General features: G+C 45.5%; 3 protein-coding genes and 1 non-coding gene across 4 annotated transcripts; 2 read left to right on the top strand and 2 right to left on the bottom strand.

Annotated features, from left to right (window-relative positions):
- The first annotated feature begins 32,983 nt into the window (after positions 1-32,983).
- Positions 32,984-33,057, top strand: TRNAV-CAC (transfer RNA valine (anticodon CAC)). Its single transcript has one exon. It is a non-coding gene; the product is annotated as a tRNA-Val (tRNA).
- A 9,265-nt stretch (positions 33,058-42,322) lies between these two features.
- LOC123071409 (PRA1 family protein A1-like) lies at positions 42,323-44,453 on the top strand. Its single transcript, XM_044494953.1, has 7 exons — positions 42,323-42,667; positions 43,181-43,218; positions 43,311-43,389; positions 43,615-43,701; positions 43,791-43,885; positions 43,979-44,050; positions 44,129-44,453. Exons 1-7 carry the CDS (start codon positions 42,510-42,512, stop codon positions 44,212-44,214), a joined length of 615 nt encoding a protein of 204 aa, XP_044350888.1. The 5' UTR covers positions 42,323-42,509; the 3' UTR covers positions 44,215-44,453.
- Positions 44,454-44,636: 183 nt separating this feature from the next.
- LOC123071408 (aldo-keto reductase family 4 member C10) lies at positions 44,637-46,846 on the bottom strand. Its single transcript, XM_044494952.1, has 7 exons — positions 46,567-46,846; positions 46,421-46,471; positions 46,221-46,297; positions 45,969-46,056; positions 45,615-45,887; positions 45,218-45,448; positions 44,637-44,866 (listed from the first exon to the last, which is right to left on the bottom strand). The coding sequence occupies exons 1-7, from the start codon at positions 46,678-46,680 to the stop codon at positions 44,783-44,785; spliced, it is 918 nt and encodes a 305-aa protein (XP_044350887.1). The 5' UTR covers positions 46,681-46,846; the 3' UTR covers positions 44,637-44,782.
- A 744-nt stretch (positions 46,847-47,590) lies between these two features.
- On the bottom strand, positions 47,591-52,214 carry LOC123071407 (aldo-keto reductase family 4 member C10). Its single transcript, XM_044494951.1, has 8 exons — positions 51,954-52,214; positions 51,719-51,848; positions 51,571-51,621; positions 51,037-51,113; positions 50,867-50,954; positions 49,520-49,795; positions 49,164-49,412; positions 47,591-48,012 (listed from the first exon to the last, which is right to left on the bottom strand). Exons 2-8 carry the CDS (start codon positions 51,827-51,829, stop codon positions 47,929-47,931), a joined length of 936 nt encoding a protein of 311 aa, XP_044350886.1. The 5' UTR covers positions 51,830-51,848; positions 51,954-52,214; the 3' UTR covers positions 47,591-47,928.
- Between the last annotated feature and the right edge of the window lie 19,478 nt (positions 52,215-71,692).

Here is a 71,692-nt window from a genome sequence, read left to right as displayed (position 1 = left end):
TGCATCGTTGGACTAAGTCCTGAGCATCTGCCCGGGCTGTTGGCCAATAAAATCATGTACGGAAGGCCTTGCCTACAAGGGCCCGGGCTGCAGCGTGGTGCCCGCCGAGTCCGGCGTGAATTTCAGCCAGGAGATTTCGCCCTTCCTCTTCGGAGATACACCTTTGAAGGACTCCGGTTGTGCTTTTCTTATAAAGTTCTCCCTCATGGACCTTGTAGGCTTTAGATCGCCGAACTATGCAGCGGGCCTCATTTTGGTCTTCGGGAAGTTCCTGCTTGATTAAGTAGGCTAGGAATGGTTCCGTCCACGGGGCAATTACTGCCATTATTTCGTGGGCTGAAGGTGTTATTTCATTGGCTGAGCCGCCGATTGTGTCAGAATGGTCTGAGTTAGGTGATGCAGCTGGTTCCGGATTGTTATTTCCGGACTCCTCTTCCCATAATACGGATGGCTTAAAGAGCCGTTCCAGGAAGATGTTTGGAGGGACGACGTCGCGTTTTGCGCCGATGCGTGCCAACACGTCTGCTGCCTGGTTGTTATCCCGGGCTACATGGTGGAATTCGAGTCCTTCGAACCGAGCTGACATTTTTAGGACGGCGTTGCGGTAGGCTGCCATTTTCGGATATTTGGCGTCAAAGTCTCCATTTACTTGGGATATTGCAAGGTTTGAATCCCCGCGCTCCTCTAGGTGTTGAATGCCCATGGAGATTGCCATCCAGAGGCCATGTAGAAGGGCCTCGTATTCGGCTGCGTTATTGGAGTCCATGTACATTATTTGAAGTACGTATTGGACTGTGTCTCCGGTTGGGGACGTCAAGACGATGCCAGCCCCCAAGCCAGCCAACATTTTGGATCCGTAGAAATGCATGATCCAATTGGAGTACGCGCCGTACTCTTTAGGGAGTTCGGCTTTGGTCCATTCGGCGACGAAGTCAGCCAGAACTTGTGACTTTATAGCTCGCCGTGGTTTGTAGGTTATGTCAAATGGTAAGAGCTCAATGGCCCATTTTGCAATGCTGCCCGTTGCGTCGCGATTTTTTATAATATCGTTGAGAGGTACTTCGGAGGCCACCGTTATGGAACACTCTTGAAAGTAGTGTCGCAGCTTCCGGGATGCCATGAACACCGCATACGCTATCTTTTGATAATGTGGGTACCGGGACTTGCATGGAGTTAAGATAGTGGATACGAAGTACACTGGTTTTTGAAGAGGGAATCTGTGCCCTTCTATTTCTCGTTCGACGACGAGTACCGCGCTGACAACCTGATGTGTTGCTGCGATATATAATAACATAGGTTCGCCCAGGTTGGGCGCGGCCAAGACCGGATTTGTTGCCAGTATGGCCTTGATTTCTTCGAGTCCGGCCATGGCAGCATCCGTCCATTCGAAGTGTTCGGTGCGCCGGAGGAGGCGATAGAGGGGCAGAGCCTTTTCTCCCAAACAGGAGATGAAGCGGCTTAGAGCCGCTATGCATCCAGTTAGTTTTTGAATTTGCTTGAGGTCTTTTGGGATATCCAATTGTGACAGAGCTCGGATCTTGGCTGGGTTTGCTTCAATTCCTCTACCGGATACAATGAAGCCCAAAAGCTTTTCGGCTGGTACTCCGAAGACACATTTTTCCGGGTTGAGCTTAATGTCATACGCTCGAAGGTTGTCGAATGTCACCCTCAAGTCGTCTACTAGAGTTTCAACGTGTTTGGTCTTGACGACCACATCATCTACGTATGCCTCTACTGTTTTGCCTATCTGGGTAGCCAGACATGTCTGAATCATGCGCTGATATGTTGCGCCGGTGTTTTTGAGTCCGAAGGGCATTGTGTTGAAGCAAAATGGCCCATATGGAGTAATGAAGGCCGTTGCGGCCTGGTCTTTTTCCGCCATCTTGATTTGATGGTATCCGGAGTATGCGTCGAGGAAGCACAATGAATCGTGCCCTGCGGTAGCATCGATGATTTGGTCGATGCGAGGGAGAGGGAAAGGGTCCTTTGGACAGGCCTTGTTAAGGTCTTTGAAATCGATGCAAAGGCGCCAGGATTTGTCCTTTTTTGGTACCATTACTAGGTTGGCTAGCCAGTCCGGATGTTTTATATCTCTGATGAATCCGGCTTCTAAGAGTTTGGCTAGCTCCTCTCCCATTGCCTGTCTTTTGGGTTCGGAAAATCGCCGAAGAGCTTGTTTGACTGGCTTGAATCCTTTTAGGATATTTAGGCTGTGCTCTGCCAGCCTGCGTGGGATTCCTGGCATGTCTGAAGGGTGCCAGGCAAAAATGTCCCAATTTTCCCGAAGGAATTCTCGTAGTGCGGCTTCTACATCAGGATTTAATTGTGCCCCAATGGAGGTCGTCTTTGTGGGGTCCGTTGTATGGACCTGGAATTTGACTATTTCGTCCGCTGGTTTAAAAGAGGTGGACTTGGACCTCTTATCGAGTATCACATCGTCCCTATCCACCATGGAGCGCAGCGCAGTTAGTTCCTCTATCGCTAGGGCTTCGGATAATGCCTCTAGGACCAGTGCGGCTGTCTTATTTTCAGCGCGGCGTGCTGTATCTGGATCACTGGCGAGAGTGATTATTCCATTGGGTCCGGGCATTTTGAGCTTCATGTACCCGTAATGGGGTATAGCTTGGAAGATTGTGAATGCCTCTCGCCCTAACAAGGCGTGATATCCCCTGCCGAATGGGGCCACTTGGAACGTGACCTCTTCGGACCTGTAATTGTCCGGCAAGCCGAACACTACATCTAGTGTGAATTTTCCTATGCAGCGTACTTCTCAACTAGGGATTATTCCCCTGAAGGTTGTGCTGCTTCGCTCAATGCGGCTGCAGTCAATTTCCATTTTTTGAAGGGTTTCTTCATCGATGAGGTTTAATCCGCTGCCGCCATCCATGAGTACCTTGGTAAGACAAAAGCCGTCCACTATCGGATTGAGGACCAATGTTCGGAATTTAGGTTCGTCGCTGGCATTGAAGGTGATAGCCGTGTCACTCCATGGATTTGTTGTTGCTACTTGGTAGACTTCGGCGAGGCTGCGGATTGTTCATTTCCGCATGTTATTTGATGTGAAAGTCTCGAAGACTGTTAATACCGTACTGGTACTGCTAGGCTGGTTGCCTGGGGCTAAAAAGCCTTTGCCACTTTTGGCCACCTGCCGTAGTATCCAACATGCTCGAAGGCTATGTGTTGGAGTGGCGCCCTCCGTACTGTGGATTTTGCAGGGTCCGTTGAGCCATCCCTCTAGTACAGTTCCGTACCCTTTAGGGGGTTTTTGCTTCTTGGTTTTTAACCCGGGCGCTTGAGTATGACGCACCCTTTTATTTCGGACTAGGGATGTATTTAGGGCCGGATTGTCCCAAAACCTAGTTTCGATTTTCCAAGCACTCTCCATCGCGCAGTATTTTTGTACAATGGTCGCTAGGTCGGCGAAGCGTGTAACTTCGCAACGACTGATGGCGTTTATGATTCCCTTGTCCATGCAATTGTTGCAGAAAATTGAAATTGCGCTTTCTTCACGGCAGTCCATTATCCTGTTCATAACCAGGAGGAATCTGGCCCAGTAATGATGTACTGTTTCATCGGGCTCTTGCCGTATTTGAGATAGATCGCTTATGTTTGGGTGGGAGGGTGGAATTAAGTTCGGAACCCCGCTCGATCTGAGGCTCAAAGGCCGAGAAGCTTCCGGATTTGGAAGCTTGGTTTGTTGGATGCTTTCCAACAAATCTGGTCCGGTGCCTGACTTTAGGTTCAGTATTTGATTGGTGTCCGTCCCTCCGCGGGAATCCGGCATGGAGGGATCGGGAATCCCGACATAGTTGGTTTTTAACATAGAAGAAGAGTCGCCGCATTGTTCCTCTACCGCAACAACGTGGTGGGTAACCTGGGGAGAGTTAATTTCTCTCAGATCGGTTTTAAGCCCAATCTGATCGTAGTCGGTAGCGACTCCCAGGGCGGCGATGCGATCCAAGAGCCCGTTTACAGAGGAGAGCTCAATCGGATCTAGCTACTCGGCGAATTCCGAGCTGACGTGTAGATCGCTTTTAATGACCTGAGAGGTCATTGTCGGAGCGGTGACCGAACAGGCGGTCATAAGAAAACCGCCTAGCCGGATAGTCTGGCCGGCAACCAAAGCTCCCTTGACGACGGCGCCGTCTTTAAAGACGGGAAAAGGCATCCTTCCTGATGGCGACGGCACAGAGGAACTCTCAATGAAAGCACCAATGTCGGTGTCAAAACCGGCGGATCTCGGGTAGGGGGTCCCGAACTGTGCGTCTAGGCGGATGGTAACAGGAGACAAGGGACACGATGTTTTACCCAGGTTCGGGCCCTCTTGATGGAGGTAAAACCCTACGTCCTGCTTGATTAATATTGATGATGTGTGTTACAAGAGTGGATCTACCACGAGATCAAGGAGGCTAAACCCTAGAAGCTAGCCAATGGTATGATTGTTGTTCGTCCTATGGACTAAAGCCATCCGGTTTATATAGACACTGGAGAGGGCTAGGGTTACACAGAGTCGGTTACAATGGTAGGAGATCTACATATCCGTATCGCCAAGCTTGCCTTCCATGCCAAGGAAAGTCCCATCCGGACACGGGACGAAGTCTTCAATCTTGTATCTTCATAGTCTTGGAGTCCGGCCGATGATGATAGTTTGGCTATCCGGACACCCCCTAGTCCAGGACTCCCTCAGCCGCTATAGCTGAGCTCCATAGGCTGTCCGGCCTTGCAATGAGGTCTGTAATAGACCATCTGTGCCCGAAGGGGCCGAAGCCAGACAATTTCTTTGGTTTGGTGCAACAATTATTTGGCGCCAGAGCGCGAATAGATGCCGAGAAGAGGTCGACCTGCATAGAGGGTGCGCGCATGGCCCTTGCCCGTGTGAAGACATACTGGGCGGACATGGAGGCCACCAGCATTGCAACCCAGGGTCCGGCAGGAAGCCAAGACCCAGCCGAGCACTATTTTGAGCAGGTCATAGAAGGTCATTTTTGAGTGACAATTCTATTAATTGTAAAAAAATATGTGTTTTGATTATAGAGGCTGTTTTTTATACTTTTGCCTGAAAGTATTATAATGTCTCCTGTGCGGCTGTTTATGTATGCATATAACGTGAAAGTTAGCAGTCGTTGGCTTCAGCCCCCACGCACATAATGCGGGGGTGTTCGAGAAAATATGCGTGAACACACTTGATCCAACGTCTTGGTCCGTTAAGGAGGTGATCGCACTTTGAACCAGGCAACCAAACTATATAGCTGTAACACTTGCCACTTAGCCATAGGAGTTTGAAAGGTGGGGCTACTATGTAGCCCCTGGTACTTTCGCGAGAATCCGGATATAGTGCACGTACTTGACCGGGAAACCGGTCCTTCGTTAATGCGGAGGAATCCTATAGATTCCGATGAGTCCTTGAGTGGTTGACCAGTCTCGCTCTATCATGACAGTCAATTTTCGGCTTTCTCTACTGAGGTGCTCATCCGGAATAACCAGGGCACAATCGTAGTAGTTCTCCTTTGGCCGCCTTAGCCGATAGAACGGAACGTAAGGCAGCAAACCCAGGAGCCGGGCTAACCCGACATTTGACCAAAGACATGATTCGGAGCTGATGCATATAAGGCCAAACTCGCGACGCCGAACGCTCCCAAAGGTATTCAGACTTTATAATATATATTGGGCTGAATAATAGCCTTGACCCTGTAATTCCAGGTACATGCATTGATCCGTCGTGGCGAAAAGCCTATAACGCTAGTGTCCCTTATGGGTGTATGAAATACCCATGGGATGTCAAGCAACAAAAGGCAGTAAATAAGGTTTACACAGGGGCTTAATCTAAAGAGAAACCTTTGAGCAGGGCCTTGCTGCATGTCTGCGCCATTGTCTTCATTGTGCCGTATCCTGGAAGGGTGTCGCACGAGAAGTGTCTGTAAAAACGAAAACTCATGAAAAAAAGAGTAAGCGTGCCAAAAGTTAGTTATTCTCGATGGATGTTCGAGATATTTGCCTATTAATGAGGCAAGCCGAATTGTGGACTTTTTTATATGTTTGCAGCCCCTCGTATTATTTATGGGTGCACATGTACAGCACCTAGCTCGGGTTTATCTGAGCTATTTGTAAAAAATGGTGTACTAGACTCGTCTAGCCATGTTCGTGGTCTTGATGACCGGTCATGCATTCCGATGGGAGAGGCCGCCTAGAGTCCGGTAGCGGTAGCTGCCGCATACTGCTCTATGCTTCCGCTAACCGTTATAACACCGCATGGACCGGGCATCTTGAGTTTAAGGCAGGCGTAGTTCGGTATTGCGTTAAAGCAAGCGGAGGCCGTTCTTCCAAGCAATGCATGATAATTGCTGCTGAAGGGAGCGATGTTGAATAGTAAGTTCTCGCTTCTCAAGTTGTCGGGAGAACCGAATGTCACTTCTAATACGAGGGAGCCCCAGCAGTGGGCTACGACGCCTGGAATAACTCCATTGAAGGTGGCATTATTTTGACTTATTCTGGATGGGTCTATCCCCATCTTGCGGATGGTGTCTTGATATATCAGATTAAGACTACTGCCATCGTCTATTAGGACATGAGTAAGATGGTATCCATCAATTATTGGGTCGAGCACCAAGGCAGCCAATCCTCCGTGCCGGATACTGGCCGGGTAGTCCCTGTGATCAAAAGTGATCGGGCAAGTTGCCCAGGTATTGAATTGGGGGGCTACGAACTCTGCGTGAGTTACGTGTACCATGTTTACTATTTTGACTTCCCGTGGGAATTTTTTCTGGTCCCCGGTGTTCAGCTGGCGAGGTTCTCCCTCGTCTTCACTTGGTGTTTGGCTTCCCTTGTGTTCGGCATTTAACTTGTCGGCCTGCTTGAAGACCCAACATTCTCGGTGGGTATGATTTGCAGGTTTGTCGGAAGTGCCATGGATTTGGCACAATCTGTCCAGTACTTTATTTAGGCCGGATGGTCACTCTTTACTGCCCTTAAATGGCTTCTTTCCTTGACCAGGTCGAGAGCCCCTGAATCCGGTGTTAACCACCGTGTTGTCCGGACTATCGTTATTCCGACGTTTGTGCTTAGTGCGCCGTGGCTTCCCGCTGCCATCTCGAATTTCGGATGTGCCTGGGTCGCTGGTGCCTCTACGGGCCAACCAACTGTCCTCGCCTGCACAAAATCGGGTCATAAGGCTTGTTAAGGCTGCCATTGTTCTCGGCTTTTTTGGCCGAGGTTTCTGGCAAGCCACTCGTCTTAGATACTGTGTTTGAAGGCCGCTAAGGCTTCGGCATCCGGACAGTCGACAATTTGATTCTTCTTAGTGAGGAATCTATTCCAAAGCTTGCGGACTGACTCTTCGGGCTGCTGTATTATGTGACTTAAATTGTCAGCATCCAAAGGCTGGACATAGGTTCCTTGAAAGTTGGCCCTGAAAGCATCCTCAAGTTCCTCCCAACTTCCAATTGAGTTTTCGAGGACGCTTTTCAGCCAGTGATGAGCTGGTCCTTTTAACTTGAGGGGAAGGTATTTGATGGCGTGGAGGTCATCCCCACGAGCCATGTGTATGTGAAGGATAAAATCTTCAATCCACACCCTAGGGTCCGTCGTTCCGTCATATGACTCTATATTCACGGGTTTGAATCCCTGTGGAAATTCATGATCCAGCACCTCATCGGTGAAGCACAGGGGTGTGCACAGCCCCTCTGTATGTGGCCGTGTCGTGACATGATGTCGGCTGTTTGTTGCTCCCGGTGTTGATTCCGGACTGGTATTCGATCAGTATGATCGTTGTTGTGACCATAATCCCACGTCGGAGCCTGTCCTCTGGACCCATAGATGGACCTGGTCGCACTGGCCTTATTGTCCAGGAGCTCTCGTAAATCGCATGCGGTATCAGTGGCTGTTCTATCGCGGCCATGAGGTGGTTGGTCCGTTTGAGTAGCCATATTATTTTTGGGCCGAACGGGTGTTGCGGCCTCATTGTCGAATTCGGGTAGCAGTTTGCACTTTGGGTAGCTCTTTGTGTGGCGATTATCGCCATGTTTTCCTTCGGTGTCCAGCACCTTATTCCATTGTCGGTTGAGCGTATCCTGCGCGGCCTTAAGTCTTTGCTTCTGCTTCTTCAGGCTCCACGCTGTGGCCAGGAGTTCTCTGCGGAGTTTGTCTTGCTTTGAATGTTCTTCCGGGATGATGAACGCATCGTCAACCGGACTGTTATCTTCTTTGGAGGTAGCATGATGAGTTCGGCCCTCTAAGTTGTGATCGGGCGTCTACTCTGTGTTGTGTTCGGCCTGACCTGGTTTATCCTGCTCCATTGCTGGGTCCCCATGGTCGTTGTTGCCTTCGAAATCAACCGGAGTGTCATCCTGTCTTGGGTTGTTATCGTTATTTTTACTGTGACTGGACCTAAGGCAGCGCCTACGCTGTTGTTTTTGCTTTTGCCCCGGGGGTTTATCCTACGCTGTGTCCTTTTTGTCACTATTGTCCTCTTTGGGGTGTCCACCATGTAGACGTCATGTGATGAAGTGGCAGTCCAGCGCCGCGTGGGCGGTGGTTCCGAATCTTCCCCTGCATCGACGTCCATACCGTCGATGTTATTGGGGTCGATGTCAAGCATGTATGTTAGGTCATCGACAGTGGCTATAAAGTGGGTGGTGTGTGGGTCGCGATTTTCTTCGTCCTCCTTATCCCACACGGGCTGGACATAGTTCGGCCAGGAGTCTTCTGACAAAGAGAGAGACTTTAATGAATCCAGCATGTCTTCGAAGGGTGAGTGTTGAAAGATATCCGCGGCGGCGAACTCCATGACTGGAGCCCAATTAGATTCAATGGACACGAGTGCACGCGGTCCGGAACACACGGCCGGAGGTGAGTCCGGGGGTCCGGAGACACATATTCCTTTAGGAGAGGAGTCTGTGTTCGGCTCCAACGCCGAGGATTGTGCGGCCTTCGGGGCGGGGTCCATCCACCCGTCCCTGGAGGGCATGACCCGCTCTGGAGCGAAGTCCGGAGCGGTAGCAGGTGCGATGTTCCGAATACCGTCCGACTGCCGATCTAGGTTGTGCACGTCATGATTGTTTGGTGCGCCTGACATAGGCCCGAATCCGTCGAAGATCAAGTCTCCGTGGATGTCGGCGGTGTAGTTTAGGTTTCCAAGCCTGACCTGATGGCCGGGGGCGAAGCTATCGATCTGCTCCATATGGCCAAGCGAATTGGCCCGCAGTGCGAAGCCGCCGGACACGAAAATTTGTCCGGGGAGGAAAGTCTCGCCCAGGACAGTGTGGTTAAAGGTTGGTGAAGCCATCTAGCCTTGCAGCGACGACACAAAGGAACTCTCAATGAAATCACCAATGTCGGTGTCAAAACCGGCGGATCTCGAGTAGGGGGTCCCGAACTGTGCGTCTAAGGCTAATGGTAACAGGAGACTGGGGACACGATGTTTTACCCAGGTTCGGGCCCTCTCGATGGAGGTAATACCCTACTTCCTGCTTGATTGATCTTGATGATATGAGTATTACAAGAGTTGATCTACCACGAGATCAGAGAGGCTAAACCCTAGAAGCTAGCCTATGGTACGATTGTTGATGATCGTGAGTCCTACGAACTAAACCCTCCGGTTTATATAGACACTAGAGGGGGCTAGGGTTACACAGAGTCAGTTTACAGAGGACGAGATCTACATCCAGATCACCAAGCTTGCCTTCCACGTCAAGGAGAGTCCCATCCGGACACGGGACAAAGTCTTCTATCTTGCATCTTCATAGTCCAACAGTCCGCCAAAGTATATAGTCCGGCTGTCCAGATACCCCCTTATCCAGGACTCCCTCAATCTTTGTAGAATAAGTATTAGCCAATATGAGCATCCAGGTTCCACTATTTGTTATTGATCGGAGATGTGTCTCGATCATGTCTACATAGTTCTTGAACCCGTAGGGTCCGCACGCTTAACGTTCGATGACGATTTGTATTATGAGTTATTAGCTTTAGATTACCGAAGTTTGTTCGGAGTCCCGTATAAGACCAAAGACATGACGAGGAGTCTCGAAATAGTCGAGAGGCAAAGATTGATATATTGGAAGGTTATATACGGACACCGGAATGGTTCTGAAGAAGATCGGGGATTTTTCAGAGTACTAGGAGGTTACCGGTGAAGGAAATATGCCCTAGAGGCAATAATAAAGTTATTATTTATATTTTATTATATCATGATAAATGTTTATTATTCATGCTAGAATTGTATTAACCGGAAACTTAGTACATCTGTGAATACATAGACAAAACAAAGTGTCCCTAGTATGCCTCTACTTGACTAGCTCGTTAATCAAAGATGATTATGTTTCCTAACCACAGACATGTGTTGTCATTTGATGAATGGGGTCACATCATTAGGAGAATGATGTGATGGACATGAGCCATCCCTTAGCTTAGCATTATGATCGTTTCAGTTTCATTGCTACTGCTTTCTTCATGACTTATACATGTTCCTCAGACTATGAGATTATGCAACTCCCGAATACTGGAGGAACACCTTGTGTGCTATCAAACGTCACAATGTAACTGGGTGATTATAAAGATGCTCAACAGGTATCTCCGAAGGTGTTTTTTGGGTTGACATAGATCGAGATTAGGATTTGTCACTCCGTGTTTCAGAGAGGTATCTTTGGGCCCTCTCGGTAATGCTCATCACTATAAGCCTTGCAAGCAATGTGACTAATGAGTTAGTTGCGGGATGAAGCATTGTGGAACGAGTAAAGAGACTTGCCGATAATGAGATTGAACTAGGTATGATGATACCGATGATCGAATCTCGGGCAAGTAACATACTGATGACAAAGGGAACAACGTATGTTGTTATGCGGTTTGACCGATCAAGATCTTCGTCAAATATGTAGGAGCCAATATGAGCATCCAGGTTCCATTATTGTTTATTGATCGGAGATATGTCTCGATCATGTCTACATAGTTCTCGAACCCGTAGGGTCCGCACGCTTAACATTCAATGACGATTTGTATTATGAGTTATGTGTTTTTGATGACTGAAGTTTGTTTGGAGTCTCGGATGAGATCACGGACGTGACGAGGAGTCTCGAAATGTTCAAGACATAAAGATTGTTATATTGGAAGGTCATGTTCGTGAAGGAAATATGCCCTAGAGGCAATAATAAAGTTATTATTTATTTCCTTATTTCATGATAAATGTTTATTATTCATGCTAGAATTATATTAACCGGAAACTTAGTACATGTGTGAATACATAGACAAACATAATGTCACTAGTATGCCTCTACTTGACTAGCTCGTTGAATCGAAGATGGTTAAGTTTCCTAGCCATAGACATGAGTTGTCATTTGATTAATGGGATCACATCATTAGAGAATGATGTGATTGACTTGACCCATTCCGTTAGCTTAGCACTCGATTGTTTAGTATGTTGCTATTGCTTTCTTCATGACTTATACATGTTCCTATGACTATGAGATTATGCAACTCCCGTTTACCGGAGGAACACATTGTGTGCTACCAAATGTTACAACATAACTGGGTGATTATAAAGGTGCTCTACAGGTGTCTCCGAAGGTACTTGTTGAGTTGGCGTATTTCGAGATTAGGATTTGTCACTCCAATTATCAGAGAGGTATCTCTGGGCCCTCTCGGTAATGCACATCACTATAAGCCTTGCAAGCAATGTGACTAATGAGTTAGTTACGAGATGATGCATTACAGAACGAGTAAAGAGACTTGCCGGTAATGAGATTGAACTGGGTATGAGATACCGACGATCGAATCTCGGGCAAGTAACATACCGATGACAAAGGGAACGACGTATGTTGTTATGCGGTTTGAGCGATAAAGATCTTCGTAGAATATGTGGGAGCCAATATGGGCATCCAGGTTCCGCTATTGGTTATTGACCGGAAACGAGTCTCGGTCATGTCTACATAGTTCTCGAATCCGTAGGGTCCACACGCTTAAAGTTCGGTGACGATTTATATTATGAGTTATGTGATTTGATGTACCGAAGGTAGTTCGGAGTCCCGAATGAGATCAGGGACATGACAAGGAGTCTCGAAATGGTCGAGATGTAAAGATCGATATATTGGACGACTACATTCGGACATCGGAAAGGTTCTGAGTGATTCGGGTATTTATCGGAGTATGGGAGAGTTACGGGAATTCGTCGGGGAGTATATGGGCGTTATTGGGCTTTAGGGGAAAGAGAGAGGGGAGGCTGCACGCCCCCCAAGGCCTAGTCCGAATTGGACTAAGGGGAGGGGCTGTGTCCCCTCCTTCCTTCTCTTCTCTTTTCCTTTCCTTGACTCCTACTCCTACTACATGGAAGGGGGGGGAATCCTACTCCCGATGGGAGTAGGACTCCCAAGGGCGCGCCATAGATAGGGACGGCCCCTCCCCTCCTCTCCTCCTTTATATACTGAGCCAAGGGGCACCCCATAGACACAACAATTGATCATTGATCTCTTAGCCGTGTACGCTGCCCCCATCCACCATATTCCACCACGGTAATATCGTAGAGGTACTTAGGTGAAGCCCTGCGTCGGTAACATCATCAACACCGTCATCACGCCGTCGTGCTGACGGAACTCTCCCGCAAAGCTCTGTTGGATCGGAGTTCGTGGGTCGTCATCGAGCTGAACGTGTGCTGAACTCAGAGGTGCCGTGCGTTCGGTACTTGGATCGGTCGGATCGTGAAGACGTACGACTACATTAACCACGTTGTGCTAACGCTTCCGCTTACGGTCTATGAGGGTACATGGACAACACTCTCCCCTCTCGTTCCTATGCATCACCATGATCTTGCGTGTGCGTAGGCATTTTTCGGAGTACCGAGAGGTTGCCGGAACCCCCCGGGGGATTAATGGGCCTTCATGGGCCCTAGTGGAAGAGAGGAGGCAGCGGCCAGGTGGAGTCCTGCACCCCCCATATCCCAAACCGAATTGGACTAGGGGAGGGGGCGCGGCCCCACCTTTCCTCTTTCTCCTCCACCTCTTTCCCTCTCTCGCTCTCTTGGAAAAGGAAGGGGACTCCAACTAGAATTGGGAATCCTAGTTGGACTCCCCCTATAGGCGCGCCCCTCCTTCGCCGGCCTCCTCCTCCTCCCTCCTTTATATACGGGGGCGGGGGGGCACCCCAAAGGACAACAGACAATCTCTTAGCCATGTGCGGTGCCCCCCTCCATAGTTTAACACCTCGGTCATATCGTCGTAGTGCTTAGGCGAAGCCCTGCGCTGGTAACATCATCAACACCATCACCATGCCGTCATGCTGGTGGAACTGTCCCTCATCCTCAACTAGATCAAGAGCTTGAGGGACGTCATCGTGCTGAACATGTGCTGAACACGGAGGTGTCGTATGTTCGGTACTTGGATCGGTTGGATCGTGAAGATGTTCGACTACATCAACCGCGTTACTAAACGCTTCCACTTTTGGTCTATGAGGGTACGTGGACACACTCTCCCGTCTCGTTGCTATGCATCTCCTAGGTAGATCTTGCGTGATCGTAGGAATTTTTTTGAATTGCTACATTCCCCAACAGTTGCATCCGAGCCAGTTCTATGCGTAGATGTTTTATGCACGAGTAGAACACAAAGAGTTGTGGGCGATAATAGTCATACTGCTTACCACCAACGTCTTACTTTGATTTGGCGGTATTGTTGGATGAAGCGGCCCGGACCGACATTACATGAACATGTTCATGAGGCTAGTTCTACCGATGTGCTTTTGCACATAGGTGGTTGGCGGGTGTTTGTTTCTCCAACTTCAGTTGAATCGAGTTTGACTATGGCCGGTCCTTGTTGAAGGTTAAAACAACACACTTGACGAAAAATCGTTGTGGTTTTGATGCGTAGGTAAGAACAATTCTTGCTAGAAGCCCGTAGCAGCCACGTAAAATTTGCAACAACAAAGTGGAGGACATCTAACTTGTTTTTGCAGGGCTTTCTATGATGTGATATGGTCAAGACATGATGTGATATAAATTGTTGTATGAGATGATCATGTTTTGTAACAGAGTTATCAGCAACTGGTAAGATCCATATGGTTGTCACTTTATTGTATGCAATGCAATCGCCATGTAATTGCTTTACTTTATCACTAAGCGGTAGCGATAGTCGTAAAAGCAATAGTTGGCGAGACGATAACGATGCTACAATGGAGATCAAGGTGTCGCGCTGGTGATGATGGAGATCATGACGATGCTTTGGTGATGGAGATCATGAGCACAAGATGATGATGGCCATATCATGTCACATATTTTGATTGCATGTGATGTTTATCTTTTTATACATCTTATTTTGCTTAGTAAGGCGGTAGCATTATAAGATGATCCCTTACTAAATTTCAGGGTATAAGTGTTCTCCTTGAGTATGCACCCTTGAGATAGTTCTTTGTGCTAAGACACCACGTGATGATCGGGTGTGATACGCTCTACGTTCACATACAACGGGTGCAAGACAGTTTTGCACCTGCGGAATACTCGGGTTAAACTTGACGAACGTAGCATATGCATATATGGCCTCGGAACACTGGAGACCGAAAGGTCAAGCATGAATCATATAGTAGATATGATCAACATAGAGATGTTTACCATTGAAAACTACTCCATCTCACGTCATGATCGGACATGGTTTAGTTGATATGGATCACGTGATCATTTAGATGACTAGAGGGATGTCTATCTAAGTGGGAGTTCTTAAGTAATATGATTAAGTGAACTTTAATTTATCATGAACTTAGTCCTGATAGTATTTTGCAAATTATGTTGTAGAGCAATAGCTCGCGTTGTAGTTTTCCTAAGTTTTTTATATGTTCCTAGAGAAAACTAAGTTGAAAGATGATAGTTGAAATTATGCTGACTGGGTCCGTAATCTGAGGTTTATCCTCATTGCTGCACAGAAGAATTATGTCCTTGATGCACCGCTAGGTGACAGACCTATTGCAGGAGCAGATGGAGACGTTATGAACATCTGGCTAGCTCAATATGATGACTACTCGATAGTTTAGTGCACCATGCTTTACGGCTTAGGACCGGGACTTCAAAAACATTTTGAACACCATAGAGCATATGAGATGTTCCAAGAGCTGAAATTGGTATTTCAGACTCATGCCTGTGTCGAGAGGTATGAGACCTCTGACAAGTACTTCGCCTAAAAATGGAGGAGAATTGCTCAGCTAGTGAGCATGTGCTTAGAATGTCTGGGTACTACAAACGCTTGAATCAAGTGGGAGTTAATCTTCCAGATAAGATAGTGATTGATAGAGTTCTCTAGTCACCATTACCAAGTTACTGGAACTTCATGATAAACTATAGTATGCAAGGGATGACGAAAAAGATTCTTGAGCTCTTCGTGATGTTGAAATCGACGAAGGTAGAGATCAAGAAAGAGCATCAAGTGTTGATGATTGACAAGACCACTAGTTTCAAGAAAAGGGCAAAGGGAAAGAAAGGGAACTTCAAGTATAATAGCAAGCAAGTTGTCACTCCCGGGAAGAAGCCCATAGCCAGACCCAAGCTTGAAACTGAGTGCTTCTACTACAAAGGAAATGGTCACTAGAAGCGGAACTGCCCCAAACATTTGGCGGATAAGAAGGATGGCAAAGTGAACAAAGGTATATTTGATATACAGGTTATTGATGTGTACCTTACTAGTGTTCATAGTAGCCCCTGGGTATTTGATACTTGTTCGGTTGCTAAGATTAGTAACTCGAAACAGGTGTTACGGAATAAACAGGGACTAGTTGAGGGTGAAATGATGATGTGTGTTGGAAGTGGTTCCAAGATTGATATGATCATCATCGCACACTCCCTATACTTTTGGGATTAGTGTTGAACCTAAGTAAATGTTATTTGGTGTTTGCGTTAAGCATGAATATGATTGGATCATGTCTATTGCAATATGGTTATTCTTTTGAGACAGAGAATAATTGTTATTATGTTTACATGAATAAAACCTTCTATGGTCATACACCCAATGTTAATGGTTTATGGAATCTCGATCGTAGTGACACACATATTCATAATATTGATGCCAAAAGATGCAAAGTTGATAATGATAGTGCAACTTATCTGCAGCACTGCCGTTTGGGTCATATCGGTGTAAAGCGCATGAAGAAACTCCATGCTGATGGACTTTTGGAATCACTTGATTATGAATCATTTGATACTTGCCAACCATGCCTTATGGGCAAGATGACTAAATATCCGTTCTCCAGAACAATGGAACGAGCTAATGACTTATTGGAAATAATACATACTGATGTATGTGGTCCGATGAGTGTTGAGGCTCGTGGCGGGTATCGTTATTTTCTGACCTTCACAGATGATTTAAGCATATATGGTATCTCTACTTAATGAAACACAAGTCTGAAACATTTGAAAAGTTCAAAGAATTCAGAGTGAAGTGGAGAATCATCGTAACAAGAAAATAAAGTATCTATGATCTGATCATGGAGGAGAATATTTGAGTTACGAGTTTGGCCTTCATTTAAAACAATGTGGAATAGTTTCACAACTCACGCCACCTGTAACACCATAGTGTAATGGTGTGTCCAAACGTTGTAACCGCACTTTATTTGATATGCTGCGATCTATGATGTTTCTTACCGATTTACCACTATCATTTTGGGGTTATGCATTAGAGATAGCTGCATTCACTTTAAAAAGGGAAATGTTAAAATCCGTTGAGACGACACCATATGAACTATGGTTTGGTAGCAAACCTAAGCTGTCATTTCTTAAAGTTTGGGGATGCGATGCTTATGTCAAAAAGCTTCAACCCGATAAGCTCAAACCCAAATCGGAGAAATTTGTCTTCATAGGATACCCTAAGGAAACAATTGGGTACACCTTCTACAAAAAGTCCAATGGCAAGATTTTTTTTTGCTAAGAATGGAAACTTTCTAGAGAAGGAGTTTCTCTCAAAAGAAGTGAGTGGGAGGAAAGTAGAACTTGATGAGGTAATTGTACCTTCTCCCGAATTGGAAAGTAGTTCATCACAGAAATCAGTTCCAGTGATTCCTACACCAATTAGTGAAGAAGCTAATGATGATGATCATAAAACTTTAGATCAAGTTACTACGGAACCTCATAGGTCTTCCAGAGTACGGTCCGCACTAGAGTGGTACGGTAATCCTATTCTAGAAGTCATGTTACTAGACCATGATGAACCTACGAACTATGAGGAAGGATGATGAGCCCAGATTCCGCGATATGGCTTGAGGCCATGAAATCTGAGATGGGATCCATGTATGAGAACAAAATGTTGACTTTGGTGGACTTGCCTGATGATCGGCAAGCCATAGAAAATAAATGGATCTTCAAGAGGAAGATGGACGATGATAGTAGTGTTACTATCTACAAATCTCTACTTGTTGCAAAAGATTTTCAGCAAGTTCAAGGTGTTGACTACAATGAGATTTTCTCAACTGTACCGATGCTTAAATCCACCTGAATCATGTTAGCAATTGCCCTATTTTTATGAAATTTGGCAAATGGATGTCAAAACTGCATTTCTTAAATGGATATTTCTTAAAGAAGAGTTGTATATGATGCAACCAGAAGGTTTTGTCGATCCTAAAGGTACTAACAAGGTGTGCAAGCTCCAGCGATCCATCTATGGACTGGTGCAAGCATCTCAGAGTTGGAATATGCGCTTTGATGAGTTGATCAAAGCATATAATTTTATACAGACTTGCCGTGAAGCCTGTATTTACAAGAAAGTGAGTGGGAGCACTACAACCTTTCTGATAAGTATATGTAAATGACATATTGTTGATCGGAAATGATGTAGAATTTTCTGGAAAGCATAAAGGAGAGTTTGAAAGGAGATTTTCAAAGAAAGACCTCAGTGAAGCTGCTTACATATTGGGCATCAAGATCTATAGCGATAGATCAAGACGCTTGATAAGATTTTTCAATGAGTACATACCTTGATAATATTTTGAAAGAGTTCAAAATGGATCAGTCAAAAAAGGAGTTCTTGCCTGTATTACAAGGTGTAAAGTTGAGTAAGACTCAAAGCCCGACCACGGCAGAAGATAGAAAGAGAATGAAAGTCATTCCCTAGGCCTCAGTCATAGGTTCTATAAAGTATGCCATGTATGTACCAGACCAGTTGTGTGCCTTGCTATGAGTTTGGCAAGGGGCTACGATAGTGATCCAGGAGTGGATCACTGTATAGCGGTCAAAGTTATCTTTAGTTACCTAAGAGGACTAAGGAAATATTTCTCGGTTATGGAGGTGATAAAAGAGTTCGTCATAAAGAGTTACGTCGATGCAAGCTTTTACATCAATCCAGATGACTCTAAGTCTCAATCTGGATACATATTGAGAGTGAGAGCAATTAGCTAGAGTAGCTCCATGCAAAGCATTGTAGACATAGATTATTTGCAAAATACATACGGCTCTGAATGTGACAGACCCGCTGACTAAACTTCTCTCACAAGCAAAACATGATCACACCTTAGTACTCTTTGGGTGTTAATCACATAGCGATGTGAACTAGATTATTGACTCTAGTAAACCCTTTGGGTGTCACATGGCGATGTGAACTATGGGTGTTAATCACATACAGATGTGAACTATTGGTGTTAAATTACATGGCGATGGGATCTAGATTGTTGACTCTAGTGCAAGTGGGAGACTGAAGGAAATATGCCCTAGAGGCAATAATAAAGTTGTTATTTATATTTCCTTATATCATGATAAATGTTTATTATTCATGCTACAATTGTATTAACCAGAAACTTAGTACATGTGTGAATGCATAGACAAAACAAAGTGTCCCTAGTATGCCTCTACTTGACTAGCTCGTTAATAAAAGATGATTATGTTTGCTAACCATAGACATGTGTTATCATTTGATGAATGGGATCACATCATTAGGAGAATGATGTGATGGACCTGACCCATCCGTTAGCTTAGCATTCTGATTGTTTCAGTTTCATTGCTACTGCTTTCTTCATGACTTATACATGTTCCTCAGACTATGAGGTTATGCAACTCTCTAATACCGGAGGAACACCTAGTGTACTATCAAATGTCACAATGTAACTGGGTGATTATAAAGATGCTCTACAGGTGTCTCCGAAGGTGTTTGTTGGGTTGGCATAGATCGAGATTAGGATTCGTCACTCCGTGTTTCGGAGAGGTATCTATGGGCCCTATCGGTAATGCTCATCACTATAAGCCTTGCAAGCAATGTGACTAATGAGTTAGTTGCGGGATGAAGCATTACGGAACGAGTAAAGAGACTTGCTGGTAACAAGATGAAACTAGGTATGACGATACCGACGATCGAATCTCAGGCAAGTAACATACCTATGACAAAGGGAACAACGTATGTTGTTATGTGATGTCTACTATGCAACCTTCTCCTTGTAGACGTTGTTGGGCCACCAAGTGCAGAGGTTTGTAGGACAATAGCAAATTTCCCTAAAGTGGATGACCTAAGGTTTATCAATCTATGGGAGGTGTAGGATGAAGATGGTCTCTCTCAAATAACCCCACAACCAAATAACAAAGAGTCTCTTGTGTCCCCAACACACCCAATACAATGGTAAATTGTATAGGTGCACTAGTTCGGCGAAGAGATGGTGATACAAGTGCAAGATGGATGGTAGATATAGGTTTTTGTAATCTGAAAATATAAAAACAGCAAGGTAACTAATGATAAAAGGGAGCATAAACGGTATTGTAATGCTAGGAAACAAGGCCTAGGGTTCATACTTTCACTAGTGCAAGTTCTCTCAACAATAATAACATAACTGGATCATATAACTATCCCTCAACATGAAATAAAGAGTCACTCCAAAGTCACTAGTAGCGGAGAACAAACGAAGAGATTATTGTAGGGTATGAAACCACCTCAAAGTTATCCTTTCTGATCGATCTATTCAAGGGTCCGTAGTAAAATAACACGAAGCTATTCTTTCCGTTCGATCTATCATAGAGTTTGTACTAGAATAACACCTTAAGACACAAATCAACCAAAACCCTAATGTCACCTAGATACTCCAATGTCACCTCAAGTATCCGTGGGCATGATTATATGATATGCATCACACAATCTCAGATTCATCTATTCAACCAACACAAAGTACTTCAAAGAGTGCCCCAAAGTTTCTACCGAAGAGTCAAGACGAAAACGTGTGCCAACCCCTATGCATAAGTTCACAAGGTCACTGAACCTGCAAGTTGATCACCAAAACATACATCAAGTAGATCATGTGAATATCCCATTGTCACCATAGATAAGCACATGCAAAACATACATCAAGTGTTCTCAAATCCTTAAAGACTCAATCCGATAAGATAACTTCAAAGGGAAAACTCAATCCATTACAAGAAAGTAGAGGGGGAGAAACATCATAAGATCCAACTATAATAGCAAAGCTCGTGATACATCAACATCGTGTCGAATCAATAACACGAGAGAGAGAGAGAGAGACCAAACACATAGCTACTGGTACATACCTTCAGCGACGAGGGTGAACTACTCCCTCCTCGTCATGGAGAGCACTCGGGATGATGAAGATGGCCACCGGTGATGGATCCCCCCTCTGGTAGGGTGCCGGAACAGGGTCCCGATTGGTTTTTGGTGGCTACAGAGGCTTGAAATGGCGGAACTCCCGATCTATGGTGCCCCTCGATGTTTTCAGAGTATATGGGTATATATAGGAGGAAGAAGTAGGTCGGTGGAGCTGCGAGGGGCCCACGAGGGTGGGGGCGCGCCTTCCTGCCTGTGGCCTCCTTGCTTCTTTCTTGACGTCCACTCTAAGTCCTCTGGATCACGTTTGTTCTAAAAATCACTCTCCCGAAGGTTTCATTCCGTTTGGACTCTGTTTGATATTCCTTTTCTGCGAAACACTAAAATAGGCAAAAAAAACAGCAATTTGGACTGGGCCTCCGGTTAATAGGTTAGTCCCAAAAATAATATAAAAGTGTATAATAAAGCCCATTAAACATCCAAAACAGATAATATAATAGCATGAATACTTCATAAATTATAGATACGTTGGAGACGTATCATTATGCGGTTTGACTGATAAAGATCTTCGTAGAATATGTAGGAGCCAATATGATCATCCAGGTTTCGCTATTGGTTATTTATAGGAGTTATGTCTCGATCATGTCTACATAGTTCTTGAACCCGTAGGGTCCGCACGCTTAACGTTCGATGATGGTTTGTATTATGAGTTATGTGTTTTTGATGACTGAAGTTTCTTTGAAGTCCTGGATGAGATCACGGACATGATGAGGAGTCTCGAAATGTTCGCGACATAAAGATTGATGTATTGGAAGGTCATGTTCGAACACCAGAAAGGTTTCACAATGGTTCGGGCATTTTTCGGACTACCTGGAGGTAATCGGAACCCCCGGGGGATTAATGGGCATTCATGGGCCCTAGTGGAAGAGAGGAGGCAGCGGCCAGGTGGAGGCGCGCACCCCCATAGCCCAAACCAAATTGGACTAGGGGAGGGGGCGGCCCCCCTTTCTTCTCTCTCCTCCACCTCTTTCCCTCTCTCACTCTCTTCGAAAAGGAAGGGGACTCCAACTAGGATTGGGAATCCTAGTTGGACTCCCCCTATAGGGGCGCCCCTCCTTGGCCGGCCTCCTCCTCCTCCCTTCTTTATATACGGGGGCAGGGGGCACCCTAAAGGACAACAGACAATCTCTTAGCCGTGTGCGGTGCCCCTCCATAGTTTAACACCTCATTCATATCGTCGTAGTGCTTAGGCGAAGCCTTGCGCCGGTAACATCATCAACACCGTCGCCATGCCGTCGTGCTGACGGAACTCTCCCTCGTCCTCAACTGGATCAAGAGCTCGAGGGACGTCATTGTGCTGAACGTGTGCTGAACACGTAGGTGCCGTACGTTCGATACATGGATCGGTTGGATCGTGAAGACGTTCGACTACATCATCCGCGTTACTAAACGCTTCCACTTTCGGTCTACGAGGGTACGTGGATACACTTTCCCGTCTCGTTGCTATCCATATAGATCTTGCGTGATCGTAGGATTTTTTTTTTGAATTGCTATGTTCCCCAACAACCGGAACCCCCCTGAGAAAGTTATTGGGCCTATTGGGCCATAGTGGAGGGGAGGAGTGAGGGAGTCCTGGATTAGGAGGTATCCGGACAGCCGGACTATATACTTTGGTCGGACTGTTGGACTATGAAGACACAAGATTGAAGACTTTGTCCCATGTCCGGATTGGACTCTCCTTTGCGTGGAAGGTTTAGTCCGTAGGACAAGAACCGCATGTTAGATCTCCTTCTTTGTAACCAACTCTATGTAACCCTAGCCTCCTCCGGTGTCTATATAAACCGGAGGGTTTAGTCCGTAGGACAAGAACAATCATAATCATAGGCTAGCTTCTAGGGTTTAGCCTCTACGATCTCGTGGTAGATCAACTCTTGTAATACTCATATCATCAAGATCAATCAAGCAGGAAGTAGGGTATTACCTCCATCGAGAGGGCCCGAACCTGGGTAAAACATTGTGTCCCCTGCCTCCTGTTAGCATTAGCCTTAGACGCACAGTTCGGGACCCCCTACCCGAGATCCGCCAGTTTTGACACTGACATTGGTGCTTTCATTAAGAGTTCCTCTGTGTTGTCGCTGTAAGGCTCGATGGATCCTTCAATCAACAACAATGTGGTCCAGGGTGAGACTTTTCTCCCCGGACAGATCTTCGTATTCGGCGGCTCCGCATTGCGGGCCAATTCGTTTGGCCATCTGGAGCAGATCGACAGCTATGCCCCTGGCCATCAGGTCAGACTCGGAAACTTGAATTACACAGCCGACATCCGTGGAGACTTGATCTTCGACGGATTCGGGCCTACGTCAGGAGCGCCGAATGGTCGCGACGAGCACGAATTAGATCTGTTGTCGGATAGTATTCAGGATATCAAACCCGCAGCAGCTCCGGACCTAAATCCAAAGCAGATCGCGTCGTCCGAGGACAGGGGGAGGGACCCCGCCACGGAGGCCGCATACTCATCGGCATTGGGGCCGAACACATACTCCACCTCTAAGGAAATCTGTGTCGCCGGACCCCCGGACTTGTTTCCGGCCGTGGGTCCCGGACCGCACACATCCGTGCCCATCGAAGCTGATTGGGCACCAATAATGGAGTTCATCGCCACGGATATCTTTCAGCGCTCTTCCTTTGGTGACATGCTAAACTCTTTAAGGTCTCTCTCTTTGTCAGAAAACTCTTGGCCGAACTAGGTCTGGCTCGAGTGGGTTACGGACGACGAAGAAAATCGCGGCCCACCCACCACCCACTTAATAGCCACTATCGATGACCTAACAGACATGCTTGACTTCGACTCCGACGACATCGACGGTATGGACGTCGATGCAGGGGATGATCTGGAAACACTGCCCACGGGGCGCTGGACTGCCAGCTCATCATATGATATATACATGGTGGACACGCCTAAGGAGGACAACGGCGACAAAAAGGACACAACGGAGGATAGATCCCCCGAACAAAAGCCAAAACGACGGCGCAGGCGCCGCTCTAAGTCCAGCCACAGTAAAAATAGCGATAACAGCGCAAGAAAAATCGACACCTCGGTCAACTCCAAAGGCAACAACGACCATATGGACCCAGCGATGGAGCAGGATGAGCCAGGTCACGCCAAACACATCCCAGAGCAGACGCCTGATCACAGCGATCCCGAGGGTCGAACTCATCAACCTGCCTCCACAGAGGAGGACAGTCCGGACGATGATGCATTCATCATTCCGGAAAAACATTTGGAACAAGATAACCTCCACAGAAGGCTTATGGCCACTGCGAGGAGCCTAAAGAAGCAGAAGCAAAGGCTTAAGGCCGCGCAGGATATGCTCAGCCGCAGATGGAATAAAGTGCTAGACACTGAAGAAAAATAGGGCGACGATCGCCACACAAAGAGCTACCCAAAGCGCAAGCTGCTGCCCGAATTCGACGATGAGGCCATAGAGCCCATTCCGCCGAAGAACAATACGGCCAATCAGCCGGACCAACCACTTCATGGCCGCGATAGAGTAGCTACCGACACCGCACACAATCCAGCACACAATTTACGTGAGCTCCTAGACAAAAAGGCCGGTGCGACAAGGTCCATCTATGGATCTAGAGGACATGCTCCGCGCGGGATTATGGTCACCAAAACGATCACACTGATCGAATACCAGTTCAGAATCAACACCGAACACAACAACAGTCAATAGCAAGCCACGACATGTCCAAATACAGAGGGGCTGTGCACCCTCTGTGCTTCACCGACGAGGTGCTGGATCATGAATTTCCACAGGGATTCAAACCCATGAACATAGAGGCATATGACGGAACGATAGACCCTAGGGTCTGGATTGAGGATTTTATCCTTCATATCCACATGGCTCGTGGGGATGACCTCCACACCATCAAATACCTTCCCCTCAAGTTGAAAGGGCCAGCCCGGCATTGGTTGAAAAGCCTCCCCGAAAATTCAATCTGAAGTTGGGAGGAACTTGAGGACGCTTTCAGGTCCAATTTTCAAGGGACATATGTCCGACCTCCGGATGCAGACAATTTAAGTCACATAATACAACAGCCCGTAGAGTCAGCCCGTAAGCTTTGGAACAGATTTCTCACTAAGAAGAATCAAATTGTTGCTTGTCCGGATGCCGAAGCCCTAGCGGCCTTCAAGCACAGTATCCGGGACGAATGGCTTGCCAAACACCTCGGCCAAGAAAAGCCAAGAACAATGGCGCCCTTAACAAGCCTTATGGCCCGCTTTTGCGCGGGTGAGTACAGCTGGTTGGCCCGTAGAGGCACCAGTGACCCAGGCACATACGAAATTAGGGATGGCAACGGGAAGCCACGGCGCAATAAAAACAAGCGTCGAAACAAGGAAGAAAGTCCGGACAACACGGCAGTCAACATCGGATTCAGGGGCTCTCGACCCGGTCAAAGAAAGAAGCCATTTAAAGGAAGTAAAGAAGGACCGTCCAGCCTGAACAAAGTCCTGGACAGATTGTGCCAAATTCATGGCACCCCCAAAAAACCTGCGAATCACACTCATAGAGAATGCTGGGTCTTCAAGCAGGCCGGCAAGTTAAATGTTGAACACAAGGGAAGGGAAACACCAAGTGAAGACGAGGATGAGCCTCGCCAGCCGAACACTGGGGGACAGAAAATTCCCACCAGAAGTCAAAACAGTAAACATGATCTATGCGACTCATATACCAAAGAGAAGGCGCAAACGCGCGCTCAGAGACGTATATGCCGTAGATCCCGTCACCCCCAAATTCAACCCCTGGTCGGCCTGTCTGATCACCTTTGACCATAGGGACCACCCGACTAGTATCCGGCACGGAGAATCGGCTGCCTTGGTGCTCGACCCAAAAATCGATGGATACCATCTCACTCGAGTCCTCATGGACAGCGGTAGTAGTCTTAATCTGATATATCAGGACACCGTCTGCAAGATGGGGATCGACCCATCAAGAATAAGCCAAAGTAACACCACCTTTAAAGGAGTGATACAAGGCATTGAGGCCCGCTGCAGGGGCTCCCTCGTATTAGAGGTGACATTTGGTTCTCCCGACAACTTAAAAAGCAAAGAATTACTCTTCGACATCGCTCCCTTCCGAAGCGGTTATCATGCATTACCCGAAAGAACGGTCTTCGCTCGCTTCAACGCAGTACCGCACTACGCCTACCTTAAACTGAAGATGCCCGGTCCGCGTGGCGTCATCACTGTTAGCGGAAACACAGAGCATTCCTTACGTGCGGAAGAGTATGTGGCGGCTCTAGCAGCCGGACACTAAGCGGCCTCTCCTACCAGAATGCATGATCAGTCGTTAAGACCACGGACACAGGTAGACGAGTCCGGTGCACCACCCTCGGTAATAGCCCAGATAAACCTGAGCTGGGTGCTATACATGTACCCCCATAGATGGTACCAAGGGCTGCAAACATGTAACAAAGCCCACAATTCGGCTTGACCTTATTAATATACCAATATCTCACATTTCTACTATCCATTGAGAATAACCAACTTTTCGCATGCTTATACTCTTTTACATAAGTTTTCCTTTTTACATACACCAGTCGTGCAACACCCTTCCAGGATACGGCACAACGAGACAAAGGCGCAGACGTGCAGCAAGGCCCCGCTCAAAGGTTTCTCTTTAGATTAAGCCCCTGTGTAAACCTTCTTTACCCTCTCTTGTTGCTCGACATCCCACGGGTATTCAATACACCCACAGGGGATACTGGCGTTATTGGCATTTCGCCACGACAGATTAACGCACGTACCTAGAAATACAGGGTTCATAATTGAGGGCGTTACTCAGCCCAGTATATGTTACAAAGTCCGAATACCTTCGGGAGTGTTCGGCGTCGCGAGTTTGGCCTTATATGCATCAGCTCCGAATCATGTCTTTGGTCAAATGTTGGGTTTGCCCGGCTCCTGGGTTTGCTGCCTTATGTTCCGTTCTATCGGCTAAGGCGGCCAAAGGAGAACTACTGCGATTGTGCCCTGGTTATTCTGGATGAGCACCTCAGTAGAGAAAGCCGAAAACTGACTGTCATGATACAACGAGAGACTGGTCAACCACTCGAGGACTCATCGGAATCTTCAGGATTCCTCCGCATTAACGAAGAACCGTTTCCCGGTCATGTACATACGCGCCCCTATCCGGATGCACGCGGAGGTACTAGGGGCTACATAGTAGCCCTACCGTCAAACTCTTATGGCTAAGTGAAAGTGTTAAAGCTATATAATCCGGTGCCTAGTTCGACGTGCGATCACCTCCTTAATGGACCAAGACGTTGGATCAAGTGTGATTACGCACATTTTCCCGAACACCCCCGCATTATATGCGTGGGGGTGAAGCCAACGACTGCTAACTTTTAGGTTATATACATACATAAACGGCCGCACAGGAGGCACTATAACACTTTCGGGCGGAAGTATAAACACAGCCTTTATAATTAAAATAGAATTGTTTTTACAATTGAACGACTTGTCACTCGAACATGACACTCTTCGAGCATTGAGCCTCTATAAAAGGGGCACCTTCTATGACCTGCTCAAAATAGTGCCCGGCTGGGTCCTGGCTTCCCGCCGGACTCCGGGTTGCAATGCTGGTGGCCTCCATATCCGCCCAATATGTCTTAACACGGGCAAGAGCCATCCGCGCACCCTCTATGCACGCCGACCTCTTCATGGCATCGATTCATGATACAGCGCCAAGGAATTGTTCCACTAAACCAAAATAAATGCCCGGCCTTGGTCCCTTAGGCCATAGATGGTCTATTACAAACCTCATTGCAAGACCAGACAACCTATGTAGCTCGGCCATAGCGGCCATCCTCTGACTCAATGGCAGCGGGCGCGTTGGAGCACTGAATTGCAACCAGAACAGCCTCTCTATTTCATTATCTTTTTGATCCTTGAAGAACTTGGCCACATCAGCCGTACTTTTTGCCAGATCCGCATACGCGTCTGCAGCGCTCCAAGACTGATCTAGAGGAGCGTACTTTGGATCTCTGAACTTCATCCGCAACAAATAGGGGCTTCCAACCGTGATGTCTCCGGCCTGTCGAAGCTTCTCCTGCGCAGCTCTAATTTCAGAGCATGTCTCCTTGGCCGCATCCAGGGCCTTCTTCAGGTCAGCCGACTTTGCCTGACTCTCCTTTTCAAGGAGCTCATACCGGCCTGCGGCGTCCCTCAGCTCCACAGCCATTTCGGCTATTTTATCTTCGCTTCGGTGATGAGCAGCCTGTTCGGCTCTTAAATCTTCGATCGCCTTTAGGGCAGCCGCATTGCTAGCCTAGGCTTGTTCCTTGGCTAGGGCAAGTTCCGCCCTCAGGGCCTCCACGGTAGCAGATCCTCCTGCAGCCAAAGCATATCATATTAACATTATGCTCCTCTTAATATTTCATAAACATATGAGGAAAAAAGAGCACATACTCTGTGACTCGTCAAACCGCTTGTTTACAAGCATGATATCGGTGTCCACTACATCAATTTGTCGCCTCAGTTCGGCGAATTCAGCAGTCCGGTCTACAACCGGACCCTTAGCCACATGTGCATGAATGGAGTGCGATCATTACTTGGGAGTGTGATCCTCCGTTTGCCACCTAGGGCTGGCAACCAGAGTCTCAGGGGCTACTATCTATATGGAGCATACCTAGCATGTGCGGTACAACCAACAAATTACATGTTTCATTGCGTACCTCAATGCCTTTGAGCAGGCTCGTGAAAGCTTCATTCAAGCCGCTTGTGGCGGATGAAATCTTCTCAAACACCGTACCCATTAACGCACGGTGATCCTCTGAGAGAGCAGCTTGCTCCAGAAGGCCCGTCGGTGTGTCCGACCGGGCGTCGGACTGTCCCGGACCCTTCCTATTGCCCTCCGTGGGAGCCAAACACTCCGGGCTCCGGGTGGCCGAAGTGTTAGCTTCCGGCCTCGACGGATATGGAATCCTCTATGACGACACCTCAGGGTCGCCCGCCCCATGGGGAGGAGAGGCAGGTGGGGTTTCACTCTCCATCATCGCTGGAAGAAGATCCCCCGAAGACAAACTCTGTTGAGAAGAGCTACTAGCCGGACTGTGAAGGATAGATCCTGGTTATTGTTCTCAGAGGAGGAAGCAATATCTTTTTATTTAAAATAACTTACATCTCGGTGGAGGGCTGGCCCGTTTGCGGGCATGGTGCGGTGAGGACGCCCTCCGGGGCAGGGCCCCCTGGTGAAGTTTTCTTCCCTTGTTTAGGCACCTCCGTTTCCAAGTCTTCGGAGGCGGCCCTTTTCTTCCCGCGGGGGGAGGAAACCTTAGATTCACCTCCCCGATTATCCTCGTATGTGGAGACAGTAATTCCCCCGGTTTGGATGTGCAATGTGTGTGAAGCTCGGCTTCTCTATTCTTCCATTCGTCTTTCCCCGAGGGCACTTGACTTAGCGCATGTCTAAGCATCCTCGCTATCGCAGGATTAGGCGAGCCTTCGGGAAGTGGGGCCGGACACCTGATCCTCTCCGCCTTGCTGAGCCAATCCTGGTCACAGATAGTTTTCAGAATAGTGTTGTGATAAATATAAACGAAGTGTTCGGTTACAGGGTTACTTACTTTGGTATCTGGGCGGTTGCAGCTCAGGCCCGCATCCTCGGTGGTGTCTGGACACTCTACTCGTGGTCCGAAGAATAACCTATACATTCCTTCGAGTGCCATGCCGAAGAAGTGCTAAATAGTTCACGGACCTTCTGGGTTGAACTCCCACATCCGGAGAGGTCGACTTTGCACGGCAGAGCCCGCCGAACTAGCATTACTTGAATTATTCTGACATGACTGATATCCCCCTTAAGAAGCTCCTGAATACGGCTCTACAATGTCGGTACGTCATTAGCAGCCCCCCAGTCTAGTCCACGTTGGCCCACGACGCCAGTTGAGGCGGAGGGCCCGAGCGAAAGGCGGGGGCAGCCGCCCACTTTGTGCCTCGGGGAGCTGTGATGTAGAACCACCTCCGTTGCCATAAATCGGACACCTCCGGGAAGGAACCCTCTGGCCATGGGGCATCGGCGTTTCTGCTTATTGCAGCGCCTCCGCACTCCGCGTGTCGCCCCTCGATCACCTTCGGCTTTACATTAAAGGTCTTGAGCCATAAGCCGAAGTGTGGGGTGATGTGGAGGAAGGCTTCGCACACGACGATAAACGACGAGATGTGGAGGATGGAATTCGGAGCTAGATCGTGGAAATCTAGCCCGTAATAGAACATGAGCCCTCTCACGAAGGGATCAAGACTAAAGCCTAAGCCTCAGAGGAAGTGGGAAACAAATACAACACTCTCGTTGGGTTCGGGAGTGGGGATGACCTGCCCTGGAGCAGGAAGCCTGTGCTTGACATCGGCGGTCACATATCTGGCCTCCCTGAGCTTCGCAATGTCCTCCTCTGTGACAGAGGAGGCCATCCACCGGCCTTGAAGGTTGGATCCGGACATGATTGAAGATCTAAAGTGCTTAAGCTTGAGCTTCGGGTGTTGGAACTCGAGATGCGGAAAGGCGCGAGCATGGGGAGAAAGGGATAGGCCTCGACCCGTCTATAAAGAGGGTGAATATCAAGCGTCCTCGGCGTAACCGTTTGGGGCTTGCCTAAAAACAAGGAGTCATGCCAACAGGCGTGGTTGGATTACCCGCACCCGTATTGATGAGAATCCCGCGATAAGGGGGACACGATCTCTGCTTCGACAAGACGTGCCAATAAAACCGCCTTGCAGTGCGTGTCATGACAGGCTGAGAAAAACGGTTTGTATTAAACCGGGCCGCGGCGTGAGGACACGTTGTGAAAATTGTCAGCAGATTAGATTTGTAAAGTATTGTGCTCTCTACGGTGGTATGTGGAAATTATTTTGCAGAGCCAGACACGATCCTTGTGTTCAAAATCTTCTACAGAGTATTCGGAGATGGAACCCGCCTTGCAATGCCGAAGACAATCTGCGCGCCGGACTCGTCGTCATTGAAGCGTGGTTCAGGGGCTACTGAGGGAGTCCTGGATTAGGGGGTATCCGGACAGCCGGACTATATACTTTGGCAGGACTGTTGGACTATGAAGACACAAGATTGAAGACTTCGTCCCATGTTCGATTGGACTCTCCTTTGCGTGGAAGGCAAGCTTGGCGATTCGGATGTTAGATCTCCTTCTTTGTAACCGACTCTGTGTAACCCTAGCCTCCTCCGGTGTCTATATAAACCGGAGGGTTTAGTGCGCAGGACAAGAACAATCATAGTCATAGGCTAGCTTCTAGGGTTTAGCCTCTACAATCTCATGGTAGATCAACTCTTGTAATACTCATAGCATCAAGATCAATCAAGCAGGAAGTAGGGTATTACCTCCATCGAGAGGGCCCGAACCTGGGTAAAACATCGTGTCCCCTGCCTCCTGTTACCATTAGTCTTAGACGCACAGTTCGGGACCCCCTACCCAAGATCCGCCGGTTTTGACACCGACAAGGAGGGAGGCCACGGGAGGTGCCCTTCCCTTGCCCCAATCCGAATTGGACAAGGGGAGGGGGCGCGGCCCCCATCTTTCCTTCTTCCTCTCTCCCTTCCCCTTTCCCCTCTCCGTTGATTGGAAGGAGGGGGGAGAATCCTACTTGGACTAGGAGTCCAAGTAGGACTCTCCCCCTTGGCGCGCCTCCTTGGCTGCCGGACTCCTCCTCCCCCTCCTTTATATACGTGGCCAGGGGGCACCCCAGAGGCACACCCAGATTTCTCTTAGCCGTGTGTTGTGCCCCCTTCCGCTGTTTACTCCTCCGGTCATTGCGTCGTAGTGCTTAGGTGAAGCCCTGCACGGATCATATCATCAACACCGTTGCCACGCCGGCGTGCTGACGGAACTCTCCCTCGACCCTCTACTGGATCAAGAGTTTGAGGGACGTCATCGTGCTGAACGTGTGCCGAACACGGAGGTGCCGTACGTTCGGTACTTGGATCGGTTGGATCGTGAAGACGTTCGACTACATCAACCGCGTTAACGAACGCTTCCGCTTTCGGTCTACGAGGGTACGTGGACACAATCTCCCCCTTTCATTGCTATGAATCTCCTAGATAGATCTTGTGTGATTGTAGGAATTTTTTTTGAAATTGCATGCTACGTTCCCCAACAGCATCCCCTTGGTGGTCGCGTGGGGGGGGAGGGGGCGTTCGGGGCGCTCCTATGGTGGCCGGTGGTCGATTTGTTTCTGATCTGATAGCCGGTGCCTCGGGCGGCGCCGGGATCTCGGGGCGGCGGCCTCGATCGGTGGCATGTGGTAGCCTGCCTGTTGTGTATGCAGTTTCCACCTAATCGATCAATACATTTTCAATGATAGGTGGAAACGTACTCCTATCATTGACAAATCCAATGATAGGAGTACATTTCCACCTAATCGGTGGCATGTGGTAGCCTGCCTAATCGGTGACAAATCCAATGATAGGAGTACTGTAGTTTTCTTTACGGGGAGATCAGTGTAGTTTTTGATACAGTGCACCAATTATCATGATCTTTCTATAATAAGAGTTCACCACATTAGTAGTAAAATTATGGGTTTTGGTGCGGAAATGTTGTGTTTCTCTACGGTCTAGTTTGGAGAAGAATTGTGTTTAGGAATGTTGCGTTTTCTTGTTGTGTGGACATGGTGCGTTTTCCTCAAGTACTACGCACTTCCACGTCTGTTTTGCTGTGAGCACGTATTTCCATCACAATACTCCTATTCCCCGAGACGGCACTGAAGCCACTAATTCACCACAATAAATGCCGAGTTGGAATTCCCTCACCTATTTCCCGCACAAAGATAAACGCAGCCTTCCACCTCCGCGCTGTACTCAACCAGGTGACTTTCCCGGAGCCCCCACACCGTCGACACAGAGTTTGGTTTTATTCGCACGGTGCGCCGCGACGGTACGTGGCCAGGAGGCATGCATCAACCACTAACGCACAGTATGCTACGCCATGCACGCAGCATCATTTCGCGCACGAACTTTGCTTTTGCTACTACTCCTACCTAGGAGTAGGAGTAGGCCCGTTGATCATTGCGTGCACTGTACCGCGCGGCGCGTCCGGCCAAACTGTGCTACGCGCCACATGGCCCACAATGTTTTACTACCCATATAAGCTAGCACGATGCCACGGAATCACGGATCTCAAAGCATGCAGCGCCCCTACTGACCGCCTCTTTTTTTTTTGGGTGCGGAAGTGCCCCTACTCTACCGACCTGATTGAAAAGATGCTTGGCCCTCGCACATGGTTCCGATTCAATCTAAGCGCGCGCGACAAACAAACTCGCACGGCGCTCGACGCGCCCGTGATGTTTTTTATGCTAACTACCAACCGCCTCGCGATCTAGAATCTTTAGATATTTTTCCTCAAAGATCATACAATACGATGTCTCCTGCGCACATCAAGAGCGAAGTAAAATATTTCCCTAAAACAGAAATGGTCAAGTAAAATATTCGTTCGTCACATCATAACATGTCTGGGTGGTGTAGTTGGTTATCACGCTAGTCTCACACACTAGTGGTCCCCAGTTCGAACCCGGGCTCAGACAAGCGTCACTTTTTTTCTCCGCTTTTGTTTTAGATGCGAAAGTACTTTTCTACGCTGGTATGGACAGTAAATTAAAAAGTGGAATAAAATTCAAAAGATTCTTTTTATGTCATACTTTAAGAAATGCCTGTTGTGTATGCAAAAATTCATCACGAAATCACATTTACGAAAATCATGGCAAAAAACAAAATCAGGGCTTCAAAATGCGTTTGAAAGAAACATTTTCAGAGCAACGATTTTATTTCTTACCACGCCTTCCACCAAATATCATTTCGTGATGAGATTTTGCATGGGCAACAAACATTTCTTAGAGTGCCACAACAAAATTCAGAATTGTATGAAATGTTTTTTATTTTATTTATTTTACTGTTCACATCAGGACATTTGAGCCCTAGTGTAAAAACTCCACTTCTGCGAATATCAGATTCTTTTCCTTTTGCAAATTGCAGATTGTTGGATCGCAAAAAGAACAAAAATCGCAGGGCGCGCAAGGTCGGTGTCGGGGACATGGCTCAGTAAATGTTGCCATTTTAAAGGCCGTCGGAAAATTTCCCGTTCAAAATCCGGTTCAAGAGAAATCTGTCTCTCGCAAAGCTTTGAAAGCTATCAATATCCGGTTTAAAAATCCGGCTCAAGAAGAATTTATATCTCGCAAAGCTCGAGCTGTGAGGAAAAATTAAAGGGACCAAAGAGAGTCTGTTGCAAAGCACAACTCAAACATAGGTACCCTGCTTCAAAGACCATTGGGGGTTGATCGTATTCGAATCTAGTTTAACTCCTTTGGCATAGCTTCCTGATCGTATTCGAATCATAGTTGTTCAAACAACTTGATCATTTGGGGGCTGGGTCGTATTCGAATCATAGCTTAACCCCTTTTGGTACGACCCTGATCGTATTTGAATCAGAATCGTTAAATATTCTCAAGGTCACTTGGGGGCTTCCTGTTCAAACATAGGTCGTATTCAAACCAAAGAGAACATAGCTGTCGGTACCCACTTGATCGACGCAATGCTAAAACCCACTTGGGGGCTTCTTGATCATATTTGAATCATAGCTTAACCCCTCTTGGGTCCGACCCGGATCGTATTCGAATCAGAGTCGTTAAATATTCTCAAGGTCATTTGGGGGCTTCTGTTCAAACATAGGTCGTATTCGAACCAAAGAGAACATAGCTGTCGGTACCCTCTTGATCGGCGCAATGCCAAAGCCACTGGGGGCTACATGGTCGTATTCGAACCCTAGCTTTACCCCTTTGGAATGGTTTACTGATCGTTTTTGAATCAGAAGCCTTAATTTGTATTTCTATTCTTTTTTGCTTAAGTCTTTTTTGAAAGCACTCTTTGAATTTGTCTTGAGACCTTTTCTATGTTCATGTTCTGAGGCACATATATGTGGTTTCTATTTAACCCGGCTTGACTTTGAACGATAAGTCGCCAGCATATGACAAACATCAAACAGTTGGAAGTATTGGCTTCTACAATCCGGGTTATCACCCTTACTGCACAGGTCACATAAACTGGCAGGACAATTCAATATCACAAGTATGATATTGTTTATACATGATTATGTTTAAACCGGCCCTGGCTATGGACTTTAAGTCGCCGGTATATTTTGGATTGCGCCATTGGAATCATGCGCTTATTAATCATTGGATTATTGCCCTTATCGAATACGGCGATGTAAGCCGGCAGTATGAGCCAATTCTACAAGTATGTTTTCCTGATTATATAAATATGCGAGGTTGGATGGCCCGCACTAGCTTTTGACGTTAAGTCGCGGTATGTTTAGGCTTGAATGACCTTAATCCTAGTGTTTTCCATAATTTTATAAAGACTATATTATGTTTGGGTTGTTACCCGCCCTAGCTTTGACGTTAAGTCGCCAGGGCATATGTTGTTTAAACTCTGTGTAGGATTTACAGAAATATGACTTATATAAATGATTAAGTTCAAGCTCATTATCAAAACTGATGCTTCAAAATGATTATATGTTCTGGATTTTCTCAAAGGCTATAAACCGCCAGGTTATAAAAATTCCGGCTTACAATGAATGCTCATTAAGTCACCATCGGCCAAGAGCCACCGAGTATTTAAACTTCGGATCTACTTGGCAACCGGTAAGGTATTCGAATTTCTAATAGTCAAACTTGGCTGGATTTTCATGATGATATTGAATGATTGAGGCTTTCATACCAGATTATATTATCCAAATTTTGAATATCCAACATGACTAGATTTTTATTATGGTTATCAATAAACAGTATTATGATTGAGGTCTTCAAAGTCGCTTCAGCGCAATGGCTATTATTTCTTTACCAATGGATATGATTTATTCTGCAATGGAAGGAATAGTCCCGAGTCGCTGCAGGCTTATGGCCCGGCACTTGGGGGCTACATTATTCAGATTAAGATCATATCAAATATGCAAGTCCCATGTTACTGCCAGCATGCACCATGCCACTTGGGGGCTAATGTAAAGTCATTTTTTGATCAACTTATTAAAGACCCGACTCATCCCATTGTAATGAGCCGGCCCTTGGGGCTATCAATTGCTCCTGTCAAAAATTTAAGGTACACAAGTATTAATCCATTATATTGAAATGTCTACTACTTAGTTGGTAGAGTACAAAGCTCTTAACCTTGTGGACGTGGATTCAAGCCCCATGGTGGAGATTATATTATATGATGTTATTATCAATAAATTACATACAAAGTCCCAGCTCAGTATTATCTTCTGACCTGGCCCTTGGGGGCTACACGTTGCTTTTCAAGTTTGCATGGTTATATCTACAAAGTCCCTGCTCATTATTGCATAATGACTCGGCCCTTGGGGGCTACACTGGTTGAAGTTTTCATGAGCATAAGGCAATTACAAGTCCCAGGTTGTTGCAAGCATGACAACCCGGCACTTGGGGGCTATAGGTGATATACATACAAGGGAGAAAAAAATCTTCAAAATTCTCAGTTTGGAGCAGACCAGATTAACTCGGTGTCTGCAACAATCATGACCCTGCGTCACCAATAATTATAACCCGGCGTCACCAATAACTATGACCCGGCATCAGCAACAATTATGACTCGGCATCATTTATTTATAAACTGGCAAATTTGGCAATCATAAATCGACAAGATATACATCTTTAAGCCGGCTGAATATCAGTTGAATATTTTAAGACCAATATTTTTGTCAAATCAGAGCATTGAAGGCCGACTCAAGTGGATTATTTCTTACAATATTTCTTTACAAGAGACCAATGTCAGCAAATTGATTCTGAAGCTGGCCTGTTGACCCGAATTTTTCAAAAGAAGTATCTGGATTTTTTGCATTGACAAAGTTGAAACATATCTGCTAAGGAGATTTGTTATGAACTCATGGGCGTGTATGAAGAAGGAAATGACAGGGACTTAAAGATGATCAGGTTCCGGCTTACAAGAATTTTTTAACCGGACCACAACCTATCAAAGTTGTTCTGATGTTTATTTTGCAGGATCAGTTTAACAGGATAAATCCAAACTAAACCGGGGGCTAATGTCGGGGATATACCCCGCGGTATGACCCGGCTGGAATTATGACCCGATCGGACTTGGCGACTCACCAGAGACCCGGCTGAAGCTTGGTGACTCACTGGCGATCCGTCCGGACATGGCGGTTTACATGTAACCCGCCTGGACATTGTGACTCACTGGAGGCTCGGCGGGCGGATTAGACGAACGACAAGGCCCAAGGCCCAGCAGGCCGGCTTATACTCTGGTGGGCCGGCTTAAGAGAAAAGCATAATGAATATTCCCTTACAAAGGAAGCAAGACTAAATCTCCACTTGTAATAGACTAGTCCTAATCCTAGTAGGACTCCACATGTAACCCGTCCCTCCAACTTATATAAGGAGGGGCAGAACACCCCAAGAGGAGAGAGGCAAGAAGAAACAATCTCTAGGGCTAGACAAAAAGATCCGTCTTACCGGCAACTCCCTCATGATCATAATGAGACCTAGCCACAAACCGCATGTAGGGTTATTATCGGATGATGTTTCCCAGGGCCCGAAGCTGTGTAAACCCTTGTCTCATGTTGCGTCTCTTGATTCCGTCCAACCCCTCTCAAGCTACCACATAGATGCGTTGGTCTCGCGACTAAGTCCTCATACTAAGGACATCTGCCGTGAAAATTTCACGACAGTCGGGATCTTGATACTACCTCTATTTAGGAACAAAATGTGTACTAGTACATTTTTCTTAAAGGCCATAGTTAAATAAAACTAGCCTTTATACTACAATTTTCTTTTAAGAATAAGAAATGACAGTCATCTCAATGGTGAAATCACAACCATTTTCATGTTGCATGTATCGGTGACCAATGTGAGCGAAGCTTATTGTTGCCTTCCGGTATATTTTATCAGAGCAACTGTTTGTTGGAAGAAGAAAACTATCCGAGCAACCATGTTGAAACCAAGAGATTGTAGAAACAACATATATGAAGTTTGCGAACTAACATGTGGTTGGATGGTTCGAGGGACAGTGGTATTTTCAGCCCATCAGGATTCAAGTTCTGGTGCTCGTACTATTCCTGAATTTATTTTATGATTTTTGATGATGCGCTTTCAGTGGGACTAGCCCCCTCCCGAATAAATCACTATCCTCGAGAGGGCCAGTAGATAATTCCAACTAGACAGAGAAAAATCTTACAAGTTCTCTTACGGAGCTGTATTTGATTGAGATGAAATTAGAGAACAAAAACACGCCACAACGTCTTCCCCTCCACAGCATGATGTTGCCATGCCGGGGCGAGCGCTGATGACCGACACCATCCTCCGAGTCACCCTTGCCACACCAAACTAAGCCCCGATGATCAACACCATCCTCCGCTCGCCATCACCACTCCGCGAAAGGACATCAACATGGAAAAAGTTGAGGTACCATTATTCCCATCATCTTCGCTACCAGGGCGGATCTGGGCCCAGGCCCAGGCTCAGAGCGTGGCTTTTTTTAGTTATTACCTAGCCATGTTTTCTAATTGGGCATGGGGCTTAGCCCAAAACACGGCCAGGGCCCAGGCTATCGATCTTCACACTCACGCAGGGCGCACGACGCAGACCAGCTTGCCCCCGACGCGCAGACCTAGCACGCCCCGACTCCCCGTCCCCTGCTCGCCTGCGCCCTCCGCCGCTCGTGACGGCCGTCGGTGACTCCGCCGCTCGGCCGCGCCCCTGCCCCTCATTTGGACAGACCGAGTCCGACAGCGCCCCTGCCCTCCGCCGCTCATCCGCCTGGCCTACTCCACTGCTCGCGTCGTCGCCCGTCCCGCCGTTTGGCCATCCCCTGCTCGCCTGCTGCCCTGCTCTACCGCTCGCGCAGCCCAGCTCATCGTCTCCCCGCTCTGCTGGCTCCTGCTCTCCGCCACGCGCTGGACTGGTCTCTGCATCCCAGGATTGGTAAGTGGCTGGGCACACCAAGACTATAACTTGCTGTTTTCTGAACATTTTTTATCTGCTAGACCGCCCGTAATGTTTGGATTTGCTACTACTGTACTACAGTACTGCTTATGGTTCACTGTTGCTGTCAAACATTCAATTTCACTTGAATTGTATTCGAATTTGAATGTTGTTGTTGCCACTGTTAATATCAATTTCATTTCGTTTTGTAGAAATAAAAGATGAAGAGATATTTTTCATCCGTGGCCGCAACAGAAGTGTCTACCTCCTTGTAGTACTAAGTTTTCAACTTTGTATAATGTTAGTTGTTTCACTTGATATTTATGTCTTCTCTTATGAAAGTTTACTTTTGATTTTCTCTAAGGTGTTGCCTCTTCTTCCACCGTTGATCAAGTTATAGAAGACACTGATGAAGCAAGCCATTGATTTGGTATTTTTTTTATCTATTTTGTTGTATCTCTAAGCGATGAGTTTAAATTCTAAATTTTTAGTGGAATTGAGCCATATTTAAGGTAGCTATAGCTTGATGGACGTTAAGTTTTTCTCTCGCGTCAATTTTTTTTTTGACCCGAGGCTTGCTTCAATCCTGGATCCGCCACACTGTTCGCTGCCCAAACTTCACCAGCAAGGAAGAACTTTTTTTTTAGCATCAGTACAGACACAAGCGCTCATATACACGCGCATACACTCATCCCTATGAACGCACACACGCACACCCTACCCCTATGAGCACCTCCGAGAGACTGAGCCGGCATATCATCTTGAGATTTACGAAGTCACCGTAGGCGCCTCGTCGTCGACGGGAACGTCTCCTCCCACTGAAAGCGCATCGCCGGAAATACTGAAATAAATCCAGAAATAATGCGAGCACCAGGATTTGAACCCTAGTGGGTTGGGGATACCACTGTCCACCTAACCAACTCAACCACAGGTTGATTCGCAACAACAAGAAAGAACTTGAAGACCGTACCATAAACCGGGACACTCAGGTTCGATGTTCCAAATCCTGTGGTCGGCCAAGGCCACGGAACCCTCGGCGGCACCGATCGACCGGACGAGGAGCTAGCCAACTCCTGGTTGCCTCCTCCCTAGAAGACCATAGGAAAACGATTGCTAAATGGCACTACTGCAGTATTACTGTTTCATAAAACTCTCCTCTGATGTAAGGGCAGCGTGTGTGTCCACTCGCCGTGGCGTAGGAGTCAAAGTTCGTTTCTTCGCAGTGCTCAAGCCAGTCGTATGTACACTGGCAGGCAGCATATTCTCTGGACTCCATTTCTATCCTCCAACACGTAGTACGTACTACTACATTGGCAGCGTGACTTCCATAGCCGGGAGTGCACATACGCGCCTCCTTCCCCGTCGCTGTCGCTGCCGCCACGTGTCCCGCCTGTCCATAGAGAGGGTCACATGTCGAAGCCAAGAATTATGAGAACGCAATGACGTCAAGAGGTTGAGTCCAAAGCAGCGACCAATGATTAAGACGAGCAGGACAGTGGGACGTGTCAGGGTGGCGATCAGGCCGTGCAAACAAAGCGGGACGTGTCGAGGCGAGATGCGTGAGGAGCCGAGGCCCAATCAAGCAGGCAACGATCGAGATTACGGAGGCGCGACGTGGCCAAAGGAGACATGCCAACACGTGACGTCCATCCAAAACTGGCCAATTGTTCCTCCTGTTTCTCTGAAGAAGGGGATGCAACAACCGTGCAATGATTCTCCAGAACAGCAGAGTTTTCTTTTCGATGCCCACCCCAACCCACCACAGAATGCATGAATGGTGCTTAATTTCGGCTGTTCTTTTTCTAAAAAGTGTGCAACCGCAAGGTCCATGAAAGGGTGTGATGATCCATCAACTTCACGTATGTGCATACAAAAGTGGCAAAGGACGTGCCCAACTTCGACGTGGCTTTCGAGTAGCCGCGGCGAAGCGAACCGCGTTCTGGAGGTGTGGTGGACTGGCCGACTGAGACAGATCAAACATTTGTTACTATCACCAGCATGCAACAAGATGCAAGATCGCCATCACCAGCGTACGTAAAGCCCTAATTAAACGTGGATTTTGCCTAAGGTGGGAGTAGAATTTGGGTGCGCATTATATTCTTATTACGTGTACGCATGCTAGGCATTTTCTAGACGAAACAAAAACATGGCAGCTTAAAACTCATGACCATGTGTCAATCAAAGTGTGGTCTGGTGCAAATGGATTGGATAGTTCTTGGTTGATCAACCATAATAATTCGAACACTTGGCGAATCTAGAATTGATATCGGATGGGATATGGCCTCAGGCAATTATATTTTTTAAATCAATTATTGGCATCATTGCAAATTTAAACCATATATGGCCTCAGACAATATCCAGTATAATTCTCACCCACATATTCAAATCCAAGTGTCACAGGGAGCTTTGCCAACGTACAACTCAACATCACTCGTGGCGGTGTCAACCCGATCTAGATATGTGAGACGTCACAACTTGGTGGATCTTTACGATGCAACCTTCCACCACGCTGCTCACTCGTACACGCACCATAATGATGTTTTATTTTAGTTTGTGTTTTCTAATAAGTCCATGGACCAGTTCGATGATTCATCAACTTCACATATGCATACAAAAGTGGCAAAGGATGTGCCCAACATTGACGTGGCTTTCGAGTAGCCGCGCCGGAGCGAATCGCGTCCCGGGAGTCTGGTAGAGAGGAATGGGACAAATCACAAGAACATTATCACTATCGCCAACATGCAACAAGATGAAAGATCACCGTCACCGTACAACCCTATTTTCTACCTGGGGGGGGGGGGGGGGGTAGAATTTGAGTGTGCACTATGTTCTTATTACGTGTACGGATGTTAGAAATTGGCCAAAGAAACTAAAACATGGTAGCTTAAACATGTGACCACGTGTCAACCAAAGCGTGGTGTGGTGCAAATGGACCGGATAGTTCTTTTTTCTTTTTTGAGGAAATGGACCGGATAGTTCTTGGTCGATCGATCATAACAATTCGAACACTGGATCCAGAATTGATATCGAAACAAATGTGGCCTCAGGCAATTTTTAATTTAAATCAAATATTAACGCCGCTGGAGATTTGAACCCTACATCGCCTGGGACATTATCCTAATTAATTCTCACCCACATCTTCCAATCCAACGTGTCACGGGGAGCTTCACCAATGTGCAACTCAATGTCACTATGTAAGCGTGAAGATGACCACCGCTAGATATGTGAGGTGTCATGGCTCAGTGGATCCGCCAGAAATAGAAAAAGATCAATGAGAGCCCATTACCTTATTTGAACTATAGATCACCAATGGAAATACGCAATAGATTAGCTGGATCACAAACGAAAATCTATCTCTGCACCCTAGCCGATGAAAAAAATTAAAAAAAATATTAGAAAAATTCAAAAAATTCTAAATTTTTTTGTGCGGTAGACAATTTGAAGCGTGAGGTTCATTCCAATTTTCAAATCATTTGACATCTGAGGACCTCTCAGCAAAAAAGACAAATTGGGGGTGTATAAAAATGTGTACTGTTCATGTATTGTTTTGGCCCGATTTGTCTTTTTTACTGAGAGCTGCTCAGATGTTCAAATGACTTGAAATTTGGAGCGAGCCTCACGCATCAAATTGTCTACCGCATATTTTTTTTTAGATTTTTTTGAATTTTTTACGATTTTTTTTCTAACCGAGTGCAGATGAGCCTGGGCACCGAAACGCCCTACTCGATCACAAATTCATTTTTTTAACTGTGGATCACAAGTTCAGGATGAATTACTAAAGTGTGACCTTCCAATTTTCCAGTGTACAACTGCACGCTGCGGGGTAGTGCCAGGCGTAACCCGAGAACCGATCGGAGCCGTTGGTACATGGATCGGACGGCCGAAACTGCGTGCAGTCAGACAGTACGAGTCTTGTTCCAACCGGACCGAGGCTCACCAAATTCGAACCAAAGCGCCCGTCTTCTCCTCGATCGATAGCGTCTGGACTTCGTAGCCGGCGGCGAGCGGCACGGCAGCGAGCGGCGGCGATGGACGGCAGACCGGTGACGGCGGATGACGTGGTGGAGGCGATGCGGGAGTTCGTCTGGTTGCGGCCGCCGCGCCCCTCCTCCGAGTTCTTCTCCCGCTTCAGTGCCCCGCGGTCTTGCTCCAAGTGGATCAGCCGCCTCGAGTGCAACCTCTACTAGTACGATCCGTCGCTCGATTCTCTGCCCGTTTCTTGGCCTCTACCATTAATCGAGTGATCACCGGGGTAGATTGGTTGGGTAGGTGTTTCGATTTGGGCTGGACGGGGCAGGGGCTGTGGGCTCGCGAGGAGACGGAGGGTCGATACGCGTGAAGTATGAACTCTTTGCAGCGTTATTTTCTTCTTCAGAATCAATCCCTCGCAGTGGTTCATATGGAACGAGGCTACTGAGCAAATACTCGAGTCATGACTTAATAACGACTCGAGTACAGAATAACCGAGCGTTGATTTTGAATATTTGATGGGCTAGAATGGGATGCCTTGCTGCCATTTACTCCCTCCGCCCCGTAATACAAGAGCGTTTTTGACACTACACTAGTGTAAAAAACGTTCTTATATTATGGGATGGAGGGAGTACTTTTAAAATGTAATACCAGTTTGTAGATATATTTGTGCCATTGTGCCGTTCCATATATCCTAATGTTCCTTTCCAACTGTTTTGATGTTTTGCAGCTATGGGACCAACTACTTCATCTTGATCATATTGATAGGTATGAAATGGGACCTCTGTATTTTTGGCTTCCATCAGTTACATCATGTTTTGGGTTTCATATTTCTGTTCTCTTGTGTACGCAATATGCAGGGATGAGCTTCCTTCAGAAACCAGTTACCATAATTACAGCTTTTGCAACTGGCCTCAGCATTGCATTTATCAGTGACAGGTGTGTTTAAATATTCTCACTGCTAATGTTATGCCTACATTGAGAAAACATGTCCCTCCCAACTAAAATGAGCACGGGTTCTGTTCATCTTTTCAGTCTCCAAGTATCTCTTATATTCCAGATGATGTATCTCTTATAGTAGCTCCCAACTGTTGTCATTTATTCCTCTTTATGGTGAGTTCTTTACGTGCTAGAGAAATAGCGATATAATGTTTGATGTTGCAGTTTTGCAGTTACTTCCACCGACAAAGTTATAAGCATTGTCAGAAAATTCTCACCGGATTTAGCTGCCAAGATGAGACCGTACATGAAGTGATTATCTTATTGCCTGGTTTTTATTATTATTCCTTTCCTCGGTTTCTTGGAAGGCTTTGTTTAAATTGTTGCCAATGGCATTTCAGCCCTTTCCTTCATGGCCGACCAAGTATAAAGGGATCAACTCATATTTGTGGCCGACCTCTGTCTATGTGGGTCATTGCCCTGTTCCTTTTTGAAGGTTGGTAGAAACACATATGATGTCATTTCTACCTTAATTTTGCGAAGTTTCAGTTACAACAGAACCAGAAATGAACAGTTAATATGTTTGCAGTTAGCTGCATTTTCTGGGCGAGCTCCTGCAATTTCCTGATAGTTCCGTGGGCACTATACGTTGGTGTACTCGGTAAGGCCATCTAATTTGAGGTTTAGAACGTTTGCGTAAAATACTATTGCCCTAACAAGTTGCGTTTCTACCCTGCAGTAACCTTGATTCATGCCAGCTTCAGAGAACGTAATCTGAAAGGTCGTTTCAACAGATCCAGGAAGGAATGTCGAGAAGCATGGTAAAATTTCAGTGAAGCCGTAAACGTCTCTTCCGGTTCATACCATGGGAGCTCCTTTGTGGGTATCTTGGCTCCTGTATAGTTGAAAATCTGTTGCATGTTATAGATGTACAGTTAGTATCATTGCAGAGTTATGCTTGGAAAGTAGTAAGATGCACCAGGGCACCACCCCCTGTTATGTTTTTCCTTTTCTTTTGGAGGTGAAGGGCAGGATGCAACTATAAAGGCGTACTATTTGCATTCTACTCCCTCTGTTCCTAAATATTTGTCTTTCTAGAGATTTCATCAAGTGACTACATACGGAGCAAAATAAGTGAATCTACACTCTAAAATATGTCTATATACATCCGTATGTGATAGTCCATTTGAATCTCTAAAAAGAAAAATATTTAGGAACGGAGGGAGTAGTACCGTGCCAAGCCACCGGAGGAAATTATTATTATTATTAGCCTTCGATGCGATTATCTTACAGTAGATAAAAAACATAATATGGTCCTGCATGCACAAAGCATTGTCAAATTTGTTCCTCGGTTCAATACTCTAGTGGTGCATCCAGATTTTGATGTCTCCTTTCAAATTTCTCCGTCGAAGAGCTCTTCGTAGGTTTTGTAAATGCTTTGAGGGTGCACAAAAGAATCCCCCCTGATTTGCTTAACCTGTTCCAACATGAGCATTGAACAAGACATACTTGTATCAGAAACAATTCTACAATGTATATAATAAACACAAGCAGGCGTATACTATAGAGAGATTGCTTAGACTACTACTCCCTCCGTTCCAAATTACTCGTCGCTGAAATGGATGTATCTAGAACTAAAATACATCTAGATACATCCATACGTGCGACAAGTAATTCGAAACAGAGGGAGTATGAGTTAACTAGAACTAGTTTCATGTTATGAAGTTTCGTATATGCGCATTTGCCAATGCCAACATTTTAGCAAGCAATCTTAACATTTTCTGCACCTCGGAGGCCCAGACAAACAAATGCGATGTTCGACACTTGCCTGTTTTATTTCAGAAAGCTTGGTGCACAGTTCTTCTGGAATAGACCAGTCAAACAGATCAATGTTCTCCTTCAACCTCGACTCATTAGCACTCTTGGGAAGTACACTCTGACACTGTTGAAGACCCCATCGCAAAGCTATCTGTGCCGGAGTTCTTCCCAGGCTCTCGGCTACTGATGTTACCACCGGGTTACTCGATACGTCTTTCATCCTGCCCAAGGGCGCGTACGCCTGCAGACCAGAAGCATATGATCACCACACTCCAGTTTTTACTTGTCTCGGAAATGGATGTATCTAGAACTAAAATACATTTAGATACATCCATTTCTACGACAAGGAATTCCGAACGGAGGGAGTAGATGCCAATGTAAGCTCAGAAACACACAAGCAGACTTACCGATAGATGAACCCCATTGGAGTGGCAAAACGCTCTCAGCTTCGCCTGTTGCCAGCCAAGGTGGCACTCGACCTGATCAACGGCCGGAGGGACCCGGGCAACGCCAAGCAGATCACCTAGCTTCTTGGAGGAAAAATTGCTCACGCCGATGGCGCGAGCCTTGCCTGAATCGTACAGCTGCTCCATGGCTTGCCAGGTCTTGGGTATGTCAGGTTGCATAAAGTTCTCGGGGCTAATTTCGGTGCCTTTCTTCACCTGGAATGGCCAATGGATCTACATAGATGTCCAGAGGAGTCAGTTGTCTGAAGCAGAGAGATGGCAATCTTTCGATCATGATGAAGGTGACCAGCTTACTAGGTATAGATCCACATAATCCAGCTGCAGATCTTTCAACGTGCTGTCGATTGCGAGCGGAACGTCTTCGGGTGCGAGATCGCTGCACCTACAGAGGAAGTACAGAGTTTTCTTCAAAGTGCAGAAGAATTGCAGAGTTCCTGACTTCTTTAAATGCAGAAGAAGTGCAGGGTTTTGATTCTCTGGTTGCTACGATAGGAAGTGTAATGACTAGTTCGAACCAAATGCTAGCCTTGTGGAAGGAAATGTTACCATATCTTGGAAGTGATGAAGAGGTCCTCTCGCCTGACCACGCCATCGTCGAAGAGCCTCTTCAGAGCAACACCAATCTAGTACAGGAAGACGCCGAGTTACTCCTCTAATCTGTTTGTAGATCAAGGCCGTGTGCTCGCGGCAGTAGCAAGCATGTGATTTACTGCTCATTTACAGGGTTAACTGACTGACTGACTAACCTCCTTCTCGTTGTGGTAGAGCGGCGCGCAGTCGATGTGCCGGTACCCTGCCTGCCATTGCCGCCCGTAGCAAGCAGACTTAGAACAAGCACGCACAGGCCTGAATTGGGGAAAGAGGGGATGGGGAGAGAGGGCTGGGCTGGTACCTTGACGGCGGCGCTGAGCACGTCGGCGATGACCCCCGGGGCGGCCTTGTAGGTGCCGAGGCCCACGGAGGGGACGCGGGCGCCGGTGTTGAGCGTGAAATGGGCGGCGGCCATCCTCCGGCCACCGCGCGAGCGAGACGGGGATGAGGATGCGATCACGGGCCGAGGGGACGCCGGAGTCCTCAAAGGCCGTTTCGTTTCACCAAGCAACAAAAAGAACGCGAGCAATGGTGGGCTAGTGGCCACTCATCCGGTGCCAAGCCCAAGGAGATAGGCAGACACCTTTCTCTCCCGAAGGACAGAAAGCTCGCAGCTCGGCGCATTTTCTGTTTTTCTGCACGGCACATGGCGCTATTCCATTGTTAAAGCACAACCACCATACAAGCCAACCGCAAACGGAGGTCCACAACAGAAAGACGGGGGAGACAAGAGGGGAAAGAAGGGGTACACAAAAAAACGAAAAGTCCATTCTGCACCCGAGCTCATATGCTCCCGCATGAACAGTAAAATCGAAAAAAATCGAAAAATTCCAAAATTTTTTTGAGAGAAACATTGACAAAAGTTCTAAGTGCCTGTAAAAATTCATCATGAAATCACATTCCTGTAAGGCGTGGCAAAAAAAAAAACAAATTCAGTGCTTCAAAATGCGTTTGAAAGTAGCTTTTTCAGAGTATTATTTTTGTTTTTTTTTGCCACGCCTTCTAGGAATGTGATTTCATGACGAATTTTTGCAGGCACTTAGAACTTTTGTCAATGTTTCTCTCAAAAAAAATTGGAATTTTTTGAATTTTTTTCGATTTTTTTTCGATTTTACTGTTCCTGCGGGAGCATATGAGCTCGGGTGCAGATTAGCCATGTTCCACACAAAAGCCTTTTTGGGTAAAAACGTGAAATGTTGGTACTACCATACATGATATATCACGTGCAAGTTTGGTCACGTTTGCTACATTGCTAAAGCAACTGGATTTAGACGGAAAAGGTTTTGCTATACTTGCTAGCACAAGAGAAAATCAAGCAAACAAACTTGTTAACAAACGGCCCCAATTTTATTATCATGTGAAGCAACTTCGTTGGAGGAACACAAAATACACCAGCAAACGAAAAATCAGTACAGAACAAGTAACCCCAGTGACAGGAACAAGCTGATAAATTCATGCCTCCATTAGCAACACGCGACGCGGTTTTCGCAGAAATTCCATCACCTACGGGAGCAAATCCATGCACAGTCTACCGAAGAGTTCCCAGCCTCCCACGGGGATGCCGAATCATACATTTCTTAAGCGCATAGTCGACGATACATAACAAGTAACTGGCACTAACAAGGCGCCCTGCTCCCAACCACGACGGGACTACGGAGCTGTCCTAGATTTCGCCGTCCCAGAGCTCATCGTGGGTCTTGTAAACGCTGTCTTTGTTGACGATGAAGTTGCCCATGAGCAGCCTGGCCTGAAGATCACAACAAAAGATTGGAGCGTCAGAAATAACTGCGGGCGCTGTACCTACGTCGGTGCGCTATGAACGAAAACACCTGGAAAATGCATATTGTGGCTCCCTGGCGGTTAGCGATGCTATCACTAGTCAGGGATCAGGACTCAGAAGGACATTATCGATATATATCCGCTTTTTGTGGATCTACAGGGACCTGAGGCTGTTTTGTTTCGATCGACAGCCAGAGTGAGAACCAACGTTGGCCTCATCAAGCAATGCAGCACCCAGTAGCGACTAGTGAGTTCAGTGCTAGTTTTGTTCTATCTGTGAACGACAGCTGAAGTGAATTAAGCAATGCAGCACGCGGTACCCACTAGACAGTTAATTCAGTGGTGGTTTTGTTCTATCTGTGTTTTCCTAGAGTAAAAGGTATGAAGTGTTGGCCCCTTAAAAGAACAGTACTCCTTTCACAAGGAAAGAAACAAAGAAAAATAGGGCTGCCATTAACAGTGAATGAATTAGTAGTCCATTTCAGTCCAAAAACGAATAAGCAAGTTTCTTATGTCATGCAAGTGACATTGGACCATTAATAATTGGAAACAACAAGCAATAGAGTTTTCAAAAAATAAAAAGAGTGGAACATAACCATTGGTTATATCTTGTGGCGAGTAGACCTAAGTCTGTGCATCATCTCACTAGAATCCTTCACGCTATGCTTCTGAACTACTCCCTCCGTCCCATAATGTAAGACGTTTTTTGGCACTAGTGTAGTGCCAAAAAACGTCTTACATTATGGGACGGAGGGAATAGTATATTATTGCTGCTTGTTATTGCTCATGTGCTTCTAATTTTCTTTTAACAGGCATGATCCGAGGATAAAATAACATTTCTGTAGGAGTATCTTGGCACTGAAGCTACCCAAAACAAAAATATAAACCTTAAAACCTACAAATTCAGAAATGCTACTTAATTATAAGTTCTATAAGAAATTTCCGACGGGGCAATAGAAAGCCAGTGTATTCTGTATATATTTCAAATTCGGTATCAAATAACAGTGTAGTTTTCTCCAAATCATATTAAGCAGCTCGTATATGATAAAAGACGCCGGCTGAGGCACAAAACAGCTAATAGTAGTTGAAAAAATGTCTATCCGAAATTGCATAACTCACCTGCTTAATCTCAGAGAACTTTGCAAGCAAGTCTTCTGGAATAGACCAGTCATAAACAGCAAGGTTCTGCTTTATCCGTTCTTCACTCACGCTCTTTGGCAGCACACTGTGACCCATCTGAATGTTCCAGCGCAACGCCACTTGTGCTGGAGTTTTGCCAAGCTTCTCTGCAATTGAGACGACAACGGGTTCTTTGAGGACATTACCATTCATCCATGTTGAGCCAGGTGAACCTAGTGGTGAGTACGCCTGCAACATGCAGATGCTGAATCATAATCACGAGCACCACTTTGAAAAATAAATGTACAAGCAACACTAGCCACTGACAGAAAAATATAGTTAGATGGTAGACTTACAGAGAGGTGAACACCAGTTGACTGACAGAAGCTATGGAGTTTAGATTGCTGCCAAGTAGGATGGCACTCCACCTGGTCAACAGCCGGAGGTACGCGGGCTACAGCAAGCAAGTCACCCAATTTCTTCGATGAGAAATTACTCACACCAATTGCACGAGCTTTGCCAGCATCATGCAACTTCTCCATTGCTCCCCATGTAGCTGGGATGTCAGGTGGTAAGAAGTTTTCAGGGTTGCCAATGCTTGTTCCCTTCTTGATTTTAAATGGCCAGTGGATCTGCAAAAATATACATGCTATTAGTTTTTTATTTGACATTATTCTTCAACAACATATTAAACCCTTTCAACAAACAATCATCTATATCAAAAGTTGGACAGAAGTATTACAAATAAACCCCAAAATTATCCATAGACTTAGTAAGCAGAAGTCCACAATACAATGTCTGTCAATACCAGAATGGATAGACTTAATAAGGTTAACTGAATACTACTGATCCGAGTTGTCGAACAGGACAAAGAAATAACTGCCAGCATATCCAATGGGTGATAAGAGGAAAGCACATTTTCAATGATCCAATCAGTATTCACATCACAACGCAATGACGCCTCCCCAACTTGCTAATCGTCTCGACCTCCCGTGGCGGAGCACCCAGTCAAGGTTCGTGTTAAGCTTTGGCACTCGTTGGTTGTGGATGCTCCTCTGTGGTGCCGTGGGGTTCGATGCGCACGCCGGTGCGGTGCATTAGGCTAGTTGTAGAGTCTTGGTATTGTGATCCCTTTACAGCACCCCTCATTTACTTGTGCCCTCTTGGTGATGGTTCTTATGTCTGTTAGCTAGGTGGTGTCTTCTCCTGGGCGTCTATTTCTTCTCTTTAACTTTGTTCTTGTACGGTTTTCGACCCGGTTTTCCTCATAAACAGGTCAACTTGTTAAGGTTTTTGATCCGGTTTTCCTTATAAACTGGATCAGCAAAAGTCTAAGGGATGGCTCTTGGCTTTTGCCGCTTTTGAGCAATATATTCAGGTGGGAGAACTCTCCCCCCGGTGATTCCTCAAAAAAAAACACAATATTGGAATAGAAGCATCGATCATCGTGCAATGAACTAGCACTGGAGCACATGTAACAGAGGCAGCTGATTACTCATAGAAACGTTAGAAGCTAATATATTAGTATTTCACAATAATGTCAGTTGATTTATCTTTTACTAAAAAAAAGATGAATATGTGAAATAGGTACTTGTTGCAGACTGATGCCAATTGGTTCATGAGATACTGGAGATAGAGACCCATAACTGAGCAAGCAACGTACTGAACTATAACTCTTTAACGGGAAGATCCATACAACTTACAAGGTAAAGATCCAAGTAGTCAAGCTGCAAGTCATTGAGGGAATCCCCAAGTGCCTCAGGCACATCTTCTGGGGCATGATGACCACACCTGAAAAAGCATGCCGATTGGTAGCAATTAGTTGGACTTGAGGTATTAAAGAGATGCTATATCACAAGAAAAATTGGGTTACCATAGCTTAGAGGTGATAAACAGATCCTCACGCTTGACTACACCCTCTTCAAATAGCTTCTTCAGTGCCAAACCCACCTGGACAATCCAAAGGCGTTTGTTGTTTGTTATACACAACTTGGATGAAAAAAACTTGGGACATAAAGAATCCACTGGCGTCAGAAGGGCAAATGCTAGAAGCATGAGTTTTGATTGGCATCTCCAATTGGTACACACACTCTAAAGTTGACCAAATTGGTCACTCTAAACCCCTTGTTTTCTTTCTTTGTTTCGTCTGGAAAAGCAGGTAGATAGTCATGGGCTCTTTCTAAAGCAGTCCACTAATATTCTAGTGAAAGCCGGCATGTGAAATAGACGGACAGAAAGCAAGCTGTGTATGGCCATGAGTATGAATGGAGATTGGACAACTGAATCTTTCATCAGTGATCGTGCGTTGCAGGAAACAAGCAGTAGGAAGTTTAAGCACGGATATCAGAATCATACGGAAGCTAATGCAGGAGGGAATGGATCCAAATGTTTGGAGAGACCGGGTTACCTCCTTCTCGTTGTTGTAGGCCCTGGCGCAGTCGATGTGGCGGTACCCGGCCTGCACGCACGATTTTCAATCCAAGACAAAATGAAATCAGGCAGAGGGAAAGAGGAAAGGGGGGGCATTGTGGTGAGGGAGAGAGAGAGGGGGTGACCTTGACGGCGGCGTAGACGGCCTCGCCGACGACGCCGGGGTCGGACTGCCAGGTGCCGAGCCCCACGGAGGGGATCTTAGCGCCGGTGTTGAGCACGAAGTGCGTCGCCATCCCCGCTCTCAGACACTACCTGCACACGGAGGCAGTCACTGCAGTGTCGCAGAGGACGCTCGAAGTCGAAGGAAGGGGACGGGGACGGCGAGCAACGGGTGGTGCGCGGCGAGTTTATACTCACTTTGTAGGCAGCGGGTGTGGGCTGTGTCTCGGCACGGCCACAGCTGTGTGGTTCGTCCCGGGGCTTCGTTCGTGGTGGTGGCAGTTATGACTAGGCTAGTGCTGCGCGCGCCAAGTGGCGGGATGAGCCAGCTGCCGAGTTTTCTAGCACCAGAACCAACAAACAGAAACACACCGTGCGTCGGTCGGTGCCATCGCTCTTTCACAGCCGCAGCGGCACGGCGTATGTGCTTCACAGACCTCCACGCAGTCGCACGTTCACAATGCTTCCGCTTATTGTCCGTCGTCTCAAGCACACGGTTTTTTAACACTGTAAAGTCACGGACATACACTCATCCCTATGAACATATGCACGTACACTTTATTCATATAAGCACCTTCGAGAGCCTGAGCCGGCACATCATTTTAAGATTGACAAAGTCGTCACATACGTCTTCATAGTCGACGTGAACATCTCTTTTCACTAAACGCACATCGATGAAATTCTAAAATAAATTTATAAATAATGCAAGCATTGGAACTTAAACCCTAATGACTGAGCATGCCACAGTCTTCCTAATCATCCCACAACATATTCGTTCGCCACTGTTTGTTTGTTCATACTCCGGCCCCCGATGAAACGTGCTTTTAATTTTTGACCTGGGTGCGGTCGTGCTTTGTGTATAAAATTACGTGGTGCAGTCGCGTGCTTTTTTTTTTCTGACCTGGGTGCGGTAGTGCTTTGTGTATATGCATTAGCATTACGCCTGCCCCGATGAAACGCATGGTTCACCTACTCTGTCTCCGTCGCATGCGCCGCTTTGTTTTGCCGGATTCGATCGGTTGGCAGTATCCTCCTCCAGGCCGGCCGACGAAGGGAAGTGGAGAAACCATTTTGTCTGCATCGTCCAGCAAAGTGCACTTTCCCTGAATCCCCGCCTCCTTGCTCCTTTCGGGCATGGAGGAGCGCAAGATACCGAACTCGTGGCGCAAAATCATCAGTGCTGACTAGTGGGAGTGGCCGATCAAATTCAAATCGAATAGTGGCTGATGATGACACGAACAGCGATGCGTCCAAGGCATCTATGCCACGAGTTCAGAGCCTCGGGCGACCGACGCGGGGCTAGCGCGAGACCACGTCGACCTGACATGCAACGCACGCTGCAGTGTGTCACTGCACTTCGCTAGCTGCTCCTGCCCGGCAGGCTTGCGTTGTGCATTTGTAGGCATCTGAATCGTAAGCAGTGACGTGTTGATCCAAGGAGTAACTAAAGTGCGCTCGCAAATGCCATTCCCACGTACTCCCTCTCTCTCAGTTTACAGGGCGTGCGTATACCTTTAGGTTGTCAATTTAACCAACCTAATACAAGTCATATATTACAAAAAATATATCAAAATAAACTTTAGATGTTCTATTTTCAAAAGGTATAATTTTTGTGTTATATAGTTTATATTAGAGTGATAAAATTGATAACCTCGGTATACGCGTAGGAATTGTAAACTGAAACGGAGGGAGTATGTACGTCGCCATGTCTCCGCCGGGGGCCTTCTCCGTGTGAGTCACTGCCACTTGCTTGGTTCGTTGGTGGTCAAATTTGGTGTCCTGACTTTTTGCCAAACTTTTAGCCTGATCTGATCCTTGTTGCAAAAAAATATATATATCAAGATTTGACCTTTTTTCTTACCGTTTCCCGATCTGGCGGTAGGGTATCACATCTACCGCCACACCCCAGGCGGTAGCGTGACGGCAGGCCCTTGACGGCGATTAACGCCAGCTGACGTGGCAAAGGGGCGTACCGCCAAGGACCCAGGTGGTAGGGTGATCGAGCCTATCGTCAAGCACCCCGGCGGTAGATCTGTGTAGTGGACAAGGTGTTGGGGTGAATGGGTGGCCCCCCACCCACCCATTCACTCCCAATCTCCTTTTCCCCCGAGCTCATCTTCTCCCCCTCCTCTTCCCCACCAAAGCACCCACTAAATTCATCTTCATTGCTAGAGATTTGTCCAGTGGATCCGAAGCATTTGCATCACCCAAGGTACCTCTCCCACTCTCCTTCTTTTGGTTGGTTGGAATCACCTATTTTGGATAGACCAAGATGTGCGAGAAGAAGTTCAAAAGGATCAACATCAAGATTATCTTAGGAGGCAATAATTGTTTGAAGAAGCATTCCAAAGAGCCAAGGATGAAGAGCGTCGTGAGAAGCAGAAGATGGAGCGGAAGAAGAGCGAGGAGGAGAGGGCCGCAAAGACAAGGTTGCTCGTGAAGAGGAGATGGCAAGAAAGCTTGCAAGGGCTCACGATGCCCAAGAGGAGGATGAGGCACATGACAAGAAAGGGAAATGACCTCGTGTGACCTAATAAGGCCTTCTCTATCGCGGCTATTTGAGAACCATGTCTTTCATTTGCAAACTTTGTCATGAACTATGAACTATGTCTTTCATTTGTGAACTTTGTCATGAACTATGTCTTTCATTTCTGAAACTTTGTCATGACTATGCATTTAATTTGCGAACTTTGTCATGAACTATGTCGTATGCCTAAGTTTGTCATGAACTATGTATTCAATTCTCTTAGTTATATGTCATAATTTGTGTTGTGCATGATGTTAACAACAAGAAAAAACAGAGTATCCTTTGTTTTCTCCTCCTACTGCCAAGGACACAGGCGGTAGGGTTAGCTAGCCTACCCCCGAGTACCCCGGCGGTAGGGTAGGAGCACTCCAGTATTTTTCCGGTAGGGTAGCTAACCTACCGCCAAGGACCCCGGCGATAGGGTACCTAACCCATGAAGACCGTTCCGAGGCGATGATTCATGTATTTTTCGGTAGGGTTGGCCACCGTACTGCCAAGGTCCTTGGCAGGTGGGACTACCGCCGAGGACCCTGGCGGTAGGGCAGCTAACCCATGTGGAGTGTTCTGAGGCAAGAATTCATGCATTTTTTACGGTATGGTTAGCTACCCTACCGCCGAGGACCCTGGCGGTAGGGTAGGAGCATGATACGTCTATTTTGCATCATGCTTTTATATCAATATTTATTGCATTATGGGCTGTTATTACACATTATATCTCAATACTTATGGCTATTCTCTCTTATTTTACAAGGTTTACCATGAAGAGGGGGAATGTCGGCAGCTGGAATTCTGGCTGGAAAAGGAGCAAACGTTGGAAACCTATTCTGCACAACCCCAAAGGTCCTAAAACTCCACGAAACAACTTTTTGGAATTAATAAGAATTTCTGAGCGAAAGAAATACACCAAGGGGCCCACACCCTGTCCAGGAGACAGGGGCGCCCCCCTATAGGGTGCCCCCTATCTCCTGGGCCCCCTGGTGGGCCTTCGGTGTCCATCTTCTGCTATATCATCGCTTTTACCCTGGAAAAATCATGGGCAAGCTTACGGGACGAAACTCCGCCGCCACGAGGCGGAACCTTGGCGGAACCAATCTAGGCCTCTGGCGGAGCTGTTCTGCTGGGGATACTTCCCTCCGGGAGGGGGAAATCATCACCAATGTCATCACCAATGATCCTCTCATCAGGAGAGGGTCAATATCCATCAACATCTTCACCAGCACCATCTCCTCTCAAAACCCTAGTTCATCTCTTGTATCCAATCTTGTATCAAAACCACAAATTGGTACCTGTGGGTTGCTAGTAGTGTTGATTACTCCTTGTAGTTGATTCTAATTGGTTTACTTGGTGGAAGATCATATGTTCAGATCCTTTATGCATATTATTACTCCTCTGATTATGAACATGAATATGCTTTGTGAGTAGTTACGTTTGTTCCTGAGGACATGGGTGAAGTCTTGCTATTAGTAGTCATGTGAATTTGGTATTCGTTCGATATTTTGATGAGATGTATGTTGTCTTCTCCTCTAGTGGTGTCATGTGAACATCGACTACATGACACTTCACCATTATTGGGCCTAGAGGAGGGCATAGGAAAGTAATAAGTAGATGATGGGTTGCTAGAGTGAAAGAAGCTTAAACCCTAGTTTATGCGTTGCTTCATTAGGGGCTGATATGGATCCATATGTTTAATGTTGTGGTTAGGTTTACCTTAATACTTCTTTTGTAGTTGCGGATGCTTGCAATAGGAGTTAATAATAAGTGGGATGCTTGTCCAAGTAAGGGCAGTACCCAAGTACCGGTCCACCCACATATCAAATTATCAAAGTACTGAACGCGAATCATATGAACGTGATGAAAACTAGCTTGATGATAATTCCCATGTGTCCTCGGGAGCTCCTTCCTCATTATTAGATTTTTTCCAGGCTTATCCTTTGCTACATAAAGGATTGGGCCACCTTGCTGCACTTTACTTATTTTATTTACTTATTACTCGTTACTATTTATCTTATCACAAAACTATCTATCACCTACAATTCCAGTGCTTGCAGAGAAAACCTTACTGAAAACCGCTTATCATTTCCTTTTGCTCCTCGTTGGGTTTGACACTCTTACTCATCAAGACTCTTTTCTGGCGCCATTGCCGAGGAGTGTAGCGCTTTTGGTGAGTGCAACTTGGTAAGGAAACATTTTTATAGTGTGCTGAAATTTTCTGTTACTTGTCACTATGGAAACTAATCCTTTGAGGGGCTTGTTTGGGGTATCTTCACCCCAACCAGAAGAGCAAAGAGTTGCTCCTCAACCTACTGAACTTTATGAAAATATTTACTTTGAGATTCCTTCGGGTATGATAGAGAAACTACTAGCTAATCCATTTGCAGGAGACGGAGCATTGCATCCCGATTTACACCTTATCTTTGTGGATGAAGTTTGTGGATTATTTAAGCTTGTAGGTATTCCCGATGATGTTGTCAAAAGGAAGGTCTTCCCTTTATCTTTGAAGGGAGATGCATTGACATGGTTTAGGCTATGTGATGATACGGGATCTTGGAATTATAAGCGATTGAAGTTGGAATTTCACCAGAAGTTCTATCCTATGCATCTTGTTCATCGTGATCGTAATTACATATATAATTTTTGGCCTCGCGAAGGAGAAATCATCGCTCAAGCTTGGGGGAGGCTTAAGTCAATGTTATATTCATGCCCCAATCATGAGCTCTCTAGGGAAATGATCATTCAGAACTTTTATGCTCGGCTTTCTCTTGATAATCGCAACCTACTCGATACTTCCTGTGTTGGTTCTTATATGCTGAAGACTATTGATTTCAAATGGGACTTATTGGAAAGAATTAAACGCAACTCTGAAGATTGGGGTTCCTACGATGGTAAGGAGTTAGGTATGACACCTAAGTTCGATTGTGTTAAATCTTTTATGGATACCGATGCTTTTCGTGGATTTAGCGCTAAGTATGGACTTGACTCTGAGATAGTAGTTACTTTCTGTGAATCTTTTGCTACTCATGTTGATCTCCCTAAAGAGAAGTGGTTTAAATATAGGGATAATTAGATTTATGTCCCTAGTTGTGTCCCACTTGTCTATTTTACCACTAATTCCCAAAAGTCACCGGTTCTGTCCAAGTCACTTTGCTCCTCTTATGCTTTTGCCCTTTGACCGTTTGACCGTCAGTTTGAAAACTTCATAACTAATTTATACTAAATCATAAAAATGCAAATAAGATACCAAAATGTTCAGAAAAACATCACCTATATGTCAGTGTCATTTGCATTCATGAAAAAGTGTTGGAAAGTGCACATCCGAGTTTTAGCTCTTTTGGTACCATCATGAATAATAAACTCTAAAAAAATTCAAAAAAAATATGGTGGCAAAGAACGACAAATGTTCTAAGTGCTTGCCAAGTTTCATTAGGGAACGACATTGGTGGAAGTCGTGGCAAAAAAATAATCTATTTTGGAGTGCTGATTGTTTTTTTTTGCCACGACACCCACGAATGTTATTCCCTGATGAAACTTGGCAGGCACTTAAAACATTTGCCATTCTTTGCCACCAATTTTTTTTGAATTTTTTGAACTTTTTTAGATTTTACTATTCATGGTGGTAGCATAAGAGCTAAAACTCGGACGGGCACTTTCCAACAGTTTTTTCATGAATGCAAATGATACTAACATATAAGTGATGTTTTTTTGAACATTTTGGTATCTTATTTGCATTTTTCTGATTTATTATGAATTAGTTATGAAGTTTTCAAACTGATGGTCAAACGGTCAAAGGGCAAAAGCATAAGAGGAGCAAAGTGACATGGACAGAACCGGTGACTTTTGGGAATTAGGGATAAAACATACGAGTGGGACACAACTAGGGGCATAAATCTAATTATCCCTTAAATATAATCCTCCTATTGAAGTGAAAGTAGTTGCACCTATTACAGTCGAAGAAAAGACTATTACCTATAGTGATCCTATTGTTCATACTGCTTATGTTGAAAACCCTCCTTTTCCTGTTAGGATAAAGGATCATGCTAAAGTTTCAACTGTTGTTTGTAAGAGTAATACTAGGACTTATACACCTCCTGAGCAAATTAATGTTGAACCTAGTATTGCTATGGTTAAAGATCTCTTGGATGATGATTTAGATGGGCATGTTATTTATTTCTGTGGTGAGATTGCTAATATTGCTAGGCCAGATACTAAGACACGTAGACTTGTCATAGGCATGCCTATTATTTCTGTTAAAATAGGAGATCATTGTTATCATGGCTTATGTGATATGGGTGCTAGTGCTAGCGCTATACCTTATGATCTATATAAAGAAATTATGCACGACATTGCACCCGTTGAATTAGAGGACATTGATGTTACTATTAAGCTTGCTAATAGGGATACCATTAAACCTATTGGGATTGTTAGAGATGTTGAAGTTTTGTGTGGGAAGGTTAAATACCCTGCTGATTTCCTTGTTCTTGGTTCCCCACAAGATGATTTTTGTCCCATTATTTTCGGTAGACCCTTCTTGAATACGGCTAGTGCTAAGATTAATTGTGAAAGGAATATTGTCACTGTTGGCATAGATGGTATGTCTCATGAGTTTAATTTCGCTAAGTTTAGTAGACAACCTCGTGAGAGGGAACCACCTAGTAAGGATGAAATTATTGGTCTTGCTTCCATTGCTGTTCGTCCAACTGATCCGTTAGAACAATACTTGCTAGATCATGAAAACAATATGTTTATGAAGGAAAGAGAGGAAATAGATAAAGTGTTCCTTAAACAGGAACCTATGCTAAAACATAACCTTCCCGTTGAAATTCTTGGGGACCCCCCTCCACCCAAGGGTGATCCCGTGTTTGAACTCAAACCTTTACCTGACAATCTTAAGTATGCTTATCTTGATGAAAAAGAAATATATCCTGTTATTATTAGTGCTAACCTTTTAGAGAAAGAAGAAGAAAGATTATTGAAAACTATGAAGAAGCACCGAGCAGCTATTGGATATACTCTGGATGATCTTAAGGGCGTTAGTCCCACGTTATGTTAACACAAAATTACATTGGAGGACGATGCCAAACCAGTTAGAGATCCTCAAAGACGATTAAATCCCAAGATGAAGGAAGTGGTAAGAAAGGAGATATTAAAGCTCCTTGAGGCAGGTATTATTTATCCTGTTGCTGATAATGAATGGGTAAGCCCTGTCCATTGCGTTCCTAAAAGGGAGGTATTACCATTGTTCCTAATGATAAATATGAATTGATCCCGCAAAGAATTATTACAGGTTATAGGATGGTAATTGATTTCTGTAAGTTAAATAAAGCTACTAAGAAAGATCATTACCCTTTACCTTTTATTGATCAAATGTTAGAAAGACTATCCAAACACACACATTTCTGCTTTCTAGATGGTTATTCTGGTTTCTCTCAGATACCTGTGTCAGCGAAGGATCAATCTAAAACTACTTTTACTTGCCCTTTTGGTACTTTTGCTTATAGACGTATGCCTTTTGGTTTATGTAATGCACCTGCTACCTTTCAAAGATGTATGATGGCTATATTCTCTGATTTTTGTGAAAAGATTTGTGAGGTATTCATGGATGACTTCTCCGTTTATGGATCCTCTTTTGATGATTGTTTGAGCAACCTTGATCGAGTTTTGCAGAGATGCGAAGACACTAGTCTCGTCCTGAATTGGAAAAAGTGTCACTTTATGGTTAATGAAGGCATTGTCTTGGGGCATAAGATCTCCGAGAGAGGTATTGAAGTTGATAAAGCCAAAGTTGATGCTATTGAAAAGATGCCATGTCCCAAGGACATAAAAGGTATAAGAAGTTTCTTTGGTCACGCCGGTTTTTATAGGAGGTTCATTAAGGACTTTTCTAAAATCTCTAGGCCTCTGACTAATTTATTGCAAAAAGATATTCCTTTTGTCTTTGATGATGATTGCGTAGAAGCATTTGAAATACTTAAGAAAGCTTTGATCACTGCACCTATTGTCCAGCCACCTGATTGGAATTTACCTTTTGAAATTATGTGCGATGCTAGTGATTATGTTGTAGGTGCTGTTCTAGGGCAAAGAGTCGATAAGAAATTGAATGTTATCTAGTATGCTAGTAAGACTCTTGATACTGCCCAGAGAAATTATGCTACTACTGAAAAAGAGTTCTTAGCAGTTGTGTTTGCATGTGATAAGTTTAGACCTTATATTGTTGATTCCAAAGTTACTATTCACACTAATCATGCTGCTATTAAATATCTTATGGAAAAGAAAGATGCTAAGCCTAGACTTATTAGATGGGTTCTCTTGCTCCAAGAATTTGATTTGCATATTATTGATAGAAAGGGAGCTGAGAACCCCGTTGCAGATAACTTGTCTAGGTTAGAGAATGTTCTTGATGACCCACTGCCTATTAATGATAGCTTTCCTGATGAACAATTAGCGGTCGTCAATGCTTCTCGTACTGCTCCTTGGTATGCTAATTATGCTAATTACATTGTTGCTAAATTTATACCGCCTAGTTTCACATAGCAGCAAAAGAAAAAGTTCTTTTATGATTTAAGACATTACTTCTGGGATGACCCACACCTTTATAAAGGAGTAGATGGTGTTATTAGACGTTGTGTGCCCGAGCATGAACAAGAACATATCCTACATAACTGTCACTCTGAATCCTATGGAGGACACCACCCTGGAGATAGAACTGCACACAAGGTACTACAATCTGGTTTTTATTGGCCTAGTCTCTTCAAAGATGCTCGTAAGTTTGTCTTATCTTGTGATGAATGCCAAAGAGTAGGTAACATTAGTAGACGTCAAGAAATGCCTATGAATTACTCTCTTGTTATTGAACCGTTCGATGTTTGGGGCTTTGATTATATGGGACCTTTTCCTGCCTCTAATGGTTATACTCATATTTTAGTTGTTGTTGATTACGTTACTAAGTGGGTAGAAGCTATTCCAACTAGTAGTGCTGATCATAACACTTCTATTAAAATGCTTAAAGAAGTTATTTTTCCGAGGTTTGGAGTCCCTAAATATCTTATGTCTGATGGTGGTTCACATTTTATTCATGGTGCTTTCCGTAAGATGCTTGCTAAGTATGATGTCAATCATAGAATCGCATCTCCTTATCATCCGCAGTCCAGTGGTCAAGTAGAGTTGAGCAATAGAGAGCTCAAATTAATTTTGCAAAAGACTGTGAATAGATCTAGAAAGAATTGGTCCAAAAAACTTGATGATGCATTATGGGCCTATAGAACTGCATACAAAAATCCTATGGGTATGTCTCCGTATAAGATGGTTTTTGGAAAAGCATGTCATTTACCTCTTGAACTTGAACACAAAGCATATTGGGCTACTAAAGAGCTCAATTATGACTACAAACTTGCCGGTGAGAAGAGGTTGTTTGATATTAGCTCACTTGATGAATGGAGAGCTCAAGCCTATGAGAATGCCAAGCTATTCAAATAAAAAGTCAAACGCTGGCATGATAAGAGGATACAAAAGCGTGAGTTTAACGTAGGAGACTATGTATTATTATTCAACTCTCGCTTAAGATTTTTTGCAGGAAACTTTCTCTCAAAATGGGAAGGCCCTTACATTATTGAGGAGGTCTATCATTCTGGTGCCATAAAATCAACAACTTCGAAGGCACAAGTCCAAGGGTGGTAAACGGTCAAAGAATTAAACATTATATTTCAGGTAATCCTATTAATGTTGAAACTAATATTATTGGAACCGTAACCCTTGAGGAATACATAAGGGACACTTTCCAGAATGTTTCAGACTCCGAAAAGGTATAGGTATGTGGTACGGTAAGTAAACTGACTCCAAAACAACTCCAATGACGATTTTTATCAGTTTTGGAATATTTAAGAATTTTGGGAAGAAAGAAGTAGTCCGAAAGGGACACAAGGCTCCCATGAGAGTGGAGGGCGCGCCCCCCTACTGGGTGCGTCCCCCTATCTCGTGGACACCTCGTGTGCCTCCCGGACTCCGTTTTCTTGCACGTTATGTATTTTGGTCGGTAAAAAATCATTATATATACTCCCGGAAGTTTTGACCACCGTATCACGCAATTATCCTCTATTTTCGTTTTGAGCTGTTTCCGTTGCAGATCTAGAGCACCATGACTGCACCCTCCTCCAACAACGAAGACAAGGATGCTTGGCTATTGAAGATAGAGCTGAAAAGAGAAGAACTAGGAGAGATCAACAAGGATGAAGGGATCAAGTAGGCCATGGAGGTTCAAGCTTCGGCAGTGAAAGAAGAAGACATCCCTCAACCTTTACCTAACCTTTTCACTCCAACAGAGATTGAAGCTTTTAAGATGATTGAGTTAGCTCGCATACAGAACAAGTATCTTACGCAGGAGAATATTCTGTTGAAGGATCATATCGCCGGACTCAAGGGCATTATCCGTAAGCTGGAGGGGCTTTTACGCTCGATGTGTGATTATCCACCCTCATCATCACCACCTCCATCATCTCCGAGGACATAATCACAATGGGTATGGGCACTCCCCTTGGCAACTGCCAAGCTTGGGGGAGGTGCCCCAGTATCGTATCACCATCACACTCCTATCTTTACCGCTTTATTTAGTTCGATCCTTTTAGTAGTATCTTGATCTAGTAGATTGAAGTTTTGATATCAAGTAGTTTGAGTTTTGCTTTATGATTTTTTTTGTAATCGAGTTCGCGAGCTATCTATAACAAAGATTAGTGTTGAGTCAAGGGCTTTGCTATGTTGCTATGATATTGACAAAAATAGAAAGAATAAAAAGAATAAAAGAATTCATATTGATCTTATGGATAGTAATAACTTCACACATAGAAAGTATGAGGCATGAAGGTTGTTGAGAGTTGATAAACGTAGTTTTGGTCATCGTTGCAATTAATAGGAAGTAATAAGGGAAGAGAGGTTCACATATAAATACACTATCTTGGACATCTTTTATGATTGTGAGCACTCATTAAGTATGACATGCTAAAAGAGTTGACGATGGACAAGGAAGTCAATGTAATGGTTTATGTTTTCTCACATCTCAGTTAAAGTATGTTGTCATTGACCTTCCAAACATGTTGAGCTTGCCTTTCCCCCTTATGCTAGCCAAATTCCTAGCACCAAGTAGAGATACTACTTGTGCTTCCAAATACCCTTAAACCCAGTTTTGCCATGAGAGTGCACCATATCTACCTATGGATTGAGTAAGATCCTTCAAGTAAGTTGTCATCGGTGCAAGCAATAAAAATTGCTCCCTAAATATGCATGACTTATTAGTGCGGAGAAAATAAGCTTTATACGATCTTGTTATGGAAGCAATAAAAGCGACGGACTGGATAATAAAGGTCCATACACAAGTGACATATAAAGTGACGTTCTTTCGTACTAAGATTTTGTGTATCCAACCCTAAAAGCGCATGACAACCTCTACTTCCCTCTGCGAAGGGCCTATCTTTTACTTCATGTTCTTACTTTATGCTTTTATTTTGTGCTTGAGTCAAGGTGATCTTCACCTTCACATTTCCCTTTTTTATTTTATCCTTTGGCAAGCTCCTCGCGTTAGGAAGGTTGTGATATATATATATATATATATATATATATATATATATATATATATATATATATATATATATATATATCCAATTGGATGTTTGTTAGCATGGGCTATTATTGTTGACATCACCTAAAGGTGAATACGTTGGGAGGCAACACAATAAGCCCCTATCTTTCTCAGTGTCGTCTGAAACTCCATAACCACAAGTATTGCGTGACTGTTAGCAATTGTAGAAGACTATATGATAGTTGAGTATGTGGACTTCCTGAAAAGCTCTATTGTTGACTCTTTCTGATGTTATGATAAATTGCGATTGCTTAAATGACTGAGATTATAGTTTGTTAGCTCTTAATGAAGTTTGTGAACCATACTTGATATTGTGAAGTGATTGTTACTTGAGCATAAGAAATTATATAATGGAATCTATATAAGTTGCTGTTATAAGAATGATCATGATGCCCTCATGTCTGTATTTTATTTTTATCAACACCTCTATCTCTAAACATGTGGACATATTTTTCGATATCGGTTTCCGCTTGAGGACAAGCGAGGTCTAAGCTTGGGGGAGTTGATACGTCCATTTTGCATCATGCTTTTATATCAATATTTATTGCATTATGGGCTGTTATTACACATTATATCTCAATACTCATGGCTATTCTCTCTTATTTTACAAGGTTTACCATGAAGAGGGGGAATGCCGGCAGCTGGAATTCTGGCTGGAAAAGGAGCAAACGTTGGAAACCTATTCTGCACAACCCCAAAAGTCCTAAAACTCCACGGAACAACTTTTTGGAATTAATAAGAATTTCTGAGCGAAAGAAATACACCAGGGGGCCCGCACCCTGTCCAGGAGACAGGGGGCGCGCCCCCCTATAGGGCGCGCCCCTATCTCCTGGGCCCACCGGTGGGCCTCCGGTGTCCATCTTCTGCTATATCATCGCTTTTACCCTGGAAAAAATCGTGGGCAAGCTTACGGGACGAAACTCCGCCGCCACGAGGCGGAACCTTGGCGGAACTAATCTAGGGCTCTGGCGGAGCTGTTCTATTGGGGACACTTCCCTCCGGGAGGGGGAAATCATCACCAACGTCATCACCAACGATCCTCTCATCAGGAGAGGGTCAATCTCCATCAACATCTTCACCAGCACCATCTCCTCTCAAAACCCTAGTTCATCTCTTGTATCCAATCTTGTATCAAAACCACAAATTGGTACCTGTGGGTTGCTAGTAGTGTTGATTACTCCTTGTAGTTGATGCTAATTGGTTTACTTGGTGCAATATGATATGTTCAGATCCTTTATGCATATTATTACTCCTCTGATTATGAACATGAATATGCTTTGTGAGTAGTTACGTTTGTTCCTGAGGACATGGGTGAAGTCTTGCTATTAGTAGTCATGTGAATTTGGTATTCGTTCGATATTTTGATGAGATGTATGTTGTCTTCTCCTCTAGTGGTGTCATGTGAACATCGACTACATGACACTTCACCATTATTGGGCCTAGAGGAGGGCATAGGGAAGTAATAAGTAGATGATGGGTTGCTAGAGTGAAAGAAGCTTAAACCCTAGTTTATGCGTTGCTTCATTAGGGGCTGATATGGATCCATATGTTTAATGTTGTGGTTAGGTTTACCTTAATACTTCTTTTGTAGTTGCTGATGCTTGCAATAGGGGTTAATCATAAGTGGGATGCTTGTCCAAGTAAGGGCAGTACCCAAGTACCGGTCCACCCACATATCAAATTATCAAAGTACCGAACGCGAATCATATGAACGTGATGAAAACTAGCTTGACGATAATTCCCATGTGTCCTCGGGAGCTCCTTCCTTATTATTAAAATTTGTCCAGGCTTATCCTTTACTACATAAAGGATTGGGACACCTTGCTGCACTTTACTTATTTTATTTACTTATTACTCGTTACTATTTATCTTATCACAAAACTATCTATCACCTACAATTTCAGTGCTTGCAGAGAAAACCTTACTAAAAACCGCTTATCATTTCCTTCTGCTCCTCGTTGGGTTCGATACTCTTCTTATCGAAAGGACTACGATTGATCCCCTACACTTGTGGGTCACCAGAGCACTTCAGTATGAGCATGCTGGCACGAGAATTTGTGTATTGTTCGGTAGGGTTAGGTACCCTACCGCCAAGGACCCTGGCGGTAGGGTGGCAGTTATCCTTATATGCAACTTTCTATTCTTTATATGTGAATTTGTAAAATAATTGACACATGTTAAAATGACATATCATTCATTACATCAACAAAAGACACATGTTCAAATACCGAACATACATAATTCATTACATCATCAAATGAAAAATGTTTAAATAGCTTAGAGCATTAGTCCAAACAACAAGAGTTCAAACTAGAATCTCAAGCATAAATATTCTACCCCGACAAGTAGCCCCTGAAAAGAGTAGTACATTCAACTTGTCCATTACACTTTGGATTGGGCTTCAGTCGATATTTGAAGGAACCCGCCCAATGGATCATCGAACCCTTTACGTCGCAAAACCAGGCCCATCGAGCACGTCAGTTTGGATTCTCTGAGAGTCCTTGTTTGATTGCCCATCCAATGACCTTCCCGGGCCTTGTCAAGTCCAGCTCGCGGAATTCATCAATGCTTACGGAGAACCCTATCTCCATTGCCAAACTGTGTCCACAGTCATCTTCCTTCTCCTGCAGCTCATGAAATATCTTCTCTTTTTCTTTCACGAGCTTTTTAGGGTACTTACAGAACTGATACTTGTTGAAATCATTCATAGCTGCGTCTGCCTCTTCGCAACTCTTAATCCATTGTTGAAGCCCCCTCATCATACTACGGCGTCGTTCTCCTTCACACTTCTCATATGCTATCTGCACCCTGGACATGTTCTCCATCCTACATGAATGTTACATTATTTTAGCTTACTTCAAATGACATAGAACCAAACAAAACTTAAATCAAATGACATAAGACAAACAAAAAACATAGCTTACTTCAAATGAAAAAGAACAAAACACAACTTAAATCAAATGACATACAACAGACACACAACATAGCTTACTTAAAATGACATACGACACAAAGTTCTCATAGAGTTCAAATGACATAGGTTACATAACACATAAGGAGGAGTTCAACTAAAGTACAAACCAAATGATAAGTGGTACATGCCATTATAGTTCAAATGACACTACGACATCATGTAGTTCAACCCCCTTTATTCGTCCATCAACACAATATCTTTGTCGTACGGTCCAGGTTTGCAACAAATGGCATCCTTTCTTTCAAGGACCCAAGCCCAACGAGAATCCTGACTAGTATGATGGTTGCCTAACCACACAATCAATGATCTGGCCAGGGTTTTTCATGTCCTGCTGACGCAATTCATCCCTTGTTGCGCACAATGCAATTTACCTTGAAAGATCACGTCTATGAAGTTTCTCGTCTCTTTGAGCTTGCTTATCTTTTTCTCTTTCTTTTCGAACACCTTCTCGTCATCGTCGTACTTGGATAAATAGTACTTTGAAAATTCTCTACAAGTCGCATTCAAAGCATCAACGGCCTCGACCCATGGCTTCATCTATTCCTCAATGACTTCACGTTCATGCTTCGCCGTCGCCTCAGCAGAAATCTCAAAGAAGATGATCGGTCCAATCCTACAATTCGAGGGGTAACTATAACGGTCATGAAAGGAAAAACCTTAACCCTAACCATTACATGCACTAACCCTAAACCTAACACCTAACAAAACCACTAACCCTAGCACTAGATCTAGCTACCCCCAACAATGCTAGGCACACACTACATAGTGTAAACACAAACATAACCCTACATGCATCATATCCATTGATTTCACCACAACACAATGATGAAATAGGGTTTGAAATAATGTGACAAATCCAACCAAAATACAAGATTCCAACCAACCAAAATGAGGGGAAGTGAGAGAGGTACCTTGGGTCATGAAAGTGCTCTGGATCCATCAGACAAATCTCAAGCAAATGAGAGAGATTTGGGAGGCCCTTGAGTGAGGAAGAGAGGAGGGAGAGGGCTTAAGCTCGGGGAAGTGAAGGAGAATGGGGGGTGAATGGTTGGGTAGGGGAGCACAACCCTCACCCCACCATCTTATCCACTACAGCACCCTACTGCCAGGGGCCTTGGTGGTAGGATGGTGCACCTACCGCCTGGATCCCCGGCGGTAGGTCCCTTTTCCACGTAAGTGGGCAGTAAAAACCATCGATGCCTACTGTTACACCTACTGCTAGGGGGGTTGGCGATAGGGTGTGTTGGGCTACCGCTTGAAAGGTTGTCGGTAGCAAAAGGGTCAGATCCTGAAATTTTTCCCAACTAGGGCCAGATCCGGCTAAAGTTTACCGAAAGGGTCAAACCACCAAAATTGGCCTTCGTTGGTCGCATCACTGGAGCTGGCTGAGAGTGATAGGGGAGGAGCAGGGCAATGAGCACAAGTCCCCCTTTGTCGCTGTTGACACACGAAACTGGTGGCTTGGAGCAAGAGCATTGTCTGTAGCTTTTTAGTGTCCCGGCTGCTTGCATGGACCCATAGGCGTGAATGGGGTGAGGGAGAGAGGAGTGTGAGTAATTGCCTTGTCTATATGTTCCGCCCGTCTTCCATGCTTTCCAATGCATGTAGAGAGAGTAACATGTGGTTCGCGCTGCGTTGCTTTGGAAAAATGGTCGTTTGGTCTGTTCCTCCTTAACCAGGCCTCGTGTTGCTTTGAGGTTTGTGAAGGCCAAGTTAACAAATGAATCAAAATTATGTCCCTAAGGCCTGACTGAGGTTGACGCGGGTTGCCAAACACGTCATATTTATGTGCATGACAGAAACATGTGATTTTTGGATGTAATCGTTTGGAGGCGACAACACGAAGATTATTCAATCGGTTTAGCTTGCATGTTATTAATAAATTGTGTGAATGAAACATGTAATCTTCTTTTACGATAGCTTGTAGTCTTGTAGTCTACTAATCCAACATTTTATCTAATAAAAATAATTATGTTCATCACCATCAGGGCTTGAATTCGAGCCGAGTCGAGCCAGCTCGGCTCGACTCGCTAAAGCACGTTTTGTTAACGAGCTAGCTCGACTCAACTCGTTAATATAACGAGCTCAAATTCAAGATTAAATCGACTCTTATAACTCACGAGTTGGCTCGTTTAGCTTGTTAAGCTCGTTAAAGATATGAACATAAAATGTTATGAATATGATAACAATGATTACTTGGGAATGTAAAGTGTACATACTAAACATGTACAATGTTCACAACACAATTAGCAGAGGGGCCAGGTCGCCTCCTTTTTTCGGCCTTCAACTCCAAGCTCGATGGCTTCTCCATGGTCACCGTCGGCTCGCTGCTGGGTCGGACAGAAGAATGGATAGATCAGTAGTAGAAGGAACAAAAGGAAGAGAAGGAGAAGAGGAGCAGCGTTGGCAGGGAGTGTCCAACGCACGCATCGCAGAAGCGCAGGCTGCTGGCTGGAGAGGTGGGGTTGAGGTGTAGGCGCGACACCGCCACCTAAATGATTCCTAGGAGAAAGAAATAAAGAAGACGGGAGGGGAATCGACCATCTATAACTTCACTAGGAAGACGGGAGGTGTTATGCGCCTGGGACGGAGGGTGCTTAGCTGATCCTTTGTACCGAGCCTAACGAGTTACACGACTACTCATGAGATCAGCTTTTTTTGACTTGGTCTATAAATGATCTTAAACTAAAGCTTGGCTCAAGTCATGAGCTACTTGTTTAGCTCGCGAGCTTCGATCTTTTTTTCCAGCCTTAATCTTCATGATGCAAAGGCGAGGCTATCATTATTCAAAACAAAAAAATATCAGTTGCTCGCATGTAAAAGAAAATGCTTTTGCTAAGCATTAGGTGCCTGAATTTTTTTGATGTGTCAGTTGATTTTGCCAAGGCCAAAGACAAAGGTGACATGACAAGTGGCAGGGAAGAGCATCGACCCTAGTGAGGCCCAACCATGACCTTGTCAGAGACGGGATGATGTTGCGAGCGGCAGTGGGTTGCGACATTGCTGGCGCAGTCGACATAAAGGATTGATAGTGCACGTGCGAGGGGAGGGTTATCGTCACCGACAAAAGAACATGCGGTGTGGGCCTTAAAGGGGTGGTTGGGGCGGCGGTGGTACAACCGTGGGGGAGGCCAAGGAAGGATGACTTGAAGGCATGAGCGTCGTTCACTGCGAGGGCGATAGCAAGCGATGCGGCCGGCATTAGCAGACAATCACGTGAGAGGGGCGAGAGGAAGAAGATAATCAGTGCAAACCAAATGGAGGTGAAAGGAAGAATTCAGAATGTTTGATGTTTTTGTGTGTGGCTAAAAAGGAGTGTATTACTCAAGAGCATAAGGGTTCATCCCTACACAGAATAGAAATCTTAACCGGCCCACAGCAGATCCATACAATCATACGGTCTTCCGTTCGACCAAAGTTTGCTAACACATGACTTACATTATTTTACTCTCTAGGGATATGAGCAACCACACACTCTCTTTCACCCGAAAGTCTTTTCACCTCATGAAGCATCATGCCGTATAAGGACCAATGAGGTGATCATCTCCACGGCCACCCTGCTATCGGACTCCAGGATGATTAAGAGCTTGGTCCATTGGTGCACCAACGCCAACCCCTTCATATACAGCCCGCCAGTTCAACATGCAAGGCGGGCAAGACCACATAGGTCATGCCGAAAAGATTATAACACCATCATGCCCACGTAAAATTATCACGGCTCCTGCAGTTCCATCCATGGCCACTGATCCATCCAATTTAGCTTTGCCCAATTCTCAAGTGGGGGCTGCCATTTTTATTGTGGGGGGCTTTGTGGCCTTTACATGCATTAATGGCTGGGTTGCACCTTCATCCTTCACCACCATCTTGCCCTTCACAAGGTCAGCTTTGGGGTCCTGTTGGATAGCAAGCAAGGACGGGACGTAGCTTTGCAAGAAATGTTTGGACACCTTGAAGGGAGGGTGCCGACTTACGATGAGCGATTTCATTTCCCACATACCAGCAGCTCCATATGACAGCCATGGACTCTGGCGGCGCGGCTTGCGCTGCTCCTCCCAATATGGGGTGGAGAGCTTGGATCGGGGGGCCTAGCGAGGCCACCCCTCTCCCGTGGCGAGGAATGGCTAGCGGTTTGCAGGTCGCCCGATTGGGCGATCGATGGCTAACCTGCAGGTTGGGGCCAGAGCTTTGTTGCCTCGGTGGCCGATGGCGCCAGATATGGTGGATGCATATCATCCCGACATGGTGCGTTCCACCCTGGCCGGATCTTAGCCGGTCATAGGGTTGTGGGCGAAGCGGGTGGTGGGGGCCAGATCGGGATAACTCTAGGGAAAACTACGGCCAGTCGCGATGGCGACGATGCCTGAGGGCACTAGCTTTCTTCTTGGAGACGTCGGTCAGTCGGTCTGCCCTACCTCTTCCAACCTCACAACTACTCGGGTGAAAACCATAACTGCGGTTGGTGACGACGGTGCTCTGGGAACTGTGTCCTTCTTGAAGGCATCGCCGTGAGAGCATTGTGATGGTGGACACCTTGTGGGCTCGTTGGTAGTTGCAAATGGTGTGCCCTTCTCCCTCCAGTCACTAAAAAAGACACATCCCTGACATTATGACCCAAACGAAAACTTTTTCTGTCATGGATGTGACACTTTCATGATGATAATTGTGACGAAAACATGTATCATCAAAGATGTGGTGGGCTCCTACTGCTATGACAGAAAATTAGGACAGAAAATGGGCTTTTCATCCTGGGCGGGCTGGAGGCGCAACCACATGACATTCTTTGATCCGTCCATGACGTAAAAAAATGTGTGGTA

Source organism: Triticum aestivum, chromosome 3B (assembly GCF_018294505.1).
Source record: "Triticum aestivum cultivar Chinese Spring chromosome 3B, IWGSC CS RefSeq v2.1, whole genome shotgun sequence".
NCBI classification, from domain to species: Eukaryota; Viridiplantae; Streptophyta; class Magnoliopsida; order Poales; family Poaceae; genus Triticum; species Triticum aestivum.
The sequence above is the reverse complement of the archived record's forward strand: the minus strand, read 5'-3'. Positions and strand labels throughout refer to the sequence as shown.

What these genes read in the sequence shown, in the direction of transcription:
- LOC123071409 (XM_044494953.1), top strand. Translation starts at nt 42,510, where the DNA reads ATGGACGGCAGACCGGTGACGGCGGATGACGTGGTGGAGGCGATGCGG. An exon ending in CTCGAGTGCAACCTCTACTA is followed by an intron (nt 42,668 to 43,180) that starts GTACGATCCGTC and finishes GATGTTTTGCAG; the next exon opens with CTATGGGACCAACTACTTCA. An exon ending in TGCCCTGTTCCTTTTTGAAG is followed by an intron (nt 43,886 to 43,978) that starts GTTGGTAGAAAC and finishes ATATGTTTGCAG; the next exon opens with TTAGCTGCATTTTCTGGGCG.
- LOC123071408 (XM_044494952.1), bottom strand. Translation starts at nt 46,680, where the DNA reads ATGGCCGCCGCCCATTTCACGCTCAACACCGGCGCCCGCGTCCCCTCC. An exon ending in TCTACCACAACGAGAAGGAG is followed by an intron (nt 46,298 to 46,420) that starts GTTAGTCAGTCA and finishes TTCCTGTACTAG; the next exon opens with ATTGGTGTTGCTCTGAAGAG. An exon ending in AGCTTTCTGAAATAAAACAG is followed by an intron (nt 44,867 to 45,217) that starts GCAAGTGTCGAA and finishes ATGTTGGAACAG; the next exon opens with GTTAAGCAAATCAGGGGGGA.
- LOC123071407 (XM_044494951.1), bottom strand. Translation starts at nt 51,829, where the DNA reads ATGGCGACGCACTTCGTGCTCAACACCGGCGCTAAGATCCCCTCCGTG. An exon ending in TTTATCACCTCTAAGCTATG is followed by an intron (nt 50,955 to 51,036) that starts GTAACCCAATTT and finishes ATGCTTTTTCAG; the next exon opens with GTGTGGTCATCATGCCCCAG. An exon ending in CAACTGGTGTTCACCTCTCT is followed by an intron (nt 49,413 to 49,519) that starts GTAAGTCTACCA and finishes TGCATGTTGCAG; the next exon opens with GCGTACTCACCACTAGGTTC.